The 72,089-nt window shown below is 42.5% G+C and overlaps 1 protein-coding gene and 1 pseudogene across 1 annotated transcript; one reads left to right on the top strand and one right to left on the bottom strand.

Moving 5' to 3' along the window:
* Positions 1-18,375: 18,375 nt before the first annotated feature.
* Positions 18,376-18,493, top strand: LOC124596773 (annotated as a pseudogene).
* Positions 18,494-22,181: 3,688 nt separating this feature from the next.
* On the bottom strand, positions 22,182-62,051 carry LOC124589910. Its single transcript, XM_047131607.1, has 3 exons — positions 61,941-62,051; positions 29,300-30,182; positions 22,182-23,297 (listed from the first exon to the last, which is right to left on the bottom strand). Exons 2-3 carry the CDS (start codon positions 30,161-30,163, stop codon positions 22,902-22,904), a joined length of 1,260 nt encoding a protein of 419 aa, XP_046987563.1. The 5' UTR covers positions 30,164-30,182; positions 61,941-62,051; the 3' UTR covers positions 22,182-22,901.
* Positions 62,052-72,089: the final 10,038 nt, after the last annotated feature.

Below are 72,089 nucleotides of genomic sequence, written 5' to 3'. Positions count from 1 at the left end.
TGAATCCAAATTTATCTTTCCCGGAGGTCAGCTCCTGCCAGTTTTTCCATTCGTCTGTAAATAATTCGTGTTAGTATCTTGCAGCCGAGACTTATTAAACTGATAGTAGATCTAAAATTTTGTGTGTTGTATGGACCTAACCTACTAGGATACCAATAGCAACGTAGAAAAACCTCACTACACCAGTGAGTACGAAATTCGTGCTGTTTGTCATCAGATACATTACGAACATCTACCACATATGCGTGTTTTACGCCCATCATTGAACGTGTAATACTTCACGTTCTGTCGATGGAATCTGGAGCAGTTTTAGCTCCATCATACTGCCTTGTATGCTGTTAGGTTAACGAAACGGAAAATGTCACATTGATAAGAATGCCACTATCACGAACGGAACTCCAGTGCTTGTATCGCTGTCAGCAACCGTAAATACATTCTTGTCATGCCTTTTGTGTTAGAATTTCCTTGTCTCATTCTTTTCAGAAAATTGAGGCTTTATTTCTACACATTTACAGTAGGAGCTAAACCTTCTGAAGAACACAAAACCAAAATAAGGCTACAATGTTAAACGTTCGACAGAGAAACGTTACTTATTTCTACGATTTGCTCAAAATGAAACAACAAGAGCGTGTCGTATAATACTGTCATTGATTGTTCGAGGTTTTACCAAGGGTCTCCCCCTTGTATTATATCGGGTTGCACTGTAAATAGTAGTCACCTACATAATTTGTCATTAGAGACATAAATAAGACTAAAATGGATAGGAAAATAATTATTTGGGATATTTCGGGGAAAACACACACATAGAGGGTGTTTCAGGATGAACGGCCAGTAGTCAAGGATATAGCGGGAACGTTCATTTGCAGCAATAAACTTAATGTGTATGTATATCATATTCTGAATGGTTTCCAAGACAGAAAACGTTTAATGTACATTTTTATGTCATTTTAGAAAGTAAGTGATGGGGAGAAATTACTTGCAATCTTTTTCGGAAAATTTGTTTGTTCAACCGCTTGAGGACGTTCCTTTGACCACGTGGACTGCAACGTACTCCCAGCATAACTGAGCCGTTCCACATTTTATCAGACGTGTGAGGAAACATCTCAACGGCAGTTACCTTAACGACTTGATTGGTTGTCGCAGTACAATAACTGGCCACCAAGATTGCAAAACCTTACGCCTTTCTTTTTTCTGGGGCTGGATGAAGCCTGAAATGTGCAAACAAAGAGTGAAAACGTTAGATAAAGTGCTTGTTCGCATCATGGACTCTCCTGCCCTCTTCAGGGAATGTGCAGAGGCATTCAGACAAGCAACAGATCTTGTGCCACAAGATGTCCCCCAAGAACGCACAAATACGTTGAAGTTGACATATATTGAGAACTGTACAACAGCTGTAATTTTAGTTGTACGATAATGCTTAGACATGAACATGTTGGAAATCACAGGGCTGTGACTGTTGGGGTCCCTAGTTCGACCTAATGTCAGGACATAGTGCCCTGAGACACCAGACACAAAGCTGCCACGGGACCCACTGAGCCCTAGCACATGGCGCGTCGGCTACAGCGCTCCAACAGTAGGTCACGGCTGCTACAATGCTGGAGACACAACCATGCCACGGGCACTGGTACCTGAGCCACCGAGCCTGCAGGACGTCGCTTACGGGAACAGTAGTGCTAGGCCACGGCTGGACCACAATGCCCCCTGTCAGCACTACAGGATGTCACGCTCTCACACAAGCGAAACAACTGGATACCTAACCCACACTGTTGCTGTTTGAAATATCTCCCGGCGGAGAGCTGCAACAAAAAGAAATTTGGAAGCACAAAACTAGTCTACTGACTCCAGTCCTGTTCCAGTCAAAGTTATGAATCAATACTTGTTATTAAAATTTCCATTTGTGCACTTAAAAATAGTCTTCACCAGATTGTAACCAGCGACTTCATGATTACAATGCCATTGCACTGCACGCTGATGTATCGACGATTTCGTTAAAAAGCCACAGCTAGTTTTTACTTACGTGCGCTCAAAAATCTTCGAAGACGATTTACTGCAATTGGAAATTAATGTTTCGGCAGTGATCCTCAAATTCTTGAAGTAAGAAGAAATTCAGAGAGTTCCATTCTATAAGGTCCCCTAGTGGGTATCTTCAACAGAATACAAAGAAACTGACGATGAAGACGACGTCCACAGAAAAGATCCGTACCCAAAGTCTGGAAAGTTACACGGGTCACACCAATACTCAAGAAGGTTAGTAGGAGTAATCCACTAAGTTACAGGTCGTTAACGTCCAAATGAAGCAAGATTTTGGAACATATTGTATTCAAACATCATGAATTACCTCGAAGAAAACTGCCTATTGACACATAGTCAACATGGATTTAGAAAACATTGTTTTTTGTGGAACACAACTAGCTCTTTATTCAGATGAAGTGCTGAGTGTTATTGACAAGGGATTTCATGTCGATTCCGTATTCCTAGATTTCCGGAAGGCTTTCGACACTGTACCACACAAGCGGCTCGTAGTAAAATTGCGTGCTTATGGAATATCGTCTCAGTTACGTGACTGGATTTGCTATTTCCTGTCAGAGAGGTCACAGTTCGTAGAAATTGACGGAAAGTCATCGTGTAAAACAGAAGCGATTTCAGGCGTTCCCCAAGGTAGTGTTATAGGCCCTTTGCTGTTCCTTATCTATATAAATGATTTGGGAGACAATCTGAGCAGCCGTCTTCGGTTGTTTGCAGATGACGCTGTCGTTTATTGACTAATAAAGTCATCAGAAGATCAAAACAAATTGCAAAACGATTAGAAAAGATATCTGAATGGTGCGAAAATTGGCAGTTGACCCTAAATAATGAAAAGTGTGAGGTCATCCACATGAGTGCTAAAAGGCATTCATTAAACTTCGATTACACGATAAATCAGTCTCATCTAAAAGTTGTAAAATTAACTAAATACCTAGATACTACAATCACGAACAACTTAAAATGGAGGGAACACATAGAAAATGTTGTGGGGAAGGCTAACCGAAGACTGCGTTTTATTGGCAGGTCACTTAGGAAATGTAAGAGATGTACTAAGGAGACTGCCTACAGTACTCTTGTCCGTCCTGTTTTAGAATGCTGCTGCGCGGTGTGGGATCCTTACCCGATAGGACTGACGGAGTACATCGAAAAGGTTCAAAGAAGTGCAACACGTTTTGTATTATCGTGAAATATGGGAGAGAGTGTCACAGAAATGATACAGGATTTGGGCTAGACATCATTAAAAGAAAGGCATTTTCGTTGCGACGGAATCTTCTCATGAAATTCCAATCACCAACTTTGTCCTCCGAATGCGAAAATATTTTGTTGTATTTTGTTGACATCGACCTACATAGGGAGAAACGATAACCACGATAAAATAAGGGAAATCAGAGCTAGTACGGTAAGATACAGGTGTTCGTTCTTTCCGCGCACTATACTAGATTGGAATAATAGAGAATTATGAAGGTGGTTCGATCAACCACCTGACAGGCACTTACGTGTGATTTGCAGAGTATCCATGTAGATGTAGATGTAGAGATACTGATGTGTAGCACAGGCTAACTCATGTCGCGGCTACAACAAATTTCCCATTAAAGGTCTTCAGAGCTGCTGCTATTGTGAGAACCTCTGCCTGTCTGTCTGGTACACTATTCTTCAGATGACCCCGCAAGAAACAAACAACTGGGGTTTACGTCAAGAGAACGAAGTACTCACGAAACAGTGCCTCCTCTTCATATTCGCTTTCCAGCACGTACGACGTACTTAATCACGAGAAAAATGTTTTCATACTCGAACTACACTTTACACAGAGATCAAATTGGATACTTTCCAACAAAGAAGGGAATATTTCTCTCAGAAGGATACCCTTTTTTCTTGCAGTGAAGTGGGGAAAAGATAGATGTGAGCGTATTGGTCAATTACTGACTATGACCACCTACGAGTACACCACAAATCTATGGCGAAGGCTCTTCACGATTGTAAAGTGACGATTTCAACGGACTATACATGAGTCCTGAGCTTTCGGCATTTGGTAAAACAGCCTTCATCCTAGAAAAGCCCATAAATAGGGAAGCGAGAATAGCCTCCACAGGGTTGCCTCAACACGACGCTAGGTGCGAATTCAACAAGTTAAAGATAGCATTTTCTGCAATATCAGAGATGTAGCTGCTCTTCCAGTAATATTTTGAGTAAAAATTTTCGAAGAAAGAATGTACAGGGTGTCGCAGGAGAAACGGTCCGCATTCAGTCATATGATAGGAACGATCAACTGAAGCACAAAACTTCATATGGACTTATACCATGCCATATTTCGAGTGATCTCCGAGATTCAGCAAATTTACGTTCCATTGTTATTTATTTTCTGCATTATTCAGTACATTGTCAGGCTTACAAATACACACTTCAAAAAAATTTTTGCATCACCCTGGGTACTGAGAGTTCCGGAACCTGTACAGGAAATTGGAATAGAGACCAACATAAACATCATTTCCTCACTTTTTATTGCTCGTGAAAACCACACATTGCAAGTTGTACCACCATCGGTGAGACCTTCACAGGTGGTGGTCCAGATTGCAGTACACACCAGTACCTCTAATACACAGCAGCACGTCCTCTTGCATTGATGCACGCCTGTATTTGTCGTGGTAGACTATCCACAAGTTCATCAACTTTGTTGGTCCAGGTTGTCCCACTCCTCAAGGGCGATTTGGCTTGGATCTCTCAGAGTGGCTGGTGGGTCACGTCGTCCATAAACAGCCCCTTTCAATCTATACCATGCATGTACGATAGGGATTCATGTCTGGAGAACATGTTGGCTTCTCTAGTCGAGCGATGTCGTTATCCTGAAGGAAGTCATTCAGAAGATGTGCACGATGAGGGCGCGAATTTTCGTCCATGAAGACGAATGTCTCGCCAGTATGCTGCCGATACGGTTGCACTATCGGTCGGAGGATGGCATTCACGAATCGTACAGCCGTTACGGCGCCTTCCATGACCACCAGCGGCGTACGTCGGCGCCACATAATGCCACCCTAAAACACCAAGGAACCTCCACCATGTTTCACTCGCTGGACAGTGTGTCTAAGGCGTTCAGCCTGACCGGGTTGTCTCCAAACACGTCTCAGACGATTGCATGGTTGAAGGCATATGCAGCACTCATAGGTGAAGACAACATGATGCCAATCCTGAGCAGTCCATTCGGCATGTTGATGGGCCCATCTGTATCACGCTGCATGGTGTCATGGTTGCAAACATGGACCTCGCCATGGACGTCGGGAGTGAAGTTGCGCATCATGCAGCCTATTGGGCACAGTTTGAGTCGTAACACTCCGTCCTGTGGCTGCACGAAACGCATTATTCATCATGATGGCTTTGCTGTCAGGGTTCCTCCGAGCCATAATCCGTTGGTACCGGTTATCCACTGCAGAAGTAGCACTTGGGAGGCGTGAGCGAGGCATGTCATCCACAGTTCCTGTATCTCTCTGTATCTCGTCCATGTCCGAATATCATCGCTTTGCTTCACTCCGAGACGCCTGGACACTTCCCTTGTTTAGAACCCTTCCTGGTACAAAGTAACAGTGCGGGCGCGATCGAACTGCTGTATTGACCGTCTAGGCATGGTTGAACTACAGACAACACGAGCCGTGTACTTCCTTCCTGGTGGAATGACTGGTCCTAATCAGCTGTCGGACCCCCCTCCGTCTAATAGGCACCACACAGCGAGACCTTCACAGGTGGTGGTCCAGACTGCTGTACACACCGGTACCCCTAATACCCAGCAGCACATCCTCTTGCAATGATGCATTGTTGTGTACATATTTGGGTTCAAATGGATCTGAGCACTGAGGTCATCAATCCCCTAGAACTTAGATCTACTTAAGTCTAACTAACCTAAGGACATCACACACCCATGCCCGAGGCAGGTTTGGTTCCTGCGACCGTAGCGGTCACGCGGTTCCAAACTGATGCGCCGAGAACCGCTCGGCCTCTGCAGTGGGCTACGTCTTTGGGCGGGTGTAGTGAAATCTCTGAACAGTCAAAGGGACTGTGTCTGTTATACAATATCCACAGTCAACGTCTATCTTCAGTAGTTCTGGGAACTGGGGTGATGCAAAACATTTTTTTATGTGTGCATAAACATGTACAACAGGAAGTAAACATTACAACATGCATTTTACAAACTATCGTGACTTTTCAGTGCTGACAAAGCACAGTGTGGTAGAACGGTGGCGTAACACTACAGTTTCTGCAAGCAACTTCTCCAGGCTCTGAGGCTGAGGTAGCGGCGCCCCAGGCGAGACTGATGTCTCCAGTACTGTGGCAGCCGTGACCACTATGGGAGCGCTGTGGCCAACGCGCTGTGTGCTGGGCTCAGCGGTTCCCGTGGCGGCTTTGTATCCCGAGTCTCAGAGCAGCCTGTGCTGACATTAGGTCGAACTACCGACCCCATACAGCATTCTGGACGGCCCCGTACTGTCACAGCCCTGTGCTGATACTGCTGCAATACTAACACAAGAGTATATCTCTACAAAAGTACTTAGGTTTTTACATGCTCACGGACTGCACTTGCTTCGGATCTGATGTGCCTTGCAGCATGTACACTAAGCATTTCCGCAGTTGCTAGTGTGGGACTTCCGCCTTCTTCAGCTTAGTTGCCGCCGTGTCAACTATTTTCACACCTCGCCTGGCTGGCACGCCTCGCAATGCGCGACGGCTGTGTTGTTTATTGTAAGGCATAACATCCGTGTTCGCCTGCAGCTGGCTTGGTTGTAATCTACTTCCTACTTTGTGAATTTCTGGCTGAATGCCGTTTCTGGGAAAGATTGCCTTCTCTGTTAACAAAACCCTGTCCCGCGGATCGCCTTAACTACCCTGTCTTACGCTAGATTGACAGATCCTGGCGGCTGGCCCAACTGCCTCCAGCCTGCTCTTTCACGATTATTTTTACCAATAAGTTCCCTTAAACACTACTTAGCCTAGGTCCCTTAATTTTCCACCCAATTTCCTTTATTGCTACGGCTCTTCCTCTTTCCTCTCCTACCTCCTAGATTCTTGGTATCCAGTCAATTATAATCTGAATAGTGGCTAGGTCCTTACTCTAGGGCGCCTTGTCACTGTCCGCGCGGTTCGCCCCCCCCCCTCCCCCCCTCCGCCCCCCCCCCCCCCCCCCCCCCGGTCGGAGGATTGAGTCCTCCCTCGGGCTTGGGTGTGTGTGTCATCCTTAGCGTAAGTTAGTTTAAGTTAGATTAAATAGTGTGTAAGCTTAGGGACTAATGACCTCTGCAGTTTGGTTCCATAAGACCCTACCACAACTTTCCATTTTCCTTACTTCGTCTTGTGTTCCTTTTTCTGCCTGTGTAAACAAGACCTACACTTAGAAGAGTAAGTGTTGCTACGGCAGTTGGTACGACAATGGTCAGCGTTATTTTCCTCCTGCACTGACTCTCCCATATTGACTCATGTGCTGCGTCGATGTATCCACAGAGATTCGCCCCTCCTGCTAGAAACGAAATTGTCTATGGACTGCATTAACTCGGGCCCCTAAAATTGCGGCAGGTAGATGGAAAGTAGATCTCATTATATCACATGATGTCCTGTTTATTAGTAGTTCACTCCCATGTAACTCTAGCCTTTTGCCGTCATGTGTCCCCCTGCTCGAAACAACTCGTTACTAGTACTACGATATCGAAGTCAGGGTGCAGCCAATGTTCCACAGTCTGTGCAAGTACAGCTCACAGCTAATCACTTCTTTCACGTACTACTTCTCTATTTTCTTTCCCACTACTATCTTCGCTTTGCATGTATTCTGACCCTCTTCCACTGCTCTGTTCCATCAAATCATAATCACACGTCTGTAACACATCTGTAGTTCTACTTCTTCCAATTCAACATGTTTACTCTTGTCCTCCGCAACCAATAATAACCGTAGCACATTTACACTGACAAATTTCTTCAGCATCCCCCATTTAACAGCATATGTGTTTTTTCGTAGCCCGTCCAGGCACTATTCCAATGATAGCAACTTCACTCCAAGTTGGCCTTACACAGCTTGCTGCTTCGCTCCTGTAACTCTGCTAACTTTCTTCGTGCTTCCCATATCCTGTCCTCCAAGGACTGTAACCATTTTGTTACTACTACTTCCGTGTGCAATATTTCCAATAGTACAATTGTAAGTAGCCTGTTTGTATGTTAGCAGCAATATAGACTGTGTTAATATCGCTGGCAGCTCTCTGCGCCCTCTGCAAGAGATTCTGGGGTTGGATGGACTAGCAGTTAGTTAGTAGATAGAGAAATGTAGGGACATGTTTTTTCTTAGTGGGGACTGTGTTGGTAGGACATGCACTGTAAAGTGAGACGCAATGAAATGTATGAGGATGGATGTATGGTTTGATAAAATTTGGGCAATGGAATTATTGATAACTATATAATATTTGGAACTGGATATCACATGAATAAGGTAAAATTTTCTAAATACATTGTTCGCTCTGCAACAAGATCTTTCTTTTTCTGACAATATGCCTCTTAGTAGTTAGTCTATAGCAGTTAGAATCTTTTTATTTAACTGGCCATTGTTGCTACTTGCTGTAATTGCTATAGTTATTATTATGAAAATTTTCAGTGAGCTAAATGACTTATAAAAAAGAATGCGGGTTTCTACTATCGAGATTAGTTATTGTAATGAGTTTAGGCAATTAACAGAGTTGGAGGTGGTTTCATATTTCTGTAATTCAATATTTTTTGGATATGTATTACTGTTAGGATTTCTTGCAATTCAGGGCCATTCTTTTGTGTTAATTATTGGAAGTCATGTTGTCAATGTATAGCAGTCAGATTGCGTTGGGCTTGTATATTGTGGGTAATAAATGAATGGGTTAAGTTTCAGTTGTCTTTGTCAGGGAAAATTCTGTTGGTCAGCGCTTCATAAAAAAAATTAAAGAGTTAGTTTCACAATCTCTTAATGTTCCGATTCGCTAATTCCTAATTCTTCCGCAGTTTTGTCGTAGCTCATTACTTCCCCAGTCATCTGGCGTAGTAACCGAGTATTTTTCAACACATCTTTCTTAAACTAGCGATTTGTGTGGCGAGCCACTTACTTGTTGCCTTGTTTCCCTTCACCCATCGTTTTATTACATTTAGTGTGTTATTCACTCTCCTAATGTCGGCCTCGTTGTCAGTTTTCGTAAGTCGGCCTCTCACGTTGATTCAACCTCTCCTCCTCTTCGTATGTGATATAGTCCTTAGAACCTGTATCTTCTCATCCCTTAACTTCTCATAAGTCCCATGTATGCTCCTACATATCCCGAGAACTTTGAGCATTCCGTGATTCTCTGCCCCCTGTCTATCTCCCAGAGCGATTTCTACCTGATGACAGCCACTCAATACGTCCATTGTTGAGAAATGCTGGCACTGGCCCAAATCGTATATGGTTTCCGTAATGTTTGGCAAAGGGTAGGCAACCGTTAAATTTTAGCATTCAGATGTCGATTTTTTTTGAGTCGTCAGATTCTGACTGGTTTGATGCGGCCGGCGGCCGGCCACGAATTCCTCTCCTCTGCCAACCTCTTCACTTCTGAGTAGCACTTGCATCCTACATCTTCAATTACTTGCTGGATGTATTCCAGTCTCTGTCTTCTTCTACAGTTTTTGCCCTCTACAGCTCCCTCTAGTAACGTGGAAGTCATTCCCTTGATGTCTTAACAGATGTCCTATCATCCTGTCCCTTCTTCTTGTCAGTGTTTTCCACATATTCCTTTCCTCTCCGATTCTGCACAGAATCTCCTCATTCTTTATCTTATCAGTCCACCTAATTTTCAATATTCGTATGTAGCATCACATCTCAAATGCTTCGATTCTCTTCTGTTCCGGTTTTCCCACAGTCCATTTTTCAGGACCATACACTGCTGTACTTCAAACGTACATTCTCAGAAATTTCTTCCTAAAATTAAGGCCTATGTTTGATACTAGTAGAATTCTCTGGGCCGGGATTGCCCTTTTTGCCAGTGCTAGCCTCCTTTTGATGTCCTCCTTGCTCCGTCCGTCGCTGTTTATTTTGCTGCCTAGGTAGCAGAATTCCTTAACGTCATCTACTTCTTGATCATCAATCCTGATGTTAAGCTTCTCGCTGTTCTCATTTCTGCTGTTTCTAATTATCTTCGTTTTCTTCGATTTATTCGCAGTCACGTTCTGTACTCGTTAGGCTGTTCATTCCATTCATCAGATCCTGTACATTTTCTTCACATTCACTCAGGATAGCAATGTCATCTGCAAACTGTATCATTGATATCCTTTCGCCTTGAATTTTAATCCCACACCTGAATCTTTCTTTTATTTCCATAATTACTTCTTCGATATACAGATTGAACAGTAGGATTGAGAAACTACATCCCTTTCTAATCCGAGCACTTCGTTTTTTATCGTCCACTCTTATTAATCCCTCTTGGCTCTTGTACATATTGTATATTATCGGTCTCTCCATAGAGCGTACCCCTATTTCCCTCAGAATTTCGAACATCTTGCACTATTTTACTTTGTCGAACGCTTTTTCCATGTCATATGTCCATAATCGCAACAAAACGTATGCTTCCGTGTTCCATCCACAGATTTTTTGGCTACGGAAACTCTCCTCAGTAATTCCATCCTTCACTGCTGGTCGATAAATTCTTCCAGAATCGGCTGCTAGTGCCTTGTAGCTCTGCATGGTTTGCAGTAAACCGTTGATTCATTTCCTGTTGCTATCCAGTGCTGCGTAATATGCACAGCTGGCAACAGCGGTATTAGAAAAAGCAATTCCCTAAACTCCAAAAGTAGGTGTTCCATCCGTTCTCTGTCACTACCATTTTGTCGCTTACTTCCCTCATCATGCAGTTTAGATGGCGTTTGGTGAACGTCCGTGGCTAACAACAATACTGTAACGCAATGTGAATCGTCGGAAACTCGGTAACGCTACCCATTCGCAGATTCAAACTATACGAAAGAAAGTCACTGAAACAAGTATCCACGCATATCTAGTAGATCATACTCCGTATTCCAAAGATCCAGTGGCGACTTATCACCCACACAAACAGTCTCCGACTTTTCACTTGCCGACTCTTTGGTGTAGGTAATTTGACGTCTTTGGCTTTGCGTGGGTTTTTCATATTTGTACTTATGCTGCAGACCATTTGATGTATGTAATTTGACATCATTGTCTTTACATGGGTTTTTTCATATTTGTACTTCTGCAGTTTGCAAATTAAAGTTGTTCTGCAGCGTATCTCACGTTGATGATCTATTCCTTTCTCATATAAGAAAGATACGGAAATTACGACAATCCGAACCTATTTACCCATTCATTTGAAGTAACTTCGATTCCCAATGAAGGTTTCATTTACAGAAACAGTAGGCTCAAGGTCAAGCATTCAGTGATTTACTATCAGAATTTGTTTTTGCGTGGTCATTTGTATGTTATCCTTTCGAAATCTGCGTCCTTAAATAGTTCCCAGGATAACCCAGATTGGGACGTACATCGATATCCGACACACATTTTGTAAATACGAAGTATTGCCGGGTTCCCATAGCTATACAAATATTCTTCATCTGAAACAGAAGAATGGAAAAAGTCAATGAATTCAAAAGACAAAAGAGTAAAGATCACGGCAGATGTATTAAATGCCGTACTTCATCTGAAAGACCAGCACATGTTTATCAGTTGCAAAGTCCGCCCCGAAAACTGAGGGGTCAGCGTGACGGATTGCCGTCCTACGAGCCCGGGTTCGATTCCCGGCTGGGTAGGGGATTTCCTCCGCTCAGGCACTGGCTGTTGTGTTGTCTTCGTCATCATTTCATCCCCATCCGGCGCGCAGGTCGCCCAATGTGGCGCTGAATGTAATAAGACCTGCACCAAGGCGGCCGGACCTACCCCGTAAGGGGCCTCCCGGCCAATAACGCCAAAGGCTCATTTCCATCAGTTGCAAAACAGAAACACCTCTTGCCGATGCTGCCATTTTTCCCCAATAGCACATAAATTTTACAGTAAACTTCGGAACAACTCATCCTAACAATAAATTTAATTTTGTTATTCCCCTGATAAAAAACTTAAAAAGAAATGCGAAATGGTTTTTATTACAATCCTACTAGTTAAAATATTATTGATACATTTCTGTCTACATATTACCAGAAATAAACCCGCCAGGGTAGCCGAGAGCGCTAATGCGATGCTTCCTGGATGCAGGCAGCCACGCTGACACTGGATCGAATCCGCCCAGAGGATTAACGATGAGGGCCAACATGCCAGCCAGCCTGGATGTGGTTTTTAGGCGGTTTTCCACATCCCACTAGGTGGATACCGGGCTGGTCCACACGTTCCGCCTCAGTTCCACGACTCATAGTTCGCACTATTTCGTAGCTTACAGTAGACGATAACAGCTGGGGGTGACCTACTTACATCCCAGAGGGTTAGAGGAAGGGCATCCGGCCACCCTCTAGAACTAACACCGCCAAATCCGTAATAGCAAGGCCGACTGCACGTGACATGGGACAAGGCTCCAAGACAGACGTTACCACAAATAAAAAGTTCTATCTATGTATTAATGATGCTCGAATCAAAAACTTTCGAAAGACATTTAAAACCAGTCTTTTTTCTTGATATGGCACATATAATGTTCTTTATGAATTATTTACTTTCTGATTTGTCTCATTCTTTTTTTGCAATGGTGAGCTGAGAAACAATTCTCTGGTATCAGCATAGCATCTAAGTTCTTTGGATGCAAATAAGTTATGTACCAAGAGAGGTGTGCTGTTTTTCTTTTTTTCTTTTTCTCCAGACAAATTTCGCACTTAGAACCTTTTCCATTTCAAATCCTAAGTTCATTGTCACCTTTCAATAACAAAATGTTCGTTCTATTTGTGATGTTTATTGAAACTTGCAGCATTGTCTTTGAAAAATCTGCATGCATAGACACATTTGTAACCCAAACAAGGAAGATAACTGATTGAAATGCGATATACAATAATCAGTACCAATCTCCAGAATTAACTTACACATTTTAAAGAAATCAGCATATTTTCTAACCTATTTTCTGTAATTTATGCCACATTTCTTGCGAAATTCAATTAAAAACGCATTATAATTTCCCACAGACAAATGTTTGTGTCGTGATGATGTCATCATTATACTTGTCCAACAGTAAACAGAAGTACTGTAGGTAAGGCTGTACTAAGAAAGGTCAGTTGGCAGATAAAAGGCGGTGTCGAGAAGATAGTAAATGTACTTCATTCTCACGTTTTCCATCCTCTTCATCTGCTCGGTATGGCATTTTTAGTTGCGAGGCCCTGAGAGACTCTTCCAGCCGCTCAAGCTGATAAGTTGTCTTTCTCTGCGCGCAATGCCTTGTTTCCTAGCGTCGTGTCTCTAATATATCTATTAAGCTTAGGCGACCGTAATGTATGTCGGTATAGCATGGGAAATATTTGTCTTGTATGCCTTCGTGAAGGGGGGGGGCGGGGGGGGGGGGGGCAGAAGATAACCCGACCCGAACTTGGCACATGTCCTTCTCCTCTAGAAAGACCACCAAGGTTTCTATTGAGCGTAATGCCTACATCAGACGGACGCATTAGTAGTCTCACATCCCCTTACTCTGTGAGAGACTGCGATAGAGTTTGAAATTTAATCAGAAACTTTATGTCATCACCTTTCCTGCTCTTTCTGGCCAGTGAAAGCCTTTAGCTTAATCTTAATTACTCATTACTAAAACCTATGTTCCAAAATGGCGGCCTCCCACCCCTGACTCATGTAGTGTATTTCTATTAGAGCCCCACCACCAGCCCTCACCCACCAACGCTCTTCATGTACCCAAGCATCATGAGGTGAGCGTGTCATTCATGTTGTGTACGTCGATCGATCAACACCATGAAGTGTGAGCCGCAGAAGGTGTTAATCCTTATATCTCTCTCTCGTTGCGCATTATTATTATATGTGTTTTTCATTAATTTCTTTTCCTTTCATAGTCAAAAGATCCCTGATCATGATGGAGTCAACCTACCAGATTTATGGGAGCTGACCGAGTTACAAAAGCAGTTATCTAATTTATCAGACTTCTGATTTCCAATTCCTGATTCTTCGTCCAAGTTTTCGTCTCTAGCTTAGCAGTGCACTGGTTATATACGACAGCAGTGCACCGCTGATATGTCGCAGTATCAGCAGCTGCAAGACGTGAAGCTACTATTCTTCCAGTGCAGAGTTTTTATGTCTATGGACATGTATTTAAACAACGGTGGTGAGCATAAATGGTTGTGCAGCATGGAGAAAAAGAACTAACAAAACTCAGCTGAACTGATGGGTGCACATAAGGTACATTGTAGTTATACGACAGCAGGCCTTAAATATATAGCACTCTGTCTTAAGGCCACGAGTGGCCTACCGGGACCATCCGACCGCCGCGTCATCCTCAGAGGAGGATGCGGATAGGAGGGGCGTGGGGTCAGCACACCGCTCTCCCGGTCGTTATGATGGTATTCTTGACCGAAGCAGCTACTATTAGGTCGAGTAGCTCCTCAATTGGCATCACGAGGCTGAGTGTACCCCGAAAAATGGCAACAGCGCATGGCGACTGGAGGGTCACCCATCCAAGTGCCGGCCACGCTCGACAGCGCTTAACTTCGGTGATCTCACGGGAACCGATGTATCCACTGCGGCAAGGCCGTTGCCCAGGCTTTAAAACTACAATGAGAAAAAAACAACGTTTTGTTACTGGAATTGTTGTGAATCACTAAGTTTTTGTAACTGCAATGTTCAGTGTGCATACATCTAGCTTTTATTAACCCTTTCTAAGAAGGTGATATCTGTATGTGATTCAAATTGACATCAGTACCTTCTGTCAGCGTTCCGCTTATTAATGTGAACATGAGACATCACCTCCAATACTTAAAGACCTTGTCATCAATATTAGGAAGCTCAGTAGCAAAGAAATATACAACGGTATTATTCCTTGATAGCACATATCCCTCAAACATTTGCGGGTATAAGACTATAAGTGGCCTTATTTTTGTTACTAACTTTTGTAAAACGTCATTCCAAGAAGTCTTTTCCTTTTTTAATTAGACTATAGAAGATCTGATTTCTATGCTCTTTTAAAAGGTTAGTTACGAAGTACCTGACATCTTTACAAATGCACATGCGAAATTTGCGTAACTATGATTTTAAATGTGACTGTGGTGTATAGAAATGTGACTGCAGTTTACATCACTAAAAGTAGTTGATGGTGGGATGCACAGAACACATGGGGAATACCATACTTACTTGTAGCTAAGAAAATTAAGTCCGCTCTTGTCCTGGATACGCTGAGGCAGGATGGCGGAAATATGACACGGGGATGGAGACAAACGGCACAATATCTACTACACAAATTCCTCCCAGATGACAATCCACGAACAAATACACAAGCACACACACACCTTATGGAGACAATGCATAGGGATTACACTGCAAAAAACCGTCACCTGCCAGTTTGTGCGGGAGGAGATCGCGCTAGGAATTGCTAGCTACGAAACTAAGTAGATAGCAGGACTAGATCATATCCACTTGGTAGCATTGCCCCATGTATCACGGCAAATAGTCCCATATTTAACTAATCTAATAAATGACGCCCTGAGACTGAGACGGGTGCCTCTAGTCTGGAAAACAGCCAAGACTGTAATTATTAAAAGAGCTGCAATAGGAATCCGTCAGTACTAAAATCGTACCGACCAATTTGTTTGTTAAATACATCGGTCTTTGAGAGGCTTCTACGTAACCGCCTTCAAGCTCACAGGGAAATCCATGGCATCAGTCAGCACCAATTTGGCTTTATAGCGAGAAAATCTATTGACGATGCGATTAATCGGGCTTTCCAAATCGTACAAGAGACATTACAGACGTAGGCAATTGCGATTCTTTTTGACGCTGCTGGCGCCTTTGATAATCTTCGGTGGCCAGCAAAGTTCGCACGAATTCGAGAGCTACAAGTACTCGGATCCCTGTACAATAGTCATCGAGACTATTTTAGGAGCAAAGTGACTGAGTAGCAAGAGGGAAACCGCGAGGTAGTAGAAAGGATTACCGAAGGATGTTCACGAGGCTCTATCTGCAGACCCATCATATGGGGTACCACAACTGAACCGCTCTTGAGTAATCGAGTGAGACGAACGTTCAGACGGGATCGTTGCGTATGCTAACAACCTGTTAGGTGTGATACCAGCCAACACAAGAGCAATGTTGGAATAGATGGCTAGCAGTATGCTACCCACAGTACAACAATGGTGCAACCAAAACAAATTATCCATAGAAGTCCAAAAAAGGGCATACATAGCGCCTAAAGGATCACTACAGAGACACTCTCAAATATACACTGACAAACGACACAGCTTCAACGAACAAACTAGCCACATTAAATTCATCCGCTACAGACTACCATTCACACACATGAGAATGCACCACTGTGCACTTTTCGAATCAGTGTTGAGCTATGCAGCAAGTACATGGGTACATAGACTCGCTGTCGTCGTGAACAGGGTCACTGTTAGGCGAGGGCATTAGGCAGCACATCGTTAGATTCGCTGCATGTGGCACTTGGAATACATCCGATCGATGTAACCACTAGATGTCGGGCTGCAACATACTGGATGAAGATGGGTAGACCTGAGAGTGTTTCAGGCACTGGTCAGCACATAGAAGATAGGCGACAACTAAAAAGTTTGCTTGCGGATACCCGGCATAAATAGTGGGACGAGAGTGATAAGAGCGGTTCAGTCTACGCACTTTTCCCCATTATCAAGGAGCGGTTACAGTTGCGCCAACCGAGGCATGGTTCATTTTGTGACTACACACTACGCCCTTATCCCACGCACTTGTAACGCATGTCACTTTCAGGAAGTAACCGTTGCACATGCGGCGAACTACTTCCCCCGAGCTCTTTCTTTTGAAATGCGTTAGATACAGGCACTTACGTAATAACATAGGACACATAAAGGAGACAACACTATACGATGTACTGAGGAACCCAGAAACACTGACACAGTTGAACTCAATCCCCAACAACATCTCGAAAGCAGACATGACATAAACAAACAGGCCCATCAACACAGAAGGCACAGAAAGACCGACACAGATAGTTCGAGAAGCTCGAGTACTGATGATGATACGAGTGACAGTGACGACACTGTCATAACATAGACACACAAAATATACATAACGAAAAATGTGTAAAACATGCACAACTACTCACGTGAGCATTAATTAAAGATTGCAGTTTATATCCTATTACGAATGAATATAAACAAAAGTAGGAGTAATTAGAATAGTTCATGGATATATTTTGTTTTATAATCCACGTTAGACCTGTACAGCAAACTTTAGCAGTTACATAAATCAACACGTCAATGTAAATGTAATAACATGAATGTAATATGAACTTAATATAAAGTAAGCATGCAGGATCAAAGAATGCAAATGCACAATAAAAACCAATCATGTATGTTACCCAACTATATAAAATTAATGGGTCCACTACTCAAAAAAGGCTAGTTTATTCCAAAAAAACGTTTTGCAAGATTAATAATAGGTTAGTTGTGACTTGTTATTCCTCCTACAGCAATGTGGGAACAGTATATAACTTAATTAATTTCACTGATGTAAGATATTGTTCCAAAGCCAAGCAGAATTTGTTTACTAATAATCTACTTGTAGTAGTTATTATGTAACCTAACCACCATCTACTCACAAAGCACTCTAACAATCAATGCTGACATAAATTAGATCTGCATGGACTGAACATATCGAGTTTTCCAGAAGAGGGATTCTCATGTGAATAGTTACTAAAATAGGTAGCACCATATGTGGACGCTTAACTTGAATTTCAATACCAACTCCCCTTCCCCAGGTGGTGTTGGTGAAAGGATATCTAAATCTGCTCTTTCCTGTCTTATTTTATTCCCTTCTTAAATGATACCATAAATTTATAATTTGCTGCTTCTAAATTCCTGTATTTTTCTTTGAAAGACAAGTGTAATTGCTGCAAGTAAATAACAGATAACACCAACGTGCAGACAAAAGAATTCCACGCAGCCCCACCTCCACATGGTGCTGCATGGGCAACAGTGCCCGTGGCTTCAACTACATAGCACAGTTTTTCTGTGCGGTGGTGGTCATGAGTACTGGCTAAGAGATCTGTGTGGAGCACTATGGCCTACATAATAAGATGCCAGGCAAAATTGCTCTCAATGCAGTTTGAAGAAAAAAGGTCCAGCAGCTATTAAGTTCTCACTTTCAACATCAGCACCACTTGTGGGCAGTTACAATGGCACACCTCACCTATTAAAGTGAAGCTATTCACAGTAATGGGCAACGGCCTTGCCCCAGTCGATACACCGGTTCCCGTCAGATCACCGAAGTTAAGCGCTGTTGGGTGGGGCTGGCACTGGGATGGGTGACCGTCCAGGCCGCCATGCGCTGTTGCCATTTTTTTGGGTTTCACGCAGCCTCGTGATGCCAACTGAGGAGCTACTCGACCGAATAGTAGCGGCTCCCGTCACAGAAAACCATGTTAACGACCAGGAGAGCAGTGTGCCGACTACACGCCCCTCCTATCCGCATCCTCAGCTGAGGATCATAAGACAGTCGGATGGTCCCGATGAGCCACTTATGGTCTGAAGTCGGAGTGCTTTTATTCACAGTAACAAGCAATCTAAATGTAAGGGGAAGAAAGCATGCAGTTGTGGGCACGTCCTCTAGTGAAGAGTTCAACATGTTGGCACTAGCAGCATTTCGTCCAATGAGTGGTGACAGGCATGTCAGAATTCTTCAAAGGTGATCTCACAACTGAATGGTCAAATGGCTCCTGCTATACAATACATGTTGAGGAGTACCTAAAACAATTAAGATGTACAACAATGAGGACAGTGTATAGTGCACTCATTTTCAGAAAACAAAGTTTGGAAACTTGATATGTACTACCACTGCCCTCCAGTGTGCAGTGAATGAACGTCTTGGAAGGAGAGAGTATGTGTATGGATATGGCTATGTATGTTATGAGCATATAAAGCTCATCCATGAGAAAGCTTTGGAGGACGCTGTCACTAACAATTTCGATGTTTGTTGTGATTCTGTTTTCAATATGTATAGTGCGTCATGACTACTCAATGGAGCTACAAAAATACATGCATACTTATACACGTGTATGTATCCTACAATGCTACGTGGGATTAAAAAAAGAAAATAAATGATTTTTTTACAAATAAAATTTCAAATAGATCATCCCCCATTAGGTAAAGCTGCATAGGCACTGTAATACAGTAATTAGAGTATATGTACTAAAGAAAAAAAACGGAGTGACTGCGTTACTACCCTATCGCTCCCAGTGGCTGCAGATATTTGTACGTGCAGTAGAACCACAGTCTAACTAACAGCCGTGACACTCTGTCTCGTTTTCGGTACCTACCGGGATAGCAGCTTCCAAGTACCCAGTAAGCGATATGTCTGAATACAATAGCGGATAAATTAACGTTTATATTGATTTGTGACAAATTTTAAAACAGAGAGTGTATGTAGTACCACATTTGTCATTATTTAGTTTTTTTTAAGGACCCTGGGAGATACACTCCTGGAAATGGAAAAAAGAACACATTGACACCGGTGTGTCAGACCCACCATACTTGCTCCGGACACTGCGAGAGGGCTGTACAAGCAATGATCACACGCACGGCACAGCGGACACACCAGGAACCGCGGTGTTGGCCGTCGAATGGCGCTAGCTGCGCAGCATTTGTGCACCGCCGCCGTCAGAGTCAGCCAGTTTGCCGTGGCATACGGAGCTCCATCGCAGTCTTAAACACTGGTAGCATGCCGCGACAGCCTGGACGTGAACCGTATGTGCAGTTGACGGACTTTGAGCGAGGGCGTATAGTGGGCATGCGGGAGGCCGGGTGGACGTACCGCCGAATTGCTCAACACGTGGGGCGTGAGGTCTCCACAGTACATCGATGTTGTCGCCAGTGATCGGCGGAAGGTGCACGTGCCCGTCGACCTGGGACCGGACCGCAGCGACGCACGGATGCACGCCAAGACCGTAGGATCCTACGCAGTGCCGTAGGGGACCGCACCGCCACTTCCCAGTAAATTAAGGACACTGTTGCTCCTGGGGTATCGGCGAGGACCATTCGCAACCGTCTCCATGAAGCTGGACTACGGTCCCGCACACCGTTAGGCCGTCTTCCGCTCACGCCCCAACATCGTGCAGCCCGCCTCCAGTGGTGTCGCGACAGGCGTGAATGGAGGGACGAATGGAGACGTGTCGTCTTCAGCGATGAGAGTCGCTTCTGCCTTGGTGCCAATGATGGTCGTATGCGTGTTTGGCGCCGTGCAGGTGAGCGCCACAATCAGGACTGCATACGACCGAGGCACACAGGGCCAACACCCGGCATCATGGTGTGGGGAGCGATCTCCTACTCTGGCCGTACACCACTGGTGATCGTCGAGGGGACACTGAATAGTGCACGGTACATCCAAACCGTCATCGAACCCATCGTTCTACCATTCCTAGACCGGCAAGGGAACTTGCTGTTCCAACAGGACAATGCACGTCCGCATGTATCCCGTGCCACCTAACGTGCTCTAGAAGGTGTAAGTCAACTACCCTGCCCAGCAAGATCTCCGGATCTGTCCCCCATTGAGCATGTTTGGGACTGGATGAAGCGTCGTCTCACGCGGTCTGCACGTCCAGCACGAACGCTGGTCCAACTGAGGCGCCAGGTGGAAATGGCATGGCAAGCCGTTCCACAGGTCTACATCCAGCATCTCTACGATCGTCTCCATGGGAGAATAACAGCCTGCATTGCTGCGAAAGGTGGATATACACTGTACTAGTGCCGACATTGTGCATGCTCTGTTGCCTGTGTCTATGTGCCTGTGGTTCTGTCAGTGTGATCATGTGATGTATCTGACCCCAGGAATCTGTCAATAAAGTTTCCCCTTCCTGGGACAATGAATTCACGGTGTTCTTATTTCAATTTCCAGGAGTGTATAAACGATACTTTACAGAACAAATTATTTACAGTTTTACTGTAACATTGAGATAATCACCGAATAAAGTTGTTTTCCTTTAATAACTAAAAATTGCTAGTAAATACCAGAAGACCTGATCTTTTGCAGAATTAAGTCGTATATGTTCTCAGCAAAATGAATTTTCGTACGCTACACTTTCAGCCGAATCAGAAAATGTGGAATGCAGGAAATCTGTGTGGAACGGAATACCTACATTACTGAACGCAACAAACAAGCCGCCACACCTGTAGCTTAAGGGAGAACCACACAGACACGATTATAAGTAGTCAAAAGCAATCAAACTGTTTCCCAAAACGCAAGAAATCAATTGCATAACTGTTGCTAAATATGATCCACAAACAGCAAGAATCTTCAACACATTCTCTTTCGAAGTACAAATAATTACATCTACTCAAATATTCGAGCATTAGAAAGTCGAATGAACTGCAAGAATCGACGAATCGTTAGACTCTATGAAAATTTTTAAGTGTCAAGGATAGTACCCGTGATAATGAAAACAGGCAACATCAGAAATATAAGTTTCTCAAGCATGACGTATATGTTAATGTTCTCTTGTTTTCAGCGGAATAAGCTGCAGATACAAACACATTCGAAAGTATTTTTTTATGAATAAACGGCAGCTCCTGTCACTGAATCAGTGGGATTCGGTTATTTTACGTGTATTCCACGATAATTCATGTCACTTGATAAATTGCGAACGCATGGAACGCAAAAATCTGACAACTATTTCGTTCATTACGTAGAAAATAATTTAAAACAAACACTTCCCATAAGATACATGTGACTGACTACTTTCTCACCACTTGGAGCGCTAGTCTCGCTCCAGCTGGAAAGCGGTAGCAACTTCCGCACTAAAGAGCGTCGTGACTGTATGTATTAGATTGTGGTACAATTACTGCTGTTATTGGGTCTTCCTGTAAATAAGATCAGGACGGATGTAAATGACAATTTAATAATTTCTAGTTTACTTCTATATATGTAGGTACAATTTTTTTCTGTTGTGTGAACAATGGCAATGTAGTAGCTAAAGAACACAGAAATACGTTTTCATTTATTTAATACACGTTTTAATAACAACGATCAAATTCTTTTTATACTAATAGTGTTTAATAATGTTGCCTACAAACTTTTTAAAATAATATTAGTAGCATGAAAAGATATATATAGTTTTCCACATTGGACTTTTAAAAAATATGTTAACATTCTTTGATATAGCTGTTTCAGTAGAAATATTTTTACTGTTGACATTCTTTGATATAGCTTTTACAATAATAACTTGTTTTGGTCGGTGAATGATGCAACCAGTCACAATAACTTTTAAATGTTTTATTTTAGTGCCATAACCGGTTTCGGGATACCATGTCCATCTAATATTTTTAGTTAACCAGTTGTTTTAACTGACAGCATGTCGTCTGCTCACATATTGCACAAAAATATTTCAGTATTTGATGCCACTTCATAAGTCGTTTCAGTAATGAAAATACGCTAAAATGCTTGCGTTTATTTATATATGAAGCAAAATAGTGGTGTTTGCTTACGTAAATTCCAGCACATGGCGATTTGTTTTGTTGTAGTCCACGTTGTTTTCCAGGTCGATGTAAATGTTGTTGAATTCCGCACAGCACGCTTATTGTAAATAAAGTATAGCAGTAGTCTCACTCTTTAAATACAAAACCTCGAGAAGCAAATACTGATTAATCATGTAATAGCATAGGTATGCTGCTGCAAGGCTAATAGTTTCAGGGAGATGAAAGGATGTCTAAAGTTACCATTAAAAAGTTGTTAAATAATGTCAATTGTAATAGGTTCATAAAATTCCTTTACTTTCAAAAAATGGTGTCAGGTATTTCATGTAGGATAACGAATAAGGATTTCTGAAGATCTTTCCGAAAGCTTCTTCGGCGTGTCCTGGGTCAGTGAACAATTTCGTAAACTCTACACCGTACTTTTCAGTCGCCAGAGCAAAGCTGCTCATGATGCTGAAGAGAAATCCTACGACTAGACAGCGGTCCATTTCCCGCTTCAGCTCCTCTAGAGTGAAGACCTCAGCTTCCTCCTGCATGCCCAGGCGCCGTAGAATGTCCACCAGCGTGTTGTGGTACTCGCACAAAAGGTCATCCATGTGGTGGCGATGGACCTCCTCACTAGCGCTTGCGTACAGGAAGTACTGCAGGTCCGAGGCTGGGCTGGTCACGTATGATACCTGCAAACATCACCATAACACTAGTTTAGAGTAAAGATGTCATACTATTCATCACAAACTCACACTATTGGATGTACTAGCTATTCGCAGACAATTCTATTATGATAAATGACGAAATAGGGAAGAAATCTTCTAGTAAGTTGAGTCCATTTACAGTTACAGTAGAGAGCAGGAAACCTCTTGTTTTAGTTATTTCGTTTGTTAGCCGTTTATATGAATCAAAAATGATTAGGACAACTAATCTTAGTGAGATGGAACGAGTCATTTTATACTCTTATTACTAATTCGTACATAAGTATGGCTACATACTGACCATTTACAAACTGTTTTTTCTTTAATACAGATGTGAATTAGTAATTTCTAACACACCACCTTTCACATATTAAATAAACAGAAATTCTTCTGTGGAATACAAAATGTCAAAGGCAAACTTTTTCAGTTTGTTTTCAGATTGAACTTCGCTTTCTCGCAGACGTTTTATATCGTGGGTAAGGGAACAAAAATTTTGGTGATAGAATTGTGCACCACTTTTTGTGAAAAGACAATCTAAATGTGGAATAATGAATGTCATTTTCTCTTCCAATATTGTAATTATATACACCATTGTTCTTATTGTACTTTAATGGGTTGCTTACGAGAAATGTAATGAGGGAGTAGAAATACAGTGATGCACTAGTCAAAATACCTAACCCCAGGTATCTGCAGTATAATCATGGGTGAGTATCACATGCTGTTCTTACAGCACTTTCGTGACCAATGAAAACTTTCTTTCCAAAAGTAAAGCTATCCCATAACATTATTCCACATGACAGTATTGAATCGGAATATGCAGAGTATGTCAACGATTTGTCTTCCCCCAAGGTTTCCAGTGATTCTAATTGCCAATGTGTAAGAACTGAGTTCTTTTAGGAGTTCTAAATTTTTGTTCAACTTCAGTTCTCATCAACATTGCTACATAAAAACTTCGAAGTTTACAGCACACTTATTATTTCCTCGACATCTGTTTTATTTATCAACTGGTACAGTACCTCTAAAAGTGAATATGTTGCCTTCTGGAAATTGATAGTGAGACCATTTGCATTTCAATAATGTTTTCAAAAATAGTATTTATCATTTCTTCTGTTGCTCTGTTTATTATCAGAATGAACAAAATGCTAGTGTGTTTAGCATGAAGAATGAGTAATGGAATATTAGATGGATGGTCATTATATATATGTATGTTCGATGAATGATATTAATCAAACGAAAGACAAACATAATACCTCAGTTCGTCTTCAAAGTGATGTCCACTGGCCACAATTCTCTTTACGACAATGTTTATATAGTTGCTGCAAACTGTCACAGAAAGCTTCTTTTGAAATTATTGAGCAATGTCAATCAAAATATGATGCGGACAGCTTTACAAAAATGTTCAAATGTGTGTGAAATCTTATGGGACTTAACTGCTAAGGGCAGCAGTCCCTGAGCTTGCACACTACTTAACCTAAATTATCCTAAGGACAAACACACACACCCATGCCCGAGGGAGGACTCGAACCTTCGCCGGGACCACGCGAACAGTCAATGACTGCAGTGCCTAAGACCGCTCGGCTAATCCCGCGCGGCGACAGCTTTACACAGCGACTGTTTTCAGTTAGCCAAAGCTTTGTGAGTTGTGGCGTCCACACTGTCTTTGCCAGTTCCTGGGTTATCCGATTCTGTGCCAATATATATAATTTGAGAAACAACAGTAGACCTAGCACTGAGCTTCATGAATTCGTGAATCCACATAAGTGATTTCTCTCCACCAGAAGAATCTTCCACGGCTTTATTCGCCGCTCAGGATTAGCCGAGCGGTCTCGGGCGCTGCAGTCGTGGACTGTGCGGCTGATCCCGGCGGAGGTTCGAGTCCTCCCTCGGGCATGGGTGTGTGTGTTTGTCCTTAGGATAATTTAAGTTAAGTAGGGTGTAAGTTTAGGGACTGATGACCTTAGCAGTTAAGTCCCATAAGATTTCACACACATTTGAACATTTTTTTCTTTTTGAACGGCTTTATTCGTTGAGTTATTGAGGACAATTTTCGGCATTCTTTTGTTTAATAAGGCATTATCCATTGGTTGACTATACCATTAATTTATCTAGAAGGATAAAGTTACTCAAACAGCCAGACGCATTAGATAGATCACAAAAAAGGGCAGTCACTGTCATTTTGATATTTTATGCTTGTAAAATTTGGTGATGAATGTATAAATAGCATTCTTAGTCAAAAAAAACTTATGAAATGAAAACTGTGATGTACAAAGGATGCTATTGCTGCTCAGGTAAGATACTATTTTCGAGTACATTACTTTCTCAAATACTGTGGGAAATTATGTCAATAGTGAAACTGGTAGGTAGCTATTGACATGTTTCCTATCACCTATCTTATAGAGATGTGGTGATGCGTGAACATTGTGTTCTGTTAAAAATCATTGAAAACTAGATCGAGAGGCGAGAGATATTCGCGTAAGTCTGCAGAAAAAATGGTTCAAATGGCTCTGAGCACTATGGGACTTAACAACTGAGGTCATCAGTCCCCTAGAACTTAGAACTACTTAAACCTAACTAAACTAAGGACATCACACACATCCACGCCCGAGGCAGGATTCGAACCTGCGACCGTAGCGGTCGCGCGGTTACAGACTGACGCGCCTAGAACCGCTCGGCCACACCGGCCGGCTGTGCAGAACAGAGGTAGTGAGGAGAAAGTGTGTTTGCTACTGGTCCAACCCTTCGGGAACGGAACTGAAATAGATGGTGATGCACAACGAGTGAGGCAGCTCTCGGAACTTATTGTCGATCATCGACGAACATAACAGCAGACAAAATCGGCAAAGTGTGGCTAAGGCTGGCACAGAATCGAATAACCGAGAAATTAGTAAGGACGCCATCATTCACAAAGTTTCGGATAATTGTTTTCCATTCGAAATAGATCACTGATGAAATCCGCAATGCACACTTGTCCGCATCACATTTTGATTGACATTGATCTCTAACTGAAAAAGAAACTTTCCCCGACTTTTTCCAGCCACTGTATAAATGTTGCCAAAAAGTGAAATGTGGCCAGTAGACATTGCTTTCAAGGCGAATAAAGGTATTCTATTTGTGTTTCATTTGACTAATATCATTCACTAAACTTGTAACTCAGTCTTGGCGGTATTCTCAGTGGTATATCTTCAATTCATTACGAGCAAGTGCCTTGTTGAAACTTCCTGGCAGATTAAAACTGTGCGCCCGACCGAGGCTCGAACTCGGGACCTTTGCCTTTCGCGGGCAAGTGCTCTACCATCTGAGTTACTGAAGCACGACTCACGCCCGGTACTCACAGCTTTACTTCTGCCAATATCTCGTCTCCTACCTTCCAAACTTTACACAAGCTCTCCTGCGAACCTTGCAGAACTAGCACACCTGAAAGAAAGGATACTGCGGAGACATGGCTTAGCCACAGCCTGGGGGATGTTTCCAGAATGAGATTTTCACTCTGCAGCGGAGTGGGCGCTGATATGAAACACCCTGGCAGATTAAATCTGTGCGCCCGACCGAGACTCGAACTCGGGACCTTTGCCTTTCGCGGGCAAGTGCTCTACCATCTGAGATACCGAAGCACGACTCAGGCCAGGAAGTTTCATATCACCGCACACTCCGCTGCAGAGTGAAAATCTCATTCTGGAAGTGCCTTATTAATGTGGCGAGGTGTCAGTAGCAGTCCAGTGTTAAGGCCAACAATGCAGCGTGCAGTGTGGCTGCAGACGTCGATGCAGAGGTGTAGAACGTTTAGACTTTAGAGTTATACTGTGTGCTTTTTCCGAGAGTCCCATCGCAATGTTTCTTACTACTCCTGCACTTTATTACGAACAATATTTGCGTATTCTAGGCACCTCAACTCGATGCAGTGATGATGTGGTATGATGGTTTGGGGGCTTAACAGTCAGATCTAAAATCTAAAACTCTGATAAAAAAGATAAATTAAGTGGCATGATCTAAAACATCATGACAAGAATATGTGGCTGGACGGAGTTTGGTCTAATACAGCATGAGACACCCAATATGACCAGCTAAAAATTCTAGTCTAAAACGTTAGACTGAAGGCTAGACACTATACAAAATTTTTAAAGCAGATGGCAGGTGTCCACTTAAATTTGCTTTACAACACTTAAAAGTTGCCGTACAATGATCTGTACGCCACAGCCTTCACAGAATGAGGAACTCTGTCGCCGGAGTGTGCAGTCCTACATTAACGATAATGACGTATGCAGAGGTTGGTCAGAGTGACTTCATCCTATTGGAGTGACTGGTATGTGGTAAGTCATAGAAGAATCGTTTGCTTCACTGACCACTGCTTCTTATCCCTTGTTGCTAGCAACCAATCCAGCGATAATCGCACATTCGACAGCGAGATGAAAGTCTGCCTTTGATTCCCTGTAGATCTTGGGTTTTTGGTCAGCTTGATCATTTCCACAGATTCCTCATGCTTTAGTATTAAGCGGAATGATACGTACTCCCATCGGTCTTGAAAAGCATTAGTTTGTCCTGCAATGTTTGAGTCATTTTCTTTGTAGGCAACATTTACTGCAGTAATGTGGGACACTAAAGGAAGAAGAACAGATAAGAATTGTTTTCTGTCGATGATGTCTCATCTACTCCACTGTCTCTAAGATTGATGCACTAAGTAAACTGTACTGATTGAAAAAGCGAATCCTGAAGATATGATCCGAGAAAATGGCAGAACAGCTAAAGGCTAAAGGAATCCCCTTGATTCGAACCATAAGTCTATGACATCTGAAACTTAAAACAATGGCTTAATGAACGTTCTTGAAAATAGCTTCAGAAAATGAGTAAGTCAATAAACTCTTGGTCCACCTCTTGCCCAGTGTCAACACAGTTCATGGTTTCATGCCATCGTACTAAGGACGTCCACTGCAATACGAAACGAGATGCCCAGCCACTACGACAAGCGATGGATATGAAGGTGTTTTCCGTGATTCATCTGTATCTACACATACTGCAAACCATTGTGAAGTGCATGGCACAGAGTACTTACCCTGGTATAAAATATCGCAGAATATGTTTCAAGGATGAAGAACTTTTGGAATGTACGCCCTGAATTATTATGATTTGGTCACCATGAAGCAAAACACGTTACAAACTGATGTGTCATTAACTAGACAGTCCGTGAGCTAAAAATCAAACGAATAATTATTTGCAGCAGAACACAATTTTATTTTTGGTAATACGATAGTATGCATGGTGAGGCAGCTAGGACATACCATTCCGAATACGTTCAGAACGAGTAAATACATTGATATGCAGGTTTCGCTAAGTTGAAGCTGGCAGTTTAGCGAATTTTCTGCCGAACGTAAGTAAATTTAGCTGCCTTAGGCACACTGACATTCTTTTCATTACACACGTTTTCTGTGGCTTTGGAAAAGCCTCAGTAGAGGATGTTGGAAACATAGTGCATGGAACTTGAGATTAACAAGATAACAGCGCGGCAAACTACTGCCTCGTCTTCAAGAGAAGGGGTTCCACGAACGTATGTCCTATTATCCAGATTTAAGCAAACGCGTATCCCATGCACGGTTCGTGTGTTCATTTTTGTGGCTTTCAAATCAAGTTTTCATAATGTTGACTCTGAGCACTGGTAAATGGCATAAAGCGATTCTAGGGAGTCTTAACTGCACACTGTACTTCATCTTGACTTGGCTCATGCCCCTGTTTCATGAGTTTCCAGATCCTTGGGAGACATAGCTGTTGCCTGTTGCCTTGTAATCCTCTTAATTAGTTTATTCCACAGATAAAAGTGCAGAACTATTAATGCTGGAGGGCGTGCAGGCCATTTTCTGTTTGACGACCGACCACTCCAACTATCGGTCTAAATAATCTACATTATTGTAGACATGGCAGATCAACTCACATAATTACTGGTAAAACAATTAAGCTCCATGTGGACAGAACGTATTACAAAAAGTGTGAGGCATTCTTACCTGAAAGTCAACAATTCTGACATCTGAAAGTTCACCGTCCACATACTTAAACAGAAAGTTGTTCTTCCAGCAGTCACCATGGCCCAGCACAGGTAACCTGGTCTCCTCCTTCATTCGTTCAAGTACTTCGAAGATACTGTTAGCAGATCGGTCTATAAATCCCCGGCATTTTTCAGAATATTTTTCATACCCTGGACACTTATTCAGTTCATCTGCCAGTGCGGACATGATCTTAGACCCTATTGCTCTGAAATAGTCCTGAGTACGCTTGTCTGTGAACATAGTCTCATTGAACACGCTCTTGTAATGGGGCTGTTTGTCGAGTAGAAAGGCCGAGGCGGCATGCAATCTGGCGTACGCTCGCAGGACCGCCTTGCAGTGTTGGTAGTTCAGAAGACTTTGCCCCTCAGCCATCCTGAAGCCACCCTCTGACAGGTCCTCCAGCACAAGGAAGAGTGCCGGCTGCTCACCCCCGTCGTAGCATCGAGCTGTCAGCGGCCGGAAGTCCTCACCCTCCAACGATGCCAGCATTTTCTGGATCTGTGGCATCACCTCACGCAGCATCTGTGTCTCAGTTCTGAACACCTGGTAATTTTTATTGAAGTCCTTCATTGGCCCAAAGTCAAGAGCAGTTTTCACTAGCAGTGATTCCTTTTTAGCCTCTTGTTCATTATCTTTGCCCTTCAGAATAGCAGTCACTCTGAACAACAAACTTGTAATGCCAGCTCCTGGTGGACAAGCGTATTGTACTTTAATTGAATCTACAGAAGCTTGATTTCCAACTTTATTTATCAGTACAGATTCTATGAACTCCTGATTGATCCAAGATGGAGGCGGTGGTCGAGTTTCGTTGAACGATTCCATGCTGTTGTGTACTCTTCACCTGAAAACGTAAAAAAAGATTCCATCGTAGTAATCAACTTGCTGAGTGTTAGCTTTATTACATTTAATATCAGGTTATTTATAAACAGGATGAGGCACATAACATTTTCCCTTGAATATTTGATAATGAGGTATCAAAACTTGTTTTGTCATTAACACATGATGTCCAAAGTTAACTGGATCCAAAAGCCATTCCTCTCATTTGAGATAGAAGGTTTGGTACTTTAAAATTGGAAACTGAAATTACTATCCTCCAATGGAATGCATCATGGGTGAGCTCTAACAGAGTAAATTTGCTCTATGCAGTTTACATCACTCATGCATTGATTTCGGCTAGACACAGTTGAAGCCTAACTTTCTAGTTCACTTGTCCGAATATAACAATCTCGGAAGTAGAGGACAGGATTGGCAGATTGGCAACGCCGTGAAGTTTTATCACACAAATAACTGACCACACTGCGTATGTGGGGATGTGTAACCATTTGTCTGAATGGGAGGACATTATTTTCCTTATGTAAACAAGCCATCCAGTTCCCGTTTCTTAATTTAGCGGCCCTTCCGTAAACAAACTATCCACTTCACCACATGTTGTGTTTATTTAAGCAATAATTAATTGCCAATAACTGTCATGATAATTACTATAATTTATGAGCAATATGGCGGCCTACTCCGTGAATTAGCCTTTTACACTGATGAGCCAGGACATTATGACCACCTGTTTAATTGCTTGTTTCCCCGTCTTCGGAACGAAATACATCACTGATTTTGCTTATCAGGGACCGAACAGTTTGTAGGTAGTTTTGTGGAGGTATGTGCATTAGATATCTACGCATAAGTCATATAATTCGAGTAAATAACAGGCAGCTCATATGGGTACGTGGTGATGGCGCCCGATAGTGCTCCGGGTGGGTTCCGTAGTATTTACATCAGGCGAATTTGATCGCCTAAACATCAACGTGAGTTCACTATAATGCTCCTCAAACCATTGAACCATGGTTCTGGGTGAAAGGCCTGGACAAGTATTCAGCTGAAATATGACATTGCCATCAGGGAAGACATCAAGCATGAATGGATGCAGGTGGTTTGCAGCTGTCAGCGTGTCTTCTATTAGCGCCACAGGTCCCACACAGACGCAGGATAGTGTCTCTCATAGTACAATACTGCCTCCACCAGCCTGTGCCCGTGGCACGCTGCATGTTTCGAGCCGCTGTTCACCTCGTTGACGGCGTTTGTGGAGACGACCATCGACCTAGTGTAGCAAAAATATAATTAACCCAGAGCGCCGACACGTTTCTGTTGATCAAAGGTCGATACCTGACGGTCCCATGTCCACTGCGATCGTAAATGACGATGTCGTTGGGTCAACGTTTGAACACGTAGGAGTGGTCTGCTGCTGAGCTTCATGTTCAACAATGTATGATGAAAGGCGAGCACCAAAACACTTGTGTATGCGTGAGGACTGTATTCTTTCGGCAGAGATGTCAGAGATCAACAACTTTACAAAGCAGACGAGATTCCGAACCCCATGTTCTGTAACGAGTCACACCTAGTGGTGGGTTTTACTGTCCTACCTCTTTCCATAGATGGTCACGACAGTAGCATGCTAACGTTCGACTAGCAACGTCACATTGTAGAAGAAAGAGTGTATTTTTTTAGTGCACTGAAGTGTTAAGCTCCGTATTTACAGATGTGTTCTTTTTTATAGAGGAAATCAGATACGGGTATGGGGGTGTATTATCGTACGGGAAACTGAAGATGCTTCAAGGTGGTGCGGTTGCTTGTACGAAGTACAGGCTAAGAGCGCCTCTCTTTGGGTGCCTGGATGACGCTAAGGAGTGGTGGGGATGGACTTAGTAGCAGACAACCGATAGCAGCACGGTGGTGGTGGTGTGGCAGATAAGTCGTTATTTTTTGAGTCATCAATTACTGTCATTAAAAAGAGAGTTATCACTTTATGCTAAATGCATTTGAACACCTGGGTAGACATAAAGCCAAGTCTCAGACATGGCCGCTATATTTCCCAAAAATTGTGTTAGATATCATGACAGTTATTGTCCATTAATTATGTCCTAAATAAACAAAACATGCAGGGAAATGGCCAGTTTGTGCGCATGAGGACCATTGAATTAGGCTGGCGCTTCTGGCTGGCATGTTTCCATAAGAGAACAATGAGAGAAAATGCCCTTCCCCATTCAGGTAGAATGGGTATACACCCCTAAATAACTCTCTCTTGGCCTTTTGATTTACAAAATACTTGCCACATATAATTTGTATAGTACCACCATATGTCAAAAGGCATAGCCATTGCATAGCTGGGAGTCAGTTAATAATGGATACACACTAATTTTTCTTATTGCATGCACATACACCGACAGAACTACGGCGACACAGCATAAAAAGTACAAAGAATGTTTGTACAAGCTACTTTTTTTTAAATTTCTGTGGTTATGATAAGCCTTATGTAAGTACACACGAATTTCTTTGCCTACATCTGGTAGTGGTAACACACCATACATGCTCCACACAGCTTCACAACACATATCAATGTTTTTAGTGACTACATCCTTGGAAATGTTGTCATTAGTCAGCTCTGAAAGAGCATACCAAATATTTCCCCAGAAAAACTGTAAAGATAATCTCGCCAACTAACATGGTCATTGACTGCCCACAGCATTGCTGGACTTGCGCGCACCAAGTTTCCGAATGTCACTTCCTATCCTTATCACTGGTAATTTTAATAATTTGCGGGTAGTCACTGACACATGCTGAGTGACTACCCAGTAACACAGGGGGTGCAGTTTAATCATCCGACAGAGAAGTGCCACCACTCATATGACGAAAGCATAACATTCTTGGCACTAACCTGAGGATTTTGAAACACTATTAGAGCAATAAATTCGCGTCCTGGCGGCATGCGCAAAATAATACATTAGCCACCGCTCAAATTTAGACGGTACATAACAGTGAATGAAAACACCTTAACGTTTGCATTAAGCCACTGTAGCCACACATATTGTGATGAAGATCTAGGTGGTGGTGGTCACTCACGATAGTACAAGAATATTTCCTTTATATTGTCTGGTGATATTCCACCGGAGGACCAATCCTGATGCTATGTCGTGGACTAAGAGCTGGACAAAACACGCGACGGGAACCTAAAGTCCATCAAATCAGGTAAGGGCAGTGGAAAACGAATGGCTCCCATAAATCAGGCTGTTCAACTGCATTATCAGTTGGAGCCCGCTGCAGTACAGGAGAGAGAAAAATTTTACTGTAAATAGCAAATAATAACAACAACAATGAAAAAGAGAAGGAGGAATTAACGTAACAATTATTTTCTTTCTACTCTTCTCATTGGTGGTGGATGATCTTTGTTGCTTCATGGTGATGGCAGTGTTGCTCGAACAAGGTATAGATTAAGAACGCCTGTCTTGGGATGCTGGAGTGATGCTAAGGTGTGGTGGGAGTAGTGATGGCGTTGGTGGTGGCGGTGGCGGCGGGGTGGAACGACCATTAGGAGCACAGTTGGGCAGTGGGAGCCGGAAGAAGTCATTCTTTGAGTCATAAATTACCATAATTAAAATGACAGTTATCACTTTACACTAACAGCTTTGAACACTTAGTAGACAACTGATAAACCAAAACATCATGACCACTGCACACCGTGACTTTGAGTGCCGCCTGTTGTCGTTGCGGGCGTGTGAAGCGGTAACAAAAGAATTATGTAAACGGAGCAAACACCCTATCGAAGGTATGGGCTGCAAATGGGGGAATCCATCGAGATAAGCGACTTTGATAAAAGGTAGGTTATTATCATGCAGAGCCTGTGAACGAGTATTTCGAAACCAGTGAAGATTGTAGAGTGGTTTGGAATTGGTTTATTACGCATTGGCAGTAACATGATAGACTATGGCATATATTTTCTTTCACGTTTATGGTGAGCCTTAGTATAGCAATTTTTTTTCCACTAGCACATTTTAATCCTATGTACTTAACCGTTACAGAGACACACCTTGTGCTTGTAAATGTTTCCTTTTTTGGCATCGTCTTACCATAATCTTGTTCAGGAGTAACAGATCTACATACTTCAGCAGCTTAGTACAGTCAGCTTGGTACGTATATAAGCAAACGGTAAACGTTCATGTAATGTTCATGTGGCTGACACCTTGGCAGACCATGTATCGTCGTTTTGCACCTGATGAATTTTCAAAGTTTGTACTAATCCATTTTTTAACAAGTCTTACCGTATTGAGAATAGGTAACGCTCTGCCTTTGTCAGCAAAAAGTATGATCATTATGGCATTCTGTACGTATTTCTAGTATCAAATTATCATTACTTTTAAGTACTTTGCTGCTTTGCTGGACGTGATTTCTTTTCCTCTATGGTGATTTGTGGTTGGATACCTAAATTCTTTTTCCCGGTGATCACATTTTTCCGCCATGTGATGATAGCCAACTTGTCAAGTATGACATATATTCGTTATTTTGGCCAAATTCTTCATGTTGGCCGTCCGGAATGGCCGACCGGTTCTAGGCGCTGCATTCTGGAACCACACGACCGCTGCGGTCGTAGGTTCGAATCCTGCCTCGGGCATGGATGTGTGTGCTGTCCTTAGGTTAGTTAGGTCTGCGTAGTTCTAAGTTCTAGGGAACTGATGACCTCAGAAGTTAAGTCCCATAGTTCTCAGAGCCATTTTTTTCTTCATGTTGCTATGTTGACTGACGCACGATGAATGACTTTAAATTGTCTCTTTCCACAGGTCCAACAGTGCTAGTGCACTATACAAACTTTCCTTCTTCTCCTCACGTCCTATTTGTTCCCATAATTAGTGGAACTTCTGTTTTTCCATTTTGTGTTTATTCTGCAGAGATAGTTAGCCAAGACCTTAGTATAAATATTTTTATGATAACATAGAGACGTTCTTGCAATCATATGGAAAGTGTCTTGTCATAAAGCAACTATGTTTGCACACTTCTCTGAATATATACCACAATTTTTTCTTTTCACAGAACTGTGTTACTCATTACCGAATGTGGCATACTTTGCTCTTGATATATATATATCCTGCCCGAGGCAGGATTCGAACCGGTCGGCCATTCCGGACGGCCAACATGAAGAATTTGCCCAAAATAATGAATATATGGATATATATGTGGCATACTTTGCTCTTGATATATATATTCATATGCCACCACTATAACTTTGTATGCAATTCTTGTCACACAGCAACTAAGTTTGCATATCACTCTGATATGTGGACTTTGTAAATACTTTTGAAAAACTGATTATTTGCTAAGTTTTAAGGCACTTCGCCAGTGTTAAGATGCACCGTATTCTGTTTGCTTCGTTTTTTTGCTCTTTAGGTTAATATGTTTCTCATTTTGTTTTTCGATGTAACATGTATGCTAGTTCACCATTGTATTTCATTGCATGGACATACCCTCTTGTTTTATATGTATCATTTGTACTTCATTGGCACTCTACACACATACTGAAATATTTTCATTGGGAGCTGTTGTTAGCTCTCGTATTTTATTTGATGAGAGACTGTAGAGTCTTATACCCTGGCTTGTGATTAGCTTGTACAGCACTTAAGATTATACGTACTGTAGATGCCTCGTAGAGACATGTTTGTAATGAGTGGTTAGGTTGTTGTTAGCGTGGATGGACTATTTTTTAGCATATTCTGTGCTTGCTGACTCCTCATTACTGCCAAAACCAAATTTTTCTGATGTCGGTGCCCGTGGAACTGCAGGATTGTCTTGCACTGGTCAGTTACACCAAATATTTGTGACAGTGACGGTGGGTCTGCAAGACTGTCTCACTGTGCTTTTCAAATAATATTTATATTATCATTGTCTGTGGGACTGTAAGATTTTCCTTCAATGTGTCATCTAGTTTCCCTACACACTTATGGTTGGCAGTTAAATTGCAAGTTTTACTCTCTGAGGGCACTTTTTGTGGCAGTCATATATGTATTCTATCGGCTCTCTGTAATAATAGTCTACACATTTAATGCAGTTTGCACTACTGTGTGTGTACCCTAATATTTAGCAAATACTATACTTGTAACAATATATTTATGTACAGCAATGACTTGTATCTATTTTCAGTTACGCAACTATTTATGTCCAGCAATAATTTTTATTTATTTTCTGTCATGTATAGTTTTATTAATACATGTCATGTTTCAAATGTAAAATCTCAATTTATCTGTTTGTTCAGTCGACATTATCATGTCAAGATTGTAACGGAAACTGATTTGTGAAGGAGGAAGTCTAATGGAATGTCAGAGTTAAATATTATAATGATGTTACTTCTTTTTCACTATTGCTGCGTCATCGGACAAAGTTGGTTATTGTCCTGAGAGTTACTAGATTTGGGAGATCGGAAAGTGTATTGTTTGGATGTTAAGACGTTCATTAAATTTAAAAATCAGCCTTAAGCACTTTTTCACAGTATACAAAAAAACTTAGTGTTGCCATTTATGCATGTATTTCATTTTTTTTTTTTACCAACCTTTCTCTTACTTTTTTTAATGGATCATGGAACCAAGTGTTCGAAAAATTAGATTTGTAACTAACAGAGACCTCATTACATCTCTCGAGTGCCTCTGTGTAGATACAGTAATTAACAGCTTTAGCATGGTGGCGCGCAAGACAGAGCAGTACTGCAACGCGTTATCATGATTTGCGCAGAATAGAGGTAAGGGCAAAATACTTTTTTTTTTTTTCATTTACTCAATCAGGGCTAACTTATGTCATTCCGAGACAGTTTTTGTGATCAGTTTTGCATTACCAATTATTGTAGGTTTCATGTCAAAGTTCATTACTCAGGCAGTTTGCTAATTTTTACAGAATGGAAGACTTCCCTTTTCATTACGATAATTAATTACTAATACAGTGCAGCTTTGCCTTCACATTACGACAGTACAAGTTTCATTACGACAGTTCATTCATTATTACAGCTCAGCGCTTAGAATCAGAAACAGTACTTAAGGCAAATTTTTAATTATTCTGAGGATAACTTTCACTCATATTTTTTATTATTTTAAAGATAACTTTCACCCCCACCTAAATAAGTAAAACTAAGCACAGTTTTCATTTTTGACGACGTTGCAGAGGAGAGGTAGGCTGAAATACGTAAATACTCCTCATAATAGTAATTTGAATTAGGACAGATGTTCCCACTTTGCGCTGCAGGATTTCCTATGTAGTATTAGTATCATAACTTGCCATTAGGTGCCGGCGGTACTGATATGGAGACGCAGTGTTGAAACACAGGCACCGGTGTGCAATACAGTTGCAGACATACAGCGTTGTCCGGGCCTAGATGAGAAGGACTCTACTCGTAAAGCTGTTTTATCAAAACAAAAGCAGTAGTTTTGCTGCTATTCGCAAATATCGAGGCATTAAAGGAGTACACTGATGCGACAAAATTCATGGGATAGCGATATGTACACACATAGTTGACGGTAGCATAGCGTCGCAAGGTACAAAAGGGCAGTACGATGGCGCTGCTGCCATTTGTACTTGGGCAATTCTTGTGAAACGCTCTTCGACGTATTAAGTACTTACAACGGAAATTACCAGACTTTGAACGCGTTGGAGCTAGCCGCTTGGGAAATTCCATTTCGGAAATCATTGAAGAACTCAATATTCCCAGAGCCACAATGTCAAGAGTGTGCCGAAAGTACCAATTTTATGTAGTTACATGTATTCAAATTGGGTAAGTGGTCAGCTATCAGTAACCATCATGGTTTGGCGAAAAATTAAGTGTCTCTCTGAATGGCCACTTTACTGCCTTTTCACCCCCCCCCCCCCCCCACCAAATTCCTAATTATAAAGTGTCAGTATTGGCTCTTGTGAAAAAAAGTTTGACAACCACTGTACTGAAAGGTACTAGCGAATGATTTGGCCACCCAGATCGCCTGATATGAATCCCATCGAAGACTTAAAAAGCATAATTGAGTGGTGAGTTCGTGCACAAAATTCTGCACTGGCAACACTTTTACCATTGTAGATATCTATAGAGGCAGCATGGCTCAGTGTTCCTGCACTGGACTTCCAACGACATCTGAGTCCACGCCACGTCGAGTTTCTGCACTACGAGAGGCAAAAGGAGGTCCTGAGCGATGTTAGGAGATATCCCACGACAGTGGTCATCTCAGAGTCTGGAGAGGTCCTCTTCCCGCGCTGGGGTTGAAGAACATGGTCCGGAACTTCGAATTAACTGGTGATTTGGGAACTGCTACTAGGACAGATTGACGGTCAAATGCGCCATAAATTGTTGAAGTAGTTACAGTTACCATGGTTCAGAGTGCAGGGCGCAATGCGTGATCTGAGCTGTAGTGTACAAGTTGGGTCAAGATAGGAGGCTATTTCATAGTCCATTGTTGTTTCGGGTAGCAGCAGAGCAACAACTAGTGGGTTTCATGCTGTCATGGATACAGACGGTCGTCTTGTCACTGCGCAACGTTTGTAACCTGGAGCTTAAATAAGGTACGCACTTAACAAATGTCAACCTCTCAAGTGGAAATTATAATGTGTTTCTGTCAATAGTTTATTAGTTATTTCTCTTCCGCATTTTCTTAGAAATGTTTCCTCGAAGTTTTGCCCGACAATGAGTCGTTTGTCATGGGGCCGCTCTCAAGTAGCATGTGGCGTCGCAACTAGTGCGCGATCGCCCATTTGTCTATTAAAAGCTTTACTTCAGAATGAATGTGGTCTGCAATGTAAGCCGGTAGAGTATTATACGGTCAGTAACGGACGAGTTGTGTCCTGCAGACTGACATTACGACCATCTGTTGCAGCTGCGCGTGTGAAAGCAGTGGAGTAGCGCTGGCAGGCCACTTATATTATACGAAACTAAAAATATTAATAACTAATAAAGGCACGACCTGAGGAACGTCATATTTGATGTACATCCTTCTGTTGTGAAAACAAACAATATGTCAAAATCTGAGATCAAAAATAGTTGTATTTTGGAAGCTAGTAAAATTCCAAAAAAAAAAAAAAAAGTAATTTTCCGACAGTCAAGAATTTAAGCAAATACAGTGATGTAACAGTTCACCTTCAGTGACTATGTACGATGATCTGATAACACTTTCAGTGTTCATACATAAATTTGGAAAGTTTTTAGTTTCAGAAAACCTCTGTAACTTTTCTATGATAATAATTTCAAGAATTCTAAGTAAATATGTGTATTGTGTGTTAGGGTGCGTGTGAATGACAATGCGTGCGTGAGAGTATGTGGAACGTTCGGCATTATTAAAAATCATTCATGTAATTCTCTCCAGGAATTGGCAAGTGTTCCAACTCTATAACATGGGAACGAATTCACTAGTGGTTCCCCTACTAGTGAATGTCGGATGTCCAAGTATGTATGCTTATGTATAAGACAGCCAGAACATTCGCGACTACATAATAAATTTCCAGATGTAGAGTAAAGCTTATAGTTCATTTTGTTTTGTTTATTTAATTAGAGAGTTTTGTGTTACATAATTTGATGACGTCAATGAGCCTAGAGAAGTGGTTGGTGCTTGCTAGATTTTGGCGCGAGCCGCGTCCTAGAAGTGAGTCCTCATTGGTCGTAAGTGCTGACAGCCAATGAGAAGCGAGACGGTTGGCTGCCTAGCGAGGAGATATAGTTCTGTGCAGCGGGAGAGTGAGAAGAGAGTCGCGTGCTAGCTTTGATTGGAGGCTGTGGTGTCACCGCCAGACACCACACTTGCTAGGTGGTAGCTTAAATCGGCCGCGGTCCATTTAGTACATGTCGGACCCGCGTGTCGCCACTGTGTAATCGCAGACCTAGCGCCACCACCAAGGCAGGTCTCGTGATACGAGAGAGCACTCGCCCCAGTTGTACGAGAACCTAGCTACCGACCAGATGTACGAAGCCTTTCTCTCTCATTAGCCGAGAGACAGAATAGCCATCAGCTAAGTTAATGGCTACGAACTAGCAAGGCGCCATTAGCCATACAGTGATTGTACTTAAAGCCTCCTGTGTATCGTCAAGATCGATGTACCTCAATCAATGAGTAAAGTTAAGTATTAAACCTGCTCCGTACTTTTCTTCCTAACATTAATTACGTATCCTGTTCCAGTACTTCACGCCCGTCTGCGTTAGTCTAGCTTGCCTTTTCAGCCATCTCAACTTCACGGTGTCGGCCCAGCTACCGACACAACATTGGCGACGAGGGAAAAGAGTTCTTTCTGATTGCTTACATTTAATTGTGTCATGGCTTCGCCACATTCTCCAGATGTACTGTCCGAATTTTATCGCTTGCAGAATCAGCAGACGCAGGCGTTACTGGATGCCCTTGGACAGCTCGTCCAGGGTCAACGTTCCATTCAAACCGATGCGGCCGCCGCCGCTTCTTCGCTACCGCTGCCACTACACGCTGTTGCACCTCCCTTTCGACCATACGTGGCAGCCGATGAGACCTGGCACGAGTGGTCTCGCCAGTTCAACTTTCATCTAGCAGCCTACAGAATTCAAGGTAAAGAGCGGCAGCCGTTTTTGATTTCTTGTGTCGGTGTGTCCACATACCGTGTGATAGTGAAATTGTTTCCCCGACGCGACGTAGCAACTCTGTCCTACGAGGAAATTTTGTCTGCATTAGATGCCTATTTCAAAGAAACAGTTAATGTGGTTGCAAAACGGTATACGTTCTTTCGTACAAAACGTACGGCCGGTCAAACTAATAGGGAGTGGGTAGCAACATTGCAAGGACTTACTAGGGACTGTGCCTTTGAATGTGACTGTGGTCTTTCTTATTCAGATACAATGGTGCGTGATGCAATTGCACAGAACGTTTCTGATGTTCGCATACGGGAGCAAATTTTGAAACTAGTTAATCCCTCCCTTCAACAAGTGATAGACATATTGGATAGACAGGACACACTTGACTGTGCTCAGGAATCTTTTGAAACTTCGCCAGCCGTGTGTAACATTAACCGGCCCGCTGGACGCGCTGCGCGGCCCGGTAACCGGGCCTCGCGCACGTCCGCACAGCTGCCGCCGCGCGCTAAGCCACGTGTGTCGCGCCAGCCCACAAATGTAGTGAAATCGTGCCCGCGGTGTGCTACTAGACATTCGCGTGAACATTGCCCGTCACGCCAAGCTATTTGCTTTTTCTGCGATAAGAAAGGACATGTTCAAAGTGTTTGCCAGAAAAAGCTCAGATCGGACAATCACAATCATTCCAGGCCCTTTGCTTCGCGCCGGAATCGAACCAAGGACACTCAGGCTCGTGGACCTTCGCCTATGGACATTCATGTCGTTAATTCCGCTTCGTCCAGTGACACTTTCTCTAACAGTAACTGTGTTCGTCCCACAAAAACTGTGCGTCGACGTCGCCGGAAATCACGTCAATTAGCAAGTGATTCTGTATCAGTGTCTGTTCCCATTGCACAAAACAGTCGCTCTTGTCGTCAGCAGGACAATAAACTTTTTGTGGACTTAGACTTTGAAGGCAAAGTGATACCATTCCAGCTCGATACCGGAGCTGCAGTTTCATTGCTCAATCATGACACGTACAAACAACTGGGCAAACCTCCGTTGCGTTCCGCAAATGTTAAGCTAACTACATATTCCGGACAGACAATTCCTGTGTTAGGACAGTGCAGCCTTCTTGCAACATACAAGGGACAAACAAAACTTGTGTCATTTTACGTTCTTCGTTCTTCTTCTGCTGTGAACTTGTTTGGTCTAGATTTGTTTCAGTTGTTTAACATGTCTATTGTAAATCAGGTCCTATCAGTGAATCAGACTGTGCCTACAGACAGTGTTTCTCGGCTGTGTGACGAATTTGCAGACATTTTTGCACCGGGCTTAGGTTGCGCTAAAAACTATGAAGCACATTTAGAACTGAAGGTAAACGCGCAACCGAAATTTTTCAGGGCGCGCAATGTTCCCCACGCATTGCGTGATGAGGTCGCAAGAACGTTACACGATCTCGAATCACAGGGTGTAATTGAACGTGTGCAAGCTTCTCTCTGGGCCTCACCCTTAGTAATTTTGCCAAAACCTTCCGGAAAATTGAGACTTTGCGTGGACTTCAAGGCCACAGTGAATCCTCAGCTAGTGACTGCTACTTTTCCTTTGCCCCGCCCGGAAGATCTTTTTGCTAAACTGTGCCCGGGAAAATATTTTTCAAAGTTGGACCTAGCCGATGCGTACTTGCAAATACCGGTGGACGACGAATCCCAGCGCGTATTGGTGGTTAACACGCATCTTGGATTGTACCGCTTCAAAAGACTGCCATTCGGGTGTGCATCCGCCCCTGCCTTGTTTCAGCAATATTTACAAACTATTTGTGCGTCGGTCCCTACTGCAGCAAACTATCTGGACGATATAGTGATCTCCGGACAGACAGAAGAAGATCATCTTGCGAACTTACGAACATTATTTCAGGTCTTGCGGCAAAATGGTCTTCGCTTGAGGAAGGACAAATGTGTGTTTTTTGCTCGTGACTTACCTTACCTGGGACATGTCATTAATGCCCAAGGCATACATCCGAGTCCAGAGCACCTCCGTGCCATACAAGAATTGCCTTCCCCTCACAATGTGAAACAGCTACAGAGTGTGTTGGGTAAAATTAATTATTACAATAAATTTGTGCGCAATGCCTCTTCCATTTCAGCTCCGCTTCATCGCTTACGCCGTAAAGGTGTTCCGTTCGTCTGGACGACGGAATGTGAACGCGCCTTTCGCCAGTTGAAATCGGCGTTGCTTTCTAATACTTGCCTTACGCCATTCGATCCCCAGAAACCCCTTTTGTTGATGGTAGATGCATCGGATTTCGGGATCGGTGCTGTGCTTGCGCACAAAGTTGGCTCCCATGATCGCCCTATTGCCTTTGCGTCCAAATTGCTCTCGTCTGCGCAAAGAAATTATTCACAGATAGAGAAAGAAGCTTTGGCTCTCGTGTTTGGTGTTACTAAGTTCCATGATTTCTTGTATGGTCGTCACTTTACCATCATCACAGACCACAAACCTTTGACATCGCTTTTTCATCCGACCAAGCCTGTACCTCCACGTACAGCGCAGAAATTCATTCGCTGGTCTATTTTCCTCTCGCAGTACCGCTACGATATCTTGTATCGGTCCACTGCTAAGCACGGAAACGCCGATGCGTTGTCCCGTTTGCCTGTTGCTGAGGATAAAGCATTCGATTCTTCCGAACTTGCTTGCATGTTCATTGATTCGGAAACCGATGAAGTGGTCGAATCGTTTCCGATTGATTTTCGTCGTGTCGCTACAGCCACAGCTGCTGACCCTGTCCTTGCTACTGTTTTACGTTTTGTTGCTACGCAATGGCCTTTGTCAAAGTCTCGGATCGAGGATCCGTTGGTTCGCCGATTTTTTGCTCACAAGGAGAGACTTTTTGTTCGACGTGGTGTTTTGTTGTTGCGTTCTGATAATGATCAGTCCAGAGTCGTGGTCCCACGTTCGTTACAGTCCTCTGTTTTACGGCTTCTTCACCAAGGACATTGGGGTATAGTGCGAACGAAACAACTTGCTCGTCAGCACTGTACTTGGTTCGGAATCGATGCTGCGATTACGAATATGTGTTCTTCGTGCCCGGCGTGTGCCGAACAACAGTCCGCACCGCCGCGGAAGGTCTTTGCGTGGCCAAAAGCCACTTCCCCTTGGCAACGCTTGCACATTGATTTTGCTGGTCCATTCTGGAATGCTCGATGGTTGGTTCTGGTCGACGCCTTCAGTAATTTTCCTTTTGTTGTCCGGATGTCTTCCACGACGTCCTCCGCCACCATCCAAGCGTTGTCTGCTATTTTTTGCATTGAAGGTCTGCCGCAGACTATTGTTTCCGACAATGGCCCACAATTCATGTCCGCAGAATTTCAGTCATTCTGCCAGGCCAATGGTATTCAACATCTGACATCCGCGCCGTTTTCGCCTCAGTCTAACGGTGCCGCTGAACGATTGGTCCGGACTTTCAAGTCACAGATGTTGAAATTGAAAGAGTCGCATTCTCGGGAGGACGCATTGTTGCTCTTTTTGTCTTCGTATCGCTCTCAGCCCCGAGATGGTCGCTCGCCGGCTGAGTTGCTCCACGGTCGTCCTCATCGCACCTTGATGTCTTTGCTGCATCCGCCGCATCAGGTTCCTGTGCAGCGGCAGACTCCTGCTTTTGCTCCAGGCGACGTTGTATTTTATCGCAACTATCGAGGTTCACGGCGTTGGCTCGCAGGGCGCATTCTTCGCTGCCTCGGCCGCGCGATGTATTTGGTTTTGGGGGCCTCTGGTGAGGTGCGTCGGCATCTCAATCAGCTGCGCCTCTGTCGTCGCTCGGGTTCTGCCGCTCCCCGTCTGCTTTCAGCGACGGTGCCGTCCGGTCAGCGCCCTGGGGACCCATCTACTGGCTCGCCTCATCCCCAGGTGTTACCGACGATGCCTTCCATTTTGCCCCATGGCGACGCGCCACCGCCGCCGCCGCAGCAGCAGCAGCAGCCGCCGCCGCCGCCGCTTGTTCTCCCGCCGGCGCCGCCCGCATTCGACGCTTCGTTGCAGCCGCCAAGCGCCTCCCAGGGTCACGCGCCGCCGATCGCTTCCCGTGACCAGCTGTCCTCCGCCATGGAACTCCCGCCCGCTCCGGACCACATGACGTCATCGCGCGTCGGCTACCCCGACGCAATGGAGGTTGATCCTTCGGTCCCTCCTGTCTCTTTACGGGCGCATACACCGCATGTTGACGTGCACCCTGGACTAGGTTTTTCAGGCGTTTCCTAGCTCCCCTCGGACCGAATGGCCGGGTGCGGGTGGCACAGCCTCGCCTGTTGTTCGGCTCCCCACCTCATCGCATACGTCAACATGTGGTCCTCCCCACGGCGGGCGGAAGCCTTATCACACGACCGTTCGCCGATTTGCGGGGGAGGAATGTGGTGTCACCGCCAGACACCACACTTGCTAGGTGGTAGCTTAAATCGGCCGCGGTCCATTTAGTACATGTCGGACCCGCGTGTCGCCACTGTGTAATCGCAGACCTAGCGCCACCACCAAGGCAGGTCTCGTGATACGAGAGAGCACTCGCCCCAGTTGTACGAGAACCTAGCTACCGACCAGATGTACGAAGCCTTTCTCTCTCATTAGCCGAGAGACAGAATAGCCATCAGCTAAGTTAATGGCTACGAACTAGCAAGGCGCCATTAGCCATACAGTGATTGTACTTAAAGCCTCCTGTGTATCGTCAAGATCGATGTACCTCAATCAATGAGTAAAGTTAAGTATTAAACCTGCTCCGTACTTTTCTTCCTAACATTAATTACGTATCCTGTTCCATTACTTCACGCCCGTCTGCGTTAGTCTAGCTTGCCTTTTCAGCCATCTCAACTTCACGGTGTCGGCCCAGCTACCGACACAACAGAGGCGGTTATGCTGGATGTGACTTTTCGCATTATGTGTAAGATGAAGTCTTGGGATGACTTTCGCGTTATGGTCCAGTGTTAATGCTATTTGGTTGTAACCAGAAACTGTTTATGAAAACTTTAGAGTGTTGTGATAATTCGTTCCGACGAAAATCGCGAGTGAACTTTGAATTATATAGCTTGGAGGTACTGAGTATATTCTTACTGAGTATTTTATGGCGAGCATAAACTATTACTAAAGACAACCACTGAATATCGTGTGCAGAAGTAATTGGCCGATCATTGACTGTGTTACAAGTAATTGATTTCGGAATTGAGGAAGGTAAAAGTTCTGGCTGTTTTAGGTACGGTGATAACTGTGAGCAGAAACTTTAGTAATTTTTGTAAATGTGGGCTGATGACCATGCTTAACGGCAATAAAAATCTATTGAAGGTTTAAATTTGAACTTCATGTTTAAAGTACGAGTGACATCCCCCTTCCGAATCATTTCTTTGAAGTACATAGAAAATTTTCAGCAAATTTTACTTATAGCGGCCTCCGGCGTGTAGCTACGAGGTTACAGTTTCCCCAACACTGCTTTTCTGTGATCTCGTAAGTAGCTGCAGTTAGGAGTTTTACGTGCGAAGATCTACCGCTGTAAAGAGGTAGGTGAACAAAAATTATAAAAGAAATTGCTTTGCAGCAGCAACGTATAATCCGTCGCAATTGGTGCACCGCACCCACGCACGTAAAAAATCCGTCGCAAGCGAAAGTTCAACTATAACCGCCTGTAACAAAGAAGGCTGGGACTTACTGGCACTTTGTTTCGTTGCTTGCCTCCTTGAATGACTTCTTTTGTTTTTAGTTTTTTTTTCGTTTCTTAATTACCACTAGTGTTAGTGAGAGATGTCCCATAAGATAAAGCTGCCATTCTGTAATTCTGGGTATAAGACCAGGCCCAATTTGCTAAATTACGTTAGTCACAATAATTTTCTAATTAATTTGAACCATTTAAAATAAATAGTGTTGCAAAGCCTGTTCAGTTAAGTAACAGTAATTATTTTCTATTCCAGTTACATTGTTGACATGCAAACATATGTAATTACTATATTACTCATAAAGTTAGGAAAATAACACGTAGAAATCCTTAAAGTATTCATCTACCCAATTTCTTTAACATCATAGGAACATCTGCACTTAATTAGATTCCGAATAATTAAAACTTTTGTGTATGGTATCGTGTATTTAACTATTTTTGCAGTTTCGGCATCAAAAAGGCTTACTTCACTTGAAACGCTTATTGTAAGAAAACGTTCGGGCCAAAAATAATTTTCCTGCTGTATTCAATTAATTTGAGATGTAAAATTCTAATTCTAAATATCGAAATTTTATATTTAACAATGTGAAACTTTAATAGCCATTTTTGAAAAGCTATACAAACACTGGCCCTGAACCATTTTGGAAGTCAGTTCCGAGATGTCGCATATGGAACCCGTGCCAGTCAAAACAGTCATAATGTACTTGGGCAGTAATGTGTTTTGCTTAATATTAAGCCAGACTGTGAATTAGAGCTATTAATAATATACGTGGGTTAACTTGAATGTGGGAGTCAGTCTGTTCTGAGATTTCGAGCGTGGATCCAGTGTCAATAAAATCAACAATAACGTAATGGTGCAGTAATGTCTTGTTGTGAATAAGAAGAGGGACAATTGAGAAGGACAGTTAACAATGACTGTTGATTAACTTTAATATGAAAGTGCCACACGCATCGTTTCATCTGATTGAGATTTTTGTAGATTGGTTACACAGCGACTATTATCGTATAATGAGAAGAGGCAGTACGTGCATATCTGGTAAATGTGACTTAACTACGTAATTAAGATACGGACTGGCCATAACTAATTCAGTGAGGGGGTCTGACGTTTGTTGACCACATTACTGTATGTAGATAGTGCTGTACTCATCCATATTTACAGCCAATTTTTCGCTATGATCGTTGCTACCGAGGAACTACAAGCTGATTCATGACCAGGTGTGTCACACGCCCTGTGTACTTTTTAAAAAAATATGTCTGACATTAATTTCACTATTAATTTCTGCAGCCTTCGCCAGCGCTGTATTCGATGGAGTTGAAGACACTACTTTTAGGCAAGTTCTAGTATCACGAATATGCATTTCTTCTAGTTTCGAAACAGCTTAATTTTTGCCTCTGCCGAAGAATGCGCAACCACAGTCAATAACAATCTAGACGTTAAAGACTCTGCAGAATAGAAACAGAATGTTAGGACACACCTGTAACCGAGCGCATCACGTTGAGACAAGGGTTTACTCCTTATAAGAGATGCGCAATGACAAATAGCAGCCATACCACAAATATTACACTGATTAAGGTAACAGTTAACTAAAAATGTGTCACAAAAACAGTGAGGCTACAATATTTGCACTACTATACTTCAGTAAAGCATTTGATACTGCTCAGAAAAAATCGACAGAATTTTCAGATAGTGTGCTGAAGCGGTTCGAAAGCTACTTGAAAAAGCACCGTGTTGTCTATGAGAACGAAAAGTCGTCCTCGAAGGATGTTCACTCAGGAGTGCTGCAAGGGTCAGTCCTGGACGCATTATAGTCCCCCTTGTATGTCAATGATTTCTTGTTGATTCTGTCTCCTGTGAATGTACTTAGACATCTATAGATATCTATACCGAAAATGTCCTACTTAATTTAAGTGCAAAATCTGAAGATGTCTTACTACCACTTCGACAGAAACGACAATATGTCGTCAATGGCAAGATGGGCGCAAAACCTAGAACTGAAACTACATATGGTGATATTATAAGTAATTTTAATATTCCAGGAAAAATAATTAATTCTGATCTCTGATAACTTTGGATGAGCACCCCTCACTGAATAGAAAACATTATCGCCAGGTGCAGGAAAATTTCTGTTCGCCTCTATGCCGTTCTGAAAATTTCGAAATAATTTTTCACAAGAAGTGAAACGTACACCTATGCACTGTCAACGGCTGTGCCGAGATGGATACACCGTTTCCTGTTAGATCACCGAAGTTAAGCACCTCGGGCGTGGTCAGTAATTGGGTGGGCGATCGCCCTGGTACGCCGCATGCTGTTGACAATTTTCCCTTCGCCTTTAAGGCAGAGGAACAGGAGCGGGTAATGACGTAAAGTCTCTGAAAACGGATCTTTGCGCCACTGTCCTGAATTAAATACCAAATCTTTCCGCAGTGCCTCATGAAGCGAGGGCATGTAACACCGTAGATGGCCATCCGACCGTCGGATGGGGACGTTAAGCTTAGGCGGATGCCCCTTGGTGCTCTTTGAAAAGATCTGGGTATGTGTCGGCATCGAATTTCACCCTCATCCTTCCCTTATTATCTCCGACACAAACACGACACTACGCTACACCCCCCCCCCCCCCCCCCCACACACACACCGTCATGGTCATCTTCACGTCATACACTACTGGCCATTAAAATTGCTACACCAAGAAGAAATGTAAATGATAAACGGGTATTCATTGGACAAATATACTAGAACTGACATGTGATTACATTTTCACGCAGTTTGGGTGCATAGATCCTGAGAAATCAGTACCCAGAACAACCACCTCTGACCATAATAATGGCCTTGATACGCCTGGGCATTGAGTCAAACAGAGCTTGGATGGCGTGTACAGGTGTAGCTGCCCATGCAGCTTCAACACGATACCACAGTTCATCAAGAGTAGTAACTGGCGTATTGTGATGAGCCATTGCTCGGCCACCATTGACCAGACGTTTTCAGTTGATGAGAAATCTAGAGAATGTGCCGGCCAGGGCAACAGTCGAACATTTTCTGTATCCAGAAAGGCCAATACAGGACCTGCAACATGCGGTCGTGCATTATCCTGATGAAATGTAGGGTTTCGCAATGATCGAATGAAGGGTAGAGCCACGGGTCGTAAAACATCTGAAATGCAACGTCCACTGTTCAAAGTGCCGTCAGTGCGAACAAGAGGTGACCGAGACGTGTAACCAATGGCACCCCATACCATCACGCCGGGTTATACGTCAGTATGGCGATGACGAATACACGCTTCCAATGTGCGTTCCTCGCGATGTCGCCAAACACGGATGCGACCATCATGATGTTGTAAACAGAACCCAGATTCACCCGAAAAAATGACGTTCTGCCATTCGTGCACCCAGGTTCGTCGTTGAGTACACCGTCGCAGGCGCTCCTGTCTGTTATGCAGCGTCAAGGGTAACCGCAGCCATGGTCTCCGAGCTGATAGTCCAAGCTGCTACAAACGTCGTCGAACTGTTCGTGCAGATGGTTGTAGTCTTGCAAACGTCCCCATCTGTTGACTCAGGGATGGAGACGTGGCTGCACGATCCGTTACACCCATGCGGATAAGGTGCCTGTCATCTCGACCGCCAGTGATAAGAGGCCGTCGGGATCCAGCACGACGTTCCGTATTACCCTCCTGAAGCCACCGATTCCATATTCTGCTAACAGTCATTGGATCTCGACCAACGCGGGCTGCAATGTCGCGATACGATAAACCGCAATCGCTATAGGCTACAATACGACATTTATCAAAGTCCGAAACGTGATGGTAAGTATTTCTCCTCCTTACACGAGGCATCACAACGTCTCACCAGACAACGTCGGTCAACTGCTGTTTGTGTATGAGAAATCGGTTGGAAACTTTCCTCATGTCAGCACGTTGTAGGTGTCGCCACCGGCGCCAACGTTGTGTGAATGCTCTGAAAAGCTAATCATTTGCATATCTCACCATCTTATTCCTGTCAGTTAAATTTCGCGTCTGCAGCACGTCGTCTTCGTGGTGTAGCAATTTTAATGGCCAGTAGTGTAGATACACTAACACACACGGTTCCCATATTTAGCGAAAGAAAAGTGCGACCGGGCGCAGAGGACAAGGAAAATGTTCCCAACTAGGCGACTGAACCTGCCCTTCTGGGTCTCCCAGCCATTCATGGACACCACTTTACTTTCCTGGTTTTCTTGTGCATTAACTCGTTCTACCGAAATTCCACTATTCCCCATATTATAGATCAAGCACCTGTGACATCATCATAATAATGACACAGGATCTCACTTATCTTGAACCCTAGTTCTGCCCATCCACATAGCAAAAACATTCTCAAACTGCTGCTCTTCTGTGGTGGTCCACCTATGGTGGACCAAGCTATACTGAACTGTATGCACAATGAAGTGTTTTCGTGCATATAATAAAAAGGTGAAAGAATCATAAAAAGCTAGTTTTCTCTCTGTTAAACAGTAAAATGAGTGCCTTCATCTTCTCGAAGTTAACGTTTTTCCTTTTTTCACTTCTCAATCGTCCCTGCCTCCTTCTTTCCCCTTCTCTTCATTATTTGTCTTCCAGCACTTTCATCTTTCGCTCCCTCTCCCAGCCCTTGTCCATTCCCTTCAGTGGTGTCAGTTTAGATCTACTTGATTTTGCGAGTATTTTGTCTGCCACTCTGTTATTCATGAACTAGTATAAATGTTATTTTTTCTGCAATAACTACCACTGCTATCCACCTTTTACTGGTATTGTAATGTTACTTCTAATTGTAGTATCCTATATGTCCGCCCCCGATATATGAGTGGTCAGCGCGACAGAATATGAATCCCAAGTGCCCGGATTAAATTCACAGCTGAGTCGGAGATTTTCTCCACTCAGGGATTGGGTATTGTGTTGTCCTAATAATCATCGTTTCATCCCCATTGACGCGCAAGTCGCCGAAGTGGCGTCAAATCGAAAGACTTGCATCCGGCGGGCGGTCTACCCGACAGGAGGCACTAGTCACATATAAAATGTGTCTAGGGGTAGCGTCTTTGATTCATAATCAAAACGTCTTCGGTCCCAGGTTCGATCCCCGCCACTGCATAAGAAGTCAGCCTCATTCTGCCAACGGCCTTGTCAAAGAAGGCGGAGGAGCGGATAGAGGTTCAGGGCACTCTCTTGTCCTAGGGGTGGGAAATTGCCCCTAAAGGCGGAAGAATCAGCAATGATCAACGACATGAGGATGCAGAAGCCAATGGAAACCACTGCATTAAAGACACGTAACGTGTATTCACAGGACATGTGGCCTGTAATTGAAGAAGTGTCGTGATGATCTCTCCATTGGCAAAAGATTCCGGAATAGTCCCCCATTCCGATCTCCGGGAGGGGACTGCCAAGGGGGAGGTTACCATGAGAAAAAGATTGAATAACCTACGAAAGGATAACGTTCTACGAGTCGGGGCGTGGAATGTCAGAAGCTTGCACGTGGTAGGGAAACTAGAAAATCTGAAAAGGGAAATCCAAAGGCTCAATCTAGATATAGTAGGGGTCAGTGAAGTGAAGTGGAAGGAAGACAAGGATTTCTGATTAGATGAGTATCGGGTAATATCAACAGCAGCAGAAAAAGGTATAACAGGTGTAGGATTCGTTATGAATAGGAAGGTAGGGCAGAGGGTGTGTTACTGTGAACAGTTCAATGACTGGGTTGTTCTAATCAGAATCGACAGCAGACCAACACCGACAACGATAGTTCAGGTATACATGCCGACGTCGCAAGCTGAAGATGAACAGATAGAGAAAGTGTATGAGGATATTGAAAGGGTAATGCAGTATGTAAAGGGGGACGAAAATCTAATAGTCATGGGCGACTGGAATGCAGTTGTAGGGGAAGGAGTAGAAGAAAAGGTTACAGGAGAATATGGGCTTGGGACAAGGAATGAAAGAGGAGAAAGACTAATTGAGTTCTGTAACAAGTTTCAGCTAGTAATAGCGAATACCCTGTTCAAGAGTCACAAGAGGAGGAGGTATACTTGGAAAAGGCAGGGAGATACGGGAAGATTTCAATTAGATTACATCACGGTCAGACAGAGATTCCGAAATCAGATACTAGATTGTAAGGCGTACCCAGGAGCAGATATAGACTCAGATCACAATTTAGTAGTGATGAAGAGTAGGCTGAAGTTCAAGACATTAGACAGGAAGAATCAATACGCAAAGTGGGATACGGAAGTACTAAGGAATGACGAGATACGTTTGAAGGTCTCTAACGCTATAGATACAGCAATAACGAATAGCGCAGTAGGCAGTACAGTTGAAGAGGCATGGACATCTCTAAAAAGGGCCATCACAGAAGTTGGGAAGGAAAACATAGGTACAAAGAAGGTAGCTGCCAAGAAACCATGGGTAACAGAAGAAATACTTCAGTTGATTGATGAAAGGAGGAAGTACAAACATGTTCCGGGAAAATCAGGAATGCAGAAATACAAGTCGCTGAGGAATGAAATAAATAGGAAGTGCAGGGAAGCTAAGACGAAATGGCTGCAGGAAAAATGTGAAAACATCGAAAAAGATATGACTGTCGGAAGGACAGACTCAGCATACCCCGGAAAATGAAAACAACCTTTGGTGACATTAAAAGCAACCGTGGTAACATTAAGAGTGCAACGGGAATTCCACTGTTAAATGCAGAGGAGAGAGCAGATAGGTGGAAAGAATACATTGAAAGCCTCTATGAGGGTGAATATTTGTCTGATGTGATAGAAGAAGAAACAGGAGTCGATTTCGAAGAGATAGGGGATCCAGTATTAGAATCGGAATTTAAAAGAGCTTTGGAGGACTTACGGTCAAATAAGGGAGAAGGGATAGATAACATTCCATCAGAATTTCTAAAATCATTGGGGGAAGTGGCAACAAAACGACTATTCACGTTGGTGTGTAGAATATATGAGTCTGGCGACATACCATCTGACTTTCGGAAAAGCATCATCCACACAATTCCGAAGACGGCAAGAGCTGACAAGTGCGAGAATTATCGCACAATCAGCTTAACAGCTCATGCATCGAAGCTGCTTACTAGAAGAATGGAAAAGAAAATTGAGAATGCGCTAGGTGACGATCAGTTTGGCTTTAGGAAAAGTAAAGGGACGAGAGAGGTAATTCTGACGTTACGACTAATAATGGGAGCAAGGCTAAAGAAAAATCAAGACACTTTCATCGGATTTGTCGACCTGGAGAAAGCGTTCGACAATATAAAATGGTGCAAGCTGTTCGAGATTCTGAAAAAAGTAGGGGTAAGCTATAGGGAGAGACGGGTCATATACAATATGTACAACAACCAAGAGGGAATAATAAGAGTGGACAATCAAGAACGAAGTGCTCGTATTAAGAAGGGTGTAAGACAAGGCTGTAGCCTTTCGCCCCTACTCTTCAATCTGTACATCGAGGAAGCAATGATGGAAATAAAACAAAGGCTCAGGAGTGGAATTAAAATACAAGGTGAAAGGATATCAATGATACGATTCGCTGATGACATTGCTATCCTGAGTGAAAGTGAAGAAGAATTAAATGATCTGCTGAACGGAATGAACAGTCTAATGAGTACACAGTATGGTTTGAGAGTAAATCGGAGAAACACGAAGGTAATGAGAAGTAGTAGAAATGAGAACAGCGAGAAACTTAACATCAGGATTGATGGTCACGAAGTCAATGAATTTAAGGAATTCTGCTACCTAGGCATTAAAATAACCAATGACGGACGGAGCAAGGAGGACATCAAAAGCAGACTCGCTATGGCAAAAAAGGCATTTCTGGCCAAGAGAAGTCTACTAATATCAAATACCGGCCTTAATTTGAGGAAGAAATTTCTGAGGATGTACGTCTGGAGTACAGCATTGTATGGTAGTGAAACATGGACTGTGGGAAAACCGGAACAGAAGAGAATCGAAGCATTTGAGATGTGGTGCTATAGACGAATGTTGAAAATTAGGTGGACTGATAAGGTAAGGAATGAGGGAATGACTTCCATGGTACTAGAGGGAGCTATAGAGGGCAAAAACTGTAGAGGAAGACAGAGATTGGAATACGTCAAGCAAATAATTGAGGACGTAGGTTGCAAGTGCTGCTCTGAGATGAAGAGGTTAGCACAGGAAAGGAATTCGTGGCGGGCCGCATCAAACCAGTCAGTAGTCTGATGACCAAAAAAAAAAAAAAAAATAAAGTGTGTCTACTTATAATATCCGTGACATCATACGAACATAATGGAGTGCCTAGTTAAATGTAAGAGAGGATGTGATGTCCCTAGTCATGCCAGGGTAAATATGTTCCGTCCATTGTCATTCCCATAAATGTGGTCTGGCTTTTACTGAGGAAAGGAGATGGCTTTATCTCATGTTTCTTAGTGCCTACAGAATTCTTAGCCTACCAAAGTTACCAACAGCCGTCTTAATATTGTTGTAGCCGCCTTTAGGAAAACTTTTTTATTTTCCAAGATCGCAAGGATGTATATATCGATTGTTAGTTTTACCTAGTCCCATAATACATCAACTACAGTAGCAAGATGCTTAGTCATATTCACGTTTACAATTAAAAACTCAACAACTGTGGTTACAATGACACAATCATATTTACGATTCCAAGCTAAAGAATTGCTATTATTATTTTAAATTTATATTTTATTTTAAATTTATAATTGTAAACATGACAGTGACAAAGCGCCTTGCTTCAATAGTCGATGTAGACGCTCCTTTTTATTGTGTGATCTGATGATGTGAAGAGCGGTCGAAACTAGTGATTGACGTATCCTTCCTTGCGATCTTGGCATATCAAAAAGTTTTTCTAAAGAACACTACAACTCCAAACGTAATTACAGATCGCCTCCTTCAACGCGAAAACAATGTCAGGTAGTTACATTGTCTCATTCTACCTTTCCGCAAATACTTCTCAAGTGTCTACAGTAAGATGTGCCAAAACTTCATACAGAAATAATTTTTCGAAAGTCGTGTTGGCAGTCTGGCAGTATACATTTTTGATTCGATTCACCACTCAAGTCGTTTTTAAATCAATCATTAGTAAGGTTTCGCAGTGTGCGAGGAATTTTGGACATACATGCGGAGTCAGACGGAGGCCCCATTCATAATTTACGGAATGGTACAATTATTCCTGTATTCCAGTCTTAAGGAAAACATTTGTAGCACCATATTGACATTTTCCAGCAGCCAGTAGATGTAACTTCCCTGATCACTGCACCAAAAACACATGGTGTTATAATTAAAGTTAAAATTTTCAAAAGGCTGTAGAAATAACACCACTGGTCAGAATGACGTGGAATTGCAACGGAATATTACCAGTCATGACTGTCTCACTGCAGGATCGTGCTCTGCTTGTAAAGCTGTATTACAAGAACGATGAGAGTGCACACGTCGTTCCGCAGAAGTTCCGGACACTGAAGGGTTTGAAACGAGGCGTTTGTCCGATTGGTGCCTAGGTCTGGAGAAAATGATTCGGAAAAACGGATTCTTTTGGTGCGCAACGTGGTAGAGGGAGGAAACGAATTGATTCGACGTCAGTGGAAGGAGTGGCCACAGTAATACAGGAGGAGACGAGTGGTGGTGTGCAAACATATAGTGCACGGAGAATTGCCTGAACATTGGACGTACCCGTGTGCACGGTACGTAAAAACCTGCGAAACATCCTTCTTTGCTATCGATTCAAAATTACCCACGTGAACGAGTTGCTTCCTGTTGACCTGCCAGCAAGAGAGACCTTTGCTTTAAAATTCCTTGCTCGCATGGAAGTGGACAATGATTGGCCGTGGAAGATTTTGTGGATTGAGAAAGCCCACTTCCATTTGACAGTATATGTCAATGCACAGAATTGTCGAATATCTTCAACGGAAAATCCAGACACAGATCAACCAAAACCACTTCACCTTAAAAAGGTTACTGTGTAGTGTGGGTTTATGGCATCATTTATCATAGGGTCACATTTTCTCGAAGAGACAGGTGCTTCCGGTCCTGTTACCTATACCGTCACTGGTAAACGCTATGAGTGATTTGCGTAACACGTCATAACAGTTCTCCAACAACTTGGATGTGTGGATGGGATCATTTTCATCTATTTTGATTGGTGCTTTTTATGCGGTTTTTGGCCTCAGGACAATTAAAAACCGATGTGAGTGCTGCTTTTTATGCGGTGTTTGGCCTCAGGACAATTAAAAACCGATGTGTGTGATGCTTTTTCTGCGGTTTTTGGCTTCAAGACAATTAAAAACCGATTTTTCCCATACGCCGTGATATGACCTTGCCTTAGTGGATGGGATTACGTAACTAACAGTATCACACCTGTACACCCATGCATATTGACTAGTACAGTTTATCATCAGACATACAACTTAGGCATTGTTGTGTGATTCATTTGTCATTTGCAGTCAACCACTATTAAATTATGATGCTTAAAGCGCCATCTATTGCTACATTTTCTAATTATTTATTTTTCTTCTGACATACGTTTTCCCCTTCTCCGACAATATCCCGTTGCAATTTGACGTCATTCTTACCAGTGGTGTCATTTCTACAGTGGTTTGGAAGTTTAGTTATAATCACCCTGTATTTTCCACTCCTCATACTGTACTGAATGTACGTATTAAGGGAAATTGTTTGATACTTCTGTCAGAACATTCAGATTCTGGCCACACGGAGGTGTGCTATTTTGTCTAAGGATGTGCCTGCGAGCGTCTCGTCCATGCTTTCAAAATTATTTTTTTCTTGCTTACTACTCCGCAGAGCTTTGACTCATTTCCATATTTCTTCGTTAATAGTATCTTCAAAATGGTCTTCAGCCACCTATGATCATTTTCTTCAAAACACGTAATTTCATTATTTTCAAAGAAATCGAATGATTTGTTTGGACTATATTCTTGCAACGCATTTTTCCTACCAAAGTAGCTCGTACATTCTACATCACATCATGTGATTGGATATTTCTTTGATTACTTCGATTCTTTATTGGTGAAGATGGTTTCGAGAGCTGCGTTGTTTATTAGTTCGACTAAAACATTATAAGTGTCGTATTCGTTGCAGTATGTTATTAGGTTATAAATTAGGCACATTCTCATATGTTTCACATCGCTTTTATCATATTCTACATTTCTCATTTATCACTACTTCATTGTCTCAAGTAGCAAATATTCCTAGTTTAATTTCAACCACGAGGTGGTCTGATCCCACTATGTCACTCCAAATTGTCTACTGAGTTAAAACAGTCGATACCGTAGCCGATACGGTTACGTCTGTCGCCGAAGATCTTCTATACAGACTAGATACTGCGCTAGAGCTTCCGTTATTAAGCAATATTAGCACCCGTGACTCAGACAGTATGGGTGAGGTTTAGAATACGATAGCAAAATAATTTCCGATAGTTCAAAGTACATGACTGTTCGTAAAAAAATTCAACGTGGGACATGGTGCACGGCGACACGATCAGAAATAATTATTACGTGATACTCCAAAGTATGGTTAAAAAACCAGGAGGAGAGCGTTGCATAGTGTATTAACCACTGTACATCTTGTCCGGTGGTTTGATTTAACGCGAACTAAAATTTTGTTTGAGATTAACTGATTTCAATATTGAGCCACGGATTTTGAGAACATTACTTCCTAATTTAGCATCTAATGCCATAAGTTCTTCCGTCAACGCCTTCTACGAAGAAAACGAATCTTTAGGAAGTTCAAATGAAAGGAAAGGTTCTTGTCCTAGACTATTCAGAAGAACGTAGATCCAGTCTTAATTCTGGGCGAGTTCCTACTGCTGCCTGTAAGTTAATGGAGCTTTTAAAGAACATGCCGCACTTTTAAGTGGTGGTATAATGCACTGAAAAGCTTTTGCTAAGGGGATCTACTTGAAACACTCAAAATCTTTATTCTGAGCCTAATAGAAATCAGAGGGCTGTATTTTTTGACTGACAGTCCTTTTGATAATTAATTTTACTGGTTGCAACCACTGACATCGAGGAAACTTTCCTAAGAAGTAAGACAGTTCTCATTGACACAATAGGAGAATAACAGATGCTTAGTACCCTGTGTTTAAATTTGTGCGCTTAGTTTCCTCAAACTGCTACTTTTACGTTGTGAGACAAAACACTCAAATTACTAAAATAACGAAAACTTTGGTATATTTGTGATGGCTTTCAACAGGGATAGACAGCGTAACGTGTCTGATGTGCATTATTTCAGTATTCAAATTATTTTACATTATGACGCAGCAAAATATATATATATGGGTTTTAACGTAATTCACGCCGGCCGCAGTAGTCTACATGTTTATAGGCATACTCGCTGTTTAATAGTTCCATCTGATAAAACACCATCAATACATCTACAGCTCTTCAAGATACTTCCATAACTGCGTGGAACGAGGGCTCTATCTAGTACAGAACGGTTCCCAGAATGTCCTGTAGGCTTAATATAGAAATCTCGCGTTCGAAGTAGTCTGTGCAGATAAATTTTGCAAGAATTCTGCAGTACTTATTTCTCGTGTAGAGATCTTGAGAACAATATGGAGAAGGTGTCGGGTGCGTATGCATACATAAAATCAGTTACTCTCACTCCAGACACGAAAAGAATACGATAGGGGTAGTCTAACACTGGTTTGATTTAACCTACGCCATGCTCTGTATAGTGGCTTGGGGACTATATAAGTAAATGTCGACACACGCTGAGGTGACAGAAGTCTAGGTATAGCAAAATACTCATATAGAAAAGACGGCAGTATATGATATAAAAGTGTAGTACATGGGCGGAGCTGACATTTGTACTCAGGTGATTCATATGAAACTCTTTTCGACGTGACTACGGCCGCCGACTGGAATTTTCGGTACATTTCTCAACATTTCTGTGGGGAGCTTTCAACGACATGTTTAGACCGTGCCATGCTGAGTTGCTGCACTACGTTGGGCAAAAGCAGGTATGACACGCTGTTAGGAGGAATCCCATGACTTTCGTCACCTCAGTTTATGAAGTAATAGGTAACCAGTTTGGCCTTGAAAAAATTCAGACACTGTGCGGCATCATAATACCTCCCTGTGGTTTCATCGAGCAGACGTTGCCATTTACGCTATAGAGTACAAGACATTATGAGGAAAGAACGTGTTGACTAGAATGAACAAGAGTGTCCCATTTTGCTACTGGAACTAGTCTTAGTACTTAACCGACAAAAGGAACACAACCTAGCCACTCTCTAAATTTCTGTAAAGCAATCGTTTCTCCAAAGATCCCGTTTCTTCATATGAAGTGGTCCAGATATAGCAACTCTTTGATATTTAGGCGCCAGACTGGATGTTAAGCCAATGCTGCAATCAACATGCAATCGCTAAGAAATATTTTGCCGCACAACTTCGTGAAAAATGTAGCATACATATGGGTTAGCACTGTCGTTGGGCAAGATAACATGTGCAGTCATCCAGTCGAATTTTTAAATTTGTTAACTGGGTAATTGTAAATATACGTCACTGTCAGCGTGTCACTTACTTTTCTACGAAATGTGAGAGCACCAAAATGTGCTACGGTACGTCAGAAAGCTGCACTTCTACCGTGAAAAAGGATTTCACTCAGCCTAGAAAATTTTTAGATCATTTTTAAAGGCTCAGTATTAGCATCTGTTTCACTACTTCCGTCGCTAAAGCTGATAGTCTGAGAGTGCTTATCTTCTCTGTAACGTTTCCTCGCGGGTCAACAATATGAACTCCATTCACGTATATCCCACGATACTTTCCATTTTATGTTTGTCACAGAGAGGCATTATTTCAAAGTTATATCTTGTATTCCACTTTAAGAAAATATGCTTTCATATATTACATATGTAAAATTGCTGTACCGAGCGAGGTGGGATAGTGATTAGTACACTGGACTCCCATTCGGGAGGACGACGATTCAAACACGCGTCCGGCCATCCTGATTTAGGTTTTCCGTTATTTCCCTAAATCGCATCAGGCGAATGCTGTGATGGTTCCTTTACAAGGGCACAGCCGAAATCCTTCCCCATCCTTCCCTAATCCCATGGGACCGATGACCTCGCTGTTTCGTCCCCTCCCACACATCAATCAAACCAACCAACCAACGTAAAAATGCTGTAGCCCACACCAAATAAGTTTAATTATATTGTAGTTATATTCCTTATGTTTACGTAACTCAATAGTCCTCCAACAATTTTATGTCACTAAATGGTGAATGCTTCAGATTTATTTGAAACGAAAGGGGAAACAAAAATATTGTTTATATGAAGAAAAACACACCGACGAACATCGGAACCTTGTTTTGCCCATTGCGTAACGTAACGTGGGTGAAGACTTTCAAGAACATTTTACACGAGATTACACTGTAAGATTAAATGACAAGACTATTGTACTGCAATATCTTCTACAGTCGTGTGAACGATTGTAAATAATCTCACTTATCTTTTAAGAAGAACAGTATACCATTTGCTCTATGGATTTGATTAGTTGTTTTACAGCATTTAAGGTGAAGTAATTCCTATCCCTTCTCCTAAGCCTCGACCAGGAAAAAGTAGAAATTTATGTAAAACATGCCTTGCAATCAAAGGAAAGTTAAACTGGAATAATATAGGCGTAGCAGACAAATGTCGTCTGTAACAACTTCCAAGAAAGAAACAATAGTTCTCAATTTGAAAAACTGGTATTTAACTATTATAATTAGAAATGGATCTGCACTTAGAGGTTATGTAGTACGCCCATTATCCAACGGAAGTTCTGTTAGTTTCGCTATACTTTGTTCACCACGTCAGGACCACGAAAATTGTTGAAAGATTTAATTCAATATGCGCAACATAGCTACAGACTTTCGGGAAGAAATGTTTACTTTCGAGAGCTAGAAGAATTCTATAAGATCTCTCTTTTCAAATTCTAAATTAGACCTCACTTTCTCCTGTTTATGAGATATTCCAGGAACCAGGAGATGGCAAATGCAGTTCTTAGTTAATTATTTCTAGGGCCTGCATTGCTTGAGGTTCCGATATTTTGACAACTGGCAAAACTTCAAGAATCACATTACATATTTGTTTGGAAAGATGAAGGTTTGAAGAGGTACGAAATCTGAGAGCCAAAATATGGAAATAGGAAATAATGACGTCTAACGTGCGCGTCTAAAAAATAGTGGTATACTTCGTCCGCGGGGAAAACTTCAAGAATCACTATCATGTTTTGCTCGATACTTTACCTATGACGAATTTTAACCGAAAAAGATGGGCGTACCGTTTCTTCTGAGGAAAGAACTTCAGCGGCAGGTCTGCGACATCTGGAATAAGTAGTACTCGGATTTTTCGTGAATCGATTCAGTGTTTCGTGTCAATGTGCAGGTGCCTATTAGCAGTCAGCACTCGGTTCTCACATAATAAATCCCTTGAGAAACATCTACCAACGCAACGTCACGTATCAACGATACAAGTTGCAAATAATTAAGACACTCATCGCAATATGACGAGCACAATAAGAAACAGTCACCAACCTAAAGTAATACTTTGCTTGGTAGGTACCAGACAAGATGCTATGGTTAGAGATGATTGGCATACCACAGGCTGTGCAAGTTTTCCTGCAGAGGTGAGACGGCGCGAGTAGCGTGCGTTGCCGGGTGTGCAGCACGCAGCACTGATAAGCGCCTGCGTACAGCTGGGGCGGAGCCGCGTTTCGAGGCCGCCACGTCATCCGCGCCATCTTTAGCCTCGGGCAACAACAAACGCTCCAGGCGTCAGCGTCAGCATCGTGTTTCTGCCCTCCACTCGCCTTCACTGTGCGGCAGTCTCTACTGTTACTTTTCGCACAAGCTGACATCGCTCGGAGTGCTTACGTATACCATTCTCGATTTCGTAGCAGTTAACTACAAGTTCGGCTATGGTAAGGAGGAAGATGGCATACTAATATCCTAATTGATGGAAATCAATGGTACGATGTTGAGGAGATTCCGAACTTGCGGACACCAGTCCACAGATACGTGAAGTTCCACATCGTACAACAAGGAATAGATCGACCGGATCAATACAAAAGAAATGTGTAGCCTCTGCAATTGATAGATCAGTAGCAACTACACTCCTCCAGTGCTTCTTGTTGTTTTTACGTCACAGAGCTAAAAAAATTATCACGTCTCTTGCATCAGACACGGGAGTCGGGTGAATATCTTTTGGCCTGGTAAAGAAATAACGTTGATCAAGAGCGTATCCTGCAACTGAGCAAGGTTGAGTGACGTACATTACACACGCCGAAGCAGGAGAGGTAGAGGAAAAGATGCATCACTTATAATAGAATAAAACTCAAAAGTATTGATTAATTGTATTGATTGACACCAAACACACTAGCATTACCATTTTGTAATATTTCCTTAATACCGATAAGGAAATGAGACGCGTAAAGTAGTAAATGAGTTTTGCTATTTGGGGAGCAAAATAACTGATGGTGGTCGAAGTAGAGAGGGTATAAAATGTAGACTGGCAATGGCAAGGAAAGTGTTTCTGAAGAAGAGAAATTTGTTAACATCGAGTATAGATTTAAGTGTCAGGAAGTCGTTTCTGAAAGTATTTGTATGGAGTGTAACCATGTATGGAAGTGAAAGGTGGACGATAAATAGTTTCGACAAGAAGAGAGTAGAACCCTTCGAAATGTGGTGCTACTGAAGAATGGTGAACATTAGATGGGTAGATCACATAACTAATGAGGAGGTATTGAATAGAATTGGAAAGAAAAGAAATTTGTGGTACAACTTGACTAGAAGAAGGGATCGATTGGTACTGCATATTCTGAGCCATCAAGGGATCACCTATTTAGTATTGGAGGGCAGCGTGGAGGGTAAAAATCGTATAGGGAGACCAAGAGATGAATACACTAAACAGATTCAGAAGGATGTAGGTTGCAGTAGGTACTGGGAGATGAAGAAGCTTGCACAGGATAGATTAGCATGGAAAGCTGCATCAAACCAGTCTCTAGGCTGAAGACCACGACAACAAACATGTTTCACTGACAAAATTTATTTTTTATGAGATTTGTGCATGTTTTTGTAGCCTTTTAGAACCAATGGCGCGTGATGTTTTTATTTGCTGAGAGAACAACGACGAACAGCTAAACATAAAGTGTAATCAAAAACAAACGAGCCGGAGGCTGTAAAACGAGAAGTGCTGAATGGGTCGTAATGACAATATCTACAGAAGTAGGTGTGGTCCATACAAGAGCGCTTAGGAGGCCTCAAACAAACAGATAGAGGGACACGGGCGTACACCCACGTGATGACAGAGCGAGCACGTGAGGCGTCCACCGTCCACTGCTTTCAGTTGTGCTAAAAACAGAGAAAGGAAGGTCTGATATGAAGAGAAAAACAGTAGGTGAGTTATGTGACAGCGAAAGGAGTGCGGAGAACGGAAGTCCATCAAAGATTAGCCCAAGTGTAAGAAGAAGAGCGCTGCAATTCCGTTGTAACGGTCAGTGTGTGGCACAAGCGATTCAAGTATTGTCGTTGGCCGATGGCGCACGAGCAGGAACGGCACATTGCGTTAGCAACACTATTGTCCAGTAGATGGACGCCCTTGTTATTAAAGGCCGGTGACCTACGTTGGGAGCCATTGTCCCGAAAGTCGGACTGATAGTCGGAATTCCAACAGACATACAGTCCTCTCCGTATTACTTGTGCCATTGTTCTATGGATTTCGATTCCCCGCATTCCTTCTGGTGAAAGAAAATACCGCTACATCCTTTTGCTCTTCTTTTGAAGCCTCCAATACGATCATTTCGTTTTGGATGCACCTTATAATTTTGATATTTCATCTACATCTACATCATACTTCGCAAGCCACTTAATGGTGTGTGGTGGAAGGTACTTTCGGCACCACTATCTGATCCCTGCAACCCTGTTCCACTCGCGAATAGTGCATAGGAAGAATGATTGTCGGTAACCCTCCGCATTGGCTCTAATTTCTCGAATTTTCTCCTCGTGGCCAATATGCGAGATGTATGTGGGGCGAAGTAATATGTTGCCCGACTCCTCCTGAAAAGTGCTGTCCAGAAATTTTAATAGTAAATCTTTCCGTGATGCACTCCACATCTCTTGTAAGTTATGCCAGTGGAATTTCTTTAGCGTCTCCGTGATACTCTCTCGTCAGCTAAACGATCACGTGACGAAAAGCGCCGCTCTTCGTTGGATCTTCTTCATCTCCTCTAGCAGTCTTACCCCATAGGGATCCCAGATAGATGGGTCGCGCGGGGTAGCCGCGCGGTCAGACGCCTTGCCACGGCTCGTGCGGCTCCCCCCGTCGGAGGTTCAACTCCTCCCTCGAGCATGGGTGTGTGTGTTGTACTTATCGTAAGTTAGTTTAAGTTAGGTGAAGTAGTGTATAGGCCTAGGGACCGGATGACCTCAGCAGTTTGGTCCCATAGGAACTTACCAAAAATTTCCAATTTTCCAGATAGATGAACAATACTCAAGGATCAGACGAACAAGCGCCTTACAAGCCACTTCTTTCATGGATGAATTACATTTCCATAAGATTCTTCTGATGAATCTGAGTCTGGTGTCTGCTTTTGCCACTTTCCGTTTTATATGGTCATTCCACTTAAGGTCGCTCTGGTAGTTACGCCTATATATCTTACAGCAGACGCTGTCTCCAGCTGTTTGTTTTCAATAGCGTTGCTCTACAGTAGTGGATTTCTTTTCCTATGTATGAGCAGTATGTTACATTTATTTACGTTCTGGGTCAACTGCCAGAGCCAGCACCATTCATCAATTCTCTGCAGGTCATTCCGCAAATTCTTACTCTCCTGTGGCGTTGCTACTCTGGTATAGACAATTGCATCATCTGCGAATGGCCTTAAAGAGCATCCGATGCTTTCTACTAGATCAGCAACGGTCCTGTCGCACTTCCCTGCGGTATTCCGGATATTATCTTTACATCTGTAGATTTAGTTCCGTTAAGAGCGACGTGTTGAGTTCTATCTGCAAAAATGTCATGAATCCAATCACGCAGGTCTTTTTTTTTTTTTAGACGGCTACGCGGGACGCTGTCAAATGCCTTACTGAAATCAAGGAACACGGCATCAACCTGAGCGCCGTTGTCCAGTGCGCTGTGGATCTCATGGAGGAACAGAGCGGGCTGAGTTTCGCAGGATCTCTATTTGCGAAATCCATGTTGATTTTTATAGAGGAGATGTTCATTTTCCATAAACGTCATAATTCTTTACCATAAACGAAGACTCTCGGTTCGCTTGCTACAAGTTAGTATCCATTACGCGCCCTCGTTCTCTTTGAGCCGATACTAAATTGATACGTCTCTCTGTGTGCCGGAGCAGAATGCTAGTTCAGTTTGTGGTTACCATAATTTCCTCACCACTCTGCCTCTGGGTTTCGCTTTGCCGCACGCCTTTTTCTGAAAAAAAAATGTTTTGTCAAAGACATAAGTCTAGTTTCTACTTATTCTAGAATTTTGTTTTTCTTTATTCTCCCTTTTTTAGCTCGAATGTTTAGGCGTCAGAAATTATTGCTGTGGAAGATTTACTGTCGAGAAAGATTCATACAAAACTGATGAAGATTTAGAGCCCACTGCTTCATTTTCAACAACTGAGAAGTGAGTGACCAGCTGGCTAAACGACAGCAAGCTCGCCTGTTCCGATCTATTGGTATATGCTGATAATAGCAAGATTTGATATACAGGAAATAGTTGCTCGTGTGAATGATCTGGACACATTTGCGATACAATTAAAATGGAAATTTATAACAATTATTTTCGTGATAATAGAGATAATTACTTTAAGTATGCACGAAGAAAACTGTCAATGCTGTACGAGAGAGGCTCTGGAATGGTTATTAATATATGGTGAGCTCTCGCCTTTCCTAAGCACAACCAACTGAGTGATTCACGATTAGGAGGGGGAAAAGAAAAGGAGACCCCTCGATCAGGTCCTGAAGGGCAGGCGATAGTCGACCGACCGCCGTGTCATCCGCATCATTCATCATCGGATGCGGCATGGAGGGGCATGTGATCAGCACACCGCACTCCCAGCCGTTGTCCGTGTTCCGACCTTGGAGCCTCTAATCGGCATTTTGAGTCTGAGTGCACCCCGTTGCTGTCCTCCCACCAATGAAAAATTCGCAGTGGTACTGGCAATCGAAACCGGGTCTCCCGCATGAGGGTGTCGTCCTGGCGGCTACGTAGGCGGATTCTTGGAGGGGAGCCACCTTTAAAAGCTGAGTGAAGTAGTCTTGGTCTAAACGTTGAATTGTGTTGTTTGATTGACTATGCATTTTTGCAAAAGTTCTTGGAATAGTAATGGGACAGATTCTTACGCAAAAGTTGTCATGCCACTATTTGTGGGGTCATCAGGGCAATATTATGTGAGAAGACGTAAGTTCGCAAATCACAGTGAAGCTTTCAATAATGAAAGGGCGTACATGTCTTTCCATAGAAGACATCACAAAAATAAATGTGCATAATATTGTTTGCAATTTTTATTGTATGTAACAACAACTCATCTTATTTTACACTCTTATGCTTTTACTTACTTTGATCCTCTTCCCGGCCCAAGTTTCCGATCAAGAAGGTTTGTGGATCTGACTTTACTCCATTATTTACAGTAGATATTCTTCATGGCAACACGTGTAACAATTTCTAGGCTTTTGTGGGCATTTGTTTACATGCTGCAGTATATTTTGGGTATGCTTCATAAAACTCTTTATGTGGCTCAGTAATCCATCTGTTGCTGAACAACAGCTGGCACGTGAAGTTTATTACATACAGCAGGGATCTGAAACATCCCAAATGTACGCCTAAATCCAAGTTATGCCATAGTAAAGGATCTTCCACAACTCCATGCACGACTGTAAATATCACTAAAATCTATTAATGAACGGGCGAGGTTTAAGCAATGTGAAATAACTGATATTGTGAAGAAAGAAAGGCAAACAGTGTTTGATACGAAAACCTTACCTTAAAAAAGCTTTCTGTAAATATAGTACCACAATATATTAGTAATTACGGGACTTTTTAATACGAATTCAAGTAATTTAGCTGATGAGTTAGTTACTTTTGCATGTTTCATTTGGACGTTGTAGTCTGCATAATCTAAAAGATACTTTGTCAGTGGATAACTGTGGGAGTAGAGCATAAACTGCTGGTACGCTCATGATATTTACCTAGTTTGGCATTCGCTGACCGTCTCCTACTCCCGTATCAAATTTTTACGGATTCAAAGAAGATGCTGTGGCACGCGTATATGGGTATTCCGCAAACGTTTCAGGATCGCAATTCAAGAATGGAGACAGGTGCTGGGAAAACGTTGGTCATAGTCCATTGAAGTAAAAGAAATATATGTAAAAGAACCTGTTCTGACAGACTAAAACATTTTCTCCATAATTGCGTATATAATCATCAGTTTGACGGGGTATTTAACCTGTAAAACAAAAATGGAGAGGGGGAGAGCTATTTGGTGAATCTGAAGTGACAGGACAGTGTCGCCAATCCCTGAGCCTTTTAAATCGGACAGCGTCAAATGTACGGAGTAGCTCCTGAAACCTTTATAAGACCAACTACAGCAACATTCGCTTGTCAGTCATGTGTGATTTTATAACATTTTGTTTCTAATGTATGTTTCACAAACTGATGTGGGTTTGTATAACCCGATATATAGCTTATATATAGCACCTCGGCAATAAAAGTGGCACACGTCGAAGTGGAGCAATTTTTGAGGTCATCAGTCCCCTAGAACTCAGAACTACTTAAACCTAACTAACATAAGGATATCACACACATCCATGCCCGAGGCAGGATTCGAACCTGCGACCGTAGCGGTCGCGCGGTTCCCGACTGTAGCGCCTAGAACCGATCGGCCACCCTGGCCGGCGGCAGTTTTTAGATTGTCACTGAAAAATACGTGTGAGGGCTACCACGTGCACGAAAAATATGATGGAATTTACTGCCAACAATACTTACTTTCAATTTAAACGAAGCCTACACTATTTCAAAACGTTTCATAGAATTAATTCTTTAATTAGAGTTTTCTCAAGTATTGCATTTTTAAGTTGTGTCACTGTTGTTGCCAGGGTCCGAGACGATAAAAAAATCTCTTTGTTTTCTGTTACTGATGCCATAACGGCTAAAACTTTTTGTAACCGCAGTGGATTTGTTATCTCGTTCCTTGATATGAACCTTAGTACGTAGTATTTAAGCTACCTTCCCATCAAACTACTGCATAGTATTGGTTTGTAACTTTCGCTAAATACTTCAAAAATTCTTAAATACAATCAGTTTTATCGTAACTGAACATGTGTACAATTACACCAATTATGCAATAGTCCAGTTAGTTGCTATTAAAGTATACTGATCTCAAATTTTGAACTTTATATGAACCTAAACAATTAGGATAGCAGCAGTAATACAGAGAAACCTCACTATACCAGTAAGTACAAAATTCGTCTTGTTTGTCATCAGGTGCATCACCAACGTGTACCTTAACTGTACTTTCTACGCCCATCATTTAACATACAATACTTTAGGTTTTTGTCGATCGAAACTGAAGAAGTTTTAGGAACAGTTTACTGTCTTGTAGTCCGTTAGATTACTGAAACAGAAAATGTGGCGTTGATAAGAATGCCCCTACCACGAACGCAACTCCAGTGCTTACGTCGCTGTCAGTAACTATAAATAAATACTTTTAATACCTTTTCTCTTTAAATTTCTTGTCTCATGTTTTCACAAAACTGAGACATTTTTTCGACACATTTACAGCATTAGCTAAGTTGCCGTAAGAACGGAAATTAAAAATCACACTACAATGTTAAACTTTGCACAGATGATAAAACTTTGCACAGATGATATAACACAATAAGGTCAAGTACAAATGCGCACATTGATTGTTTGAGGTCTTACCAAGAGAGTCTCCCTTTTATAATACGGGGGTCCAGTGTTAAGCATGAATGTGTTATAAATACGTATTTTTCAACTGACAGTTTGTAAAACGCATGTTGTAATGTTTACTTCCTGTTCTACACATGCACATTTGTAAACCTGACAATGTGTTGAATAATGATGAAAATAGAAAAGTACTATAAATGTATCTCAAAAACAATTCGGAATACGGTATAAGACCATTTGAAGATTTTTTCTTCAAATGATCGTTTCTGCCATATCCTGTACATTCTGTCCTTGAAAATTTTAACGGAAGCAGCTGCATCTCGGCTATTAACTGAAAATTCTATATGTAACTCTTGTTGAAAGAAAGCGTTTGTCGTAGCGACGAAATCTTCTCACGAAATTCCAATCACCAACTTTCTCCTCTGAATGCGAAAATATTTTGTTGACACCGAACTATATAGGGCGGAACGATCACCACGATAAAATAAGGGAAATCAGAGCTCGTACGGAAAGATACAAGTGTTCCTTCTTTCCGCGCGCTATACGAGATGGAAATAATGGAGAATTGTGAAGGTGGTTCGATGAACCCTCTGCCAGACGCTTAAATGTGATTTGCAGAGTGTCCATGTAGATGAAGATGTTGGATTTACTCCTGGTACTGTTTAGAAGTAACAAGAATGAAATCCTGTAGAGTTGCCTCTCACTTTCCTTTGCGTGAGCTGTTCTAGGATAAAGTCTCTTTCATCACAAAGCGACAGCTCATGCATGGTCCTTTTAAAATCGCCAGTCTGCAGTCATTTAGAGCCTACAACAGATATTTATAGTGAACTTGTGGGCAGTCATAGTTAATAAGTGACCAATGTGCTTATATCTATCCTTTCCCCACTTCCCTGCAGGAGTGAACGCTATGTTTCTGAGACATATTCCGTACATTGTTGGAAGGTATCTGTGCATGATACAGTTCCAACATGACGAACTCCAGCTCACCTCGCACAACTTGCTCGTGAAAACCTACATCCGATGTGCTGAAAAGTGAATGTGAAGAGGAGGTACTATTTCCCAACTAGTTCTATCTCTTGACGTAACCCCATTTTAGTGCTTCCTGTGGCGACACGTGAAAAGTCATGTGTACCAGGCAGACTAGCAGAGGTTCTCACAACGGCAGCAGCTCAAAACACCTTTAATCGGGAATTCTATGTAGCCACAACGTGTGTTAGCATGTGTTACATGTCAGAATCTATCATAAAATTTTGCTGTTTATCGTCATTTACGTCGTGGGTTTCTTTGCCTTTTGTTAAAGACATTCACTAGAGGACCTTTTGGAGTGTTCCTCCTCAATTTCCTTCGTATTGAAAGAATGTGAAGGTCACTGTCCGGACATCAGTTTTTTATTGCAGTCCTTGAAGATTTCTGAGCACTCTTATTCATAAAATATTTGTGGCTTTTTAACGAAATCGTCGATGCATCAGCATGCAGTGCAATTGTGTCGTACTTATGAAGTCTCTCGTTACAATCTAAGACTATTTTTGATTGCATTTTGTTAGCAAATCGAAATACTAATAACAAATATTGATTCATAATTTGTAACTGCTTTCAAATTCCTTTATTGCAGCTCTCTGTCGATACACATTTCAAACAGCTACAGTGTGACATCCAGTCGCCTCCCTCGTGTGAGAGCGTGACATCCTGCAGTGCTGACAGAGAGCACTGTGCTCGATGTTGGCTTAACACTGCTGTTTCCGTCAACGACTCCCTGGGGCTGAGTGGCTGAGGATTGTGTCACACGGGGCGATTTTTGTCGCTGCTACTTGAATAGCGTGTGGCGGTCACGTGACCTAGTCGCCGCTACTGAGCACAGATGTCGTCTCGTCTGACATCTCAATCCTTCGTGTTATCAAATGTAGCGTTCGACTTATTTCATTTCTTCGTTGGTCTCATTTTGTTCATGTTTCTTTGCCGTCATCATGCAGAACCGGCAAGTAAATGTGTGCAAGTGGTCGGTCAGTCACCGGACAGAACAAGGAAATATAGATCCCGTTGCGATTTCAGATTTTGAAATGAACAGCAACTGGTGATATCTGATTCCAAAGGTAACTGAAACTTTAGATAACTGATACAGTGTAAATTCTTTTGCATATTAGATTCAAAGAGTGGCTATCACCAGATTGAAGTATTTCCATAAGAAAGGCCGAAAGCAGCTTTTACAACTTCATCCAGTCATTACCAATATTGCAGAATGGCTTTTTGGTTAAAAAACGCACCTGCACCGTTTCAGCTTTTTTTTATATGGAGTCCTTCGAGGTCTAAAATCGAAAAAAATGCATGATCTATTTGGATGACACTATCCTTTTTTCAAAAGGTGCAGATGAATACACCAAGTGGCTACGTCAAATATTTGATAGATTCAAAAAAATCATATCACTTTAAGTATTGATACATGCCATTTTGCCCAGCCATAAGTTACGGGGCATAATACTCGTCAAGATGGTGAGAGGATAGATGATTTCACTTTATATGTACGAGATTTTTCAGTAACACAAACACTTCAGCAGTTACAATCATTTTTTGAATTGGGAAATTATTACCAAAATTTCGTCAAACGCTTTGGATAAATTGCGCAACAAATGACTAGATTCTTGAAAAAATGGTTTACGTGTCAGTAGACATCGGAATGTCAAGCAGCATTCCAAAATTATAAAAACATCCTGACTTCAGATCCTGTATTAATTTTTCCAAATTTTACTAAAGAATTTATATTTTACTGTGATACAAACAACACAGCTTTGGGTGTCATTTTAAGTCAAACAGTAGATGGACAAGAACATTCCGTAGCTGAAT

Source organism: Schistocerca americana, chromosome 2 (assembly GCF_021461395.2).
Source record: "Schistocerca americana isolate TAMUIC-IGC-003095 chromosome 2, iqSchAmer2.1, whole genome shotgun sequence".
NCBI classification, from domain to species: Eukaryota; Metazoa; Arthropoda; class Insecta; order Orthoptera; family Acrididae; genus Schistocerca; species Schistocerca americana.
Note: the sequence above shows the minus strand (reverse complement) of the source record. Positions and strands in the feature narration are given on the sequence as shown.

Bases quoted from the DNA above. Each gene is read 5' to 3' on its own strand.
- LOC124589910 (XM_047131607.1), bottom strand. From the start codon at position 30,163: ATGGAATCGTTCAACGAAACTCGACCACCGCCTCCATCTTGGATCAAT. The intron at 23,298-29,299 runs GTAAGAATGCCT...TGATGTTTGCAG, and splicing joins TCAGAATTGTTGACTTTCAG to GTATCATACGTGACCAGCCC.